The sequence below is a fragment of the Oryctolagus cuniculus genome, chromosome 10 (assembly GCF_051225735.1).
Source record: "Oryctolagus cuniculus isolate XC-2025 breed Fujian yellow rabbit chromosome 10, ASM5122573v1, whole genome shotgun sequence".
Lineage (NCBI taxonomy): Eukaryota > Metazoa > Chordata > Mammalia > Lagomorpha > Leporidae > Oryctolagus > Oryctolagus cuniculus.
In genome coordinates, this window is record NC_142876.1 from 69,704,515 (window position 1) to 69,775,729 (window position 71,215).

At 42.8% G+C, this 71,215-nt stretch overlaps 2 protein-coding genes across 16 annotated transcripts; one reads left to right on the plus strand and one right to left on the minus strand.

Moving 5' to 3' along the window:
- Window positions 1–3,337: 3,337 nt before the first annotated feature.
- Window positions 3,338–32,497, minus strand: CEP76 (centrosomal protein 76). 6 transcript variants are annotated; one of them, XR_016214172.1, is made up of 12 exons: window positions 32,210–32,489; window positions 31,236–31,391; window positions 30,139–30,214; window positions 29,308–29,532; window positions 27,056–27,241; window positions 25,438–25,535; window positions 23,085–23,213; window positions 15,796–15,872; window positions 13,095–13,261; window positions 11,032–11,365; window positions 6,718–6,935; window positions 3,338–5,169 (listed from the first exon to the last, which is right to left on the minus strand). XR_016214172.1 is itself a non-coding variant. In XM_002713549.6 (12 exons), the coding sequence occupies exons 1-12, from the start codon at window positions 32,270–32,272 to the stop codon at window positions 5,031–5,033; spliced, it is 1,980 nt and encodes a 659-aa protein (XP_002713595.1). In that variant the 5' UTR covers window positions 32,273–32,497; the 3' UTR covers window positions 3,338–5,030. The 6 variants fall into 6 exon arrangements, 3 of the variants coding, with proteins under 3 accessions (XP_002713595.1, XP_089161502.1, XP_069906613.1); XR_016214171.1 differs by having other exon boundaries at window positions 11,032–11,265; window positions 15,684–15,872; XM_002713549.6 differs by having other exon boundaries at window positions 15,684–15,872; window positions 32,210–32,497.
- On the plus strand, window positions 32,489–55,927 carry PSMG2 (proteasome assembly chaperone 2). 10 transcript variants are annotated; one of them, XR_016214174.1, is made up of 8 exons: window positions 32,547–32,912; window positions 37,129–37,300; window positions 40,906–40,964; window positions 46,009–46,127; window positions 48,077–48,250; window positions 50,626–50,829; window positions 54,350–54,470; window positions 55,599–55,927. XR_016214174.1 is itself a non-coding variant. In XM_089305382.1 (8 exons), the coding sequence occupies exons 1-8, from the start codon at window positions 32,856–32,858 to the stop codon at window positions 55,695–55,697; spliced, it is 888 nt and encodes a 295-aa protein (XP_089161508.1). In that variant the 5' UTR covers window positions 32,689–32,855; the 3' UTR covers window positions 55,698–55,927. The 10 variants fall into 10 exon arrangements, 9 of the variants coding, with proteins under 9 accessions (XP_089161512.1, XP_089161513.1, XP_089161506.1 ...); XM_089305382.1 differs by lacking the exon at window positions 50,626–50,829 and adding an exon at window positions 45,519–45,605 and having other exon boundaries at window positions 32,689–32,912; XM_089305383.1 differs by lacking the exon at window positions 50,626–50,829 and adding an exon at window positions 45,145–45,605 and having other exon boundaries at window positions 32,744–32,912.
- Window positions 55,928–71,215: the final 15,288 nt, after the last annotated feature.

Genomic DNA, 71,215 nt, shown 5'->3' on the forward strand with positions numbered 1-71,215 from the left:
GGACCAGAACCAGCACTCCAATATGCAATGCAGGCATTCCAAGAGGTGGTTAAACCTGCTGTGCTACAATGTTCACCCCTGGTCAAATGACTTTTGACAAAGGTAGTGGGATCATTCAACAGGGAAAAAAAATCTCTAAAAAATGATGCTAGACAACTGGACACATAGATACAAAAGAATGGAATTAGACTCTTACCTGAAACCATATACAAAAATTGAAAATGCATCAAAGACCTAAACATGCTAAAACTCTTAGAAGTAAACATAACAGTAAATCTTCAAAACAGTACAGGCAGCAAAATAAACAACAAATACATTGGACTTCACAAAAATGAAAAACTTTTGTGGGGCCAGGTGCAATGGGTTAAGCTGCCGCTTACAACACGGGCATCCCATATTGGAGTGCCAGTTCAAATCTGGCTGCTCTGCTTCCTTCCCATCCAGTTCCCTGCTAAACGCAGTTCCCTGGGAATGCATCAGATGGCCCAAATGTTTGGGCCCCAGGTGGAGTTCCAGGTTTCTAGCTTCAGTGTGGCCCTGCCTTGGTCGCTGCAGCCATTTGGGGAGTAAACAAGTGGATGGAAGATGTCTCCTTTTCTCTGCCACTTCTGTCACTCTACCTTTAAAGTAAATAACTTTTTTTTTTTTTTTTTTTTTTTTTTTTTTTTACGATTTATTTATTTGAAAGTCAGAATTACAGAGAGAGGGAGAGACAGAAATCTTCCATCTGCTGGTTCACTGCCCAAACAGCTGCAATAGCCACAGCTGGGTTGGGTCAAAGCCAGGAGCTTCTTCCAGGTTTCCGATGTGGGTGCAAGGGCCCAAGCACTTGGGCCACTTTCCGCTGCTTTCTCAGGCACATTAACATGGGAGCTGGGTCAGAAGTGGTGCAGCCAAGACTTGAACTGGCACCCATATGGGATGCCAGCATCACAGGTGGTAGCTTAACTCATTATGTCTCAATGCTGGCCCCTCATGTAAATACTTTTCAAAAATTAAAAACTTTTGGGGCCAGCACTGTGGCACAGAGGGTAAAGCTGCTGCCTGCAGTGCTGGCATCCCATATGGGTGCCAGTTTGAGTACCAGCTGCTCCTCTTCCAATTCAGCTCTTTGCTGTGGCCTGGGAAGGCAGTAAAAGATGGCCCAAGTGCTTGGGCCCCTACACCCACATGGGAGACCTGGAAGTTCTTGGCTCCTGGCTTTGGATTGGCCCAGCTCCAGCCATTGTGGCCATTTGGGGAGTGAACAAGCAGATGAAAGATCTCTGTCTTTCCTTCTCTTTTTAACTCTGCCTTTCAAATAAATTAAAAAAAAAAAAACTGACAGAATATACATATCATATATCTAATATGGGCCTTATATCTATAATATATAAGGAACTCTTAAAACTCAATGATAAAAAAGATAACCCAATTTAAAAATAGGCAAAAGATCTGATTAGACATTTCTCCAAGATATAATATGGCCAACAAGTATATAAAAAGATCCTCAAGGCCAATACTGTGGCATAGTAGGCCAAGCCTCTGCCTGTGGTGCCAGCATCCCATATGGGTGCCAGAGGGTATCCCGGTTGCTCCGCTTCTGATCCAGCTTTCTGCTTATAGCCTGGGAAAGCAGTGGAAGATGGCCCAAGTGCTTGGGCCCCTGTACCTGGATAGGAGACCTGGAAGAAGCTCCTGGCACCTGGCTTCAGATTGGCCCAGCTCCAGCCGTTGTGGCCATTTGAGGAGTGAATACATTTCTCTCTCTCTCCCTGTTTGTAACTCCATCTCTCAAATAAATTAATAAAATCTTAAACAAAAAAAGATCCTCAATATCATTAATCATAATAGAAATGCAAATCAGTAACAGGTAGGCTTTTGGCCTAGTGGTTAAGATGCCTGCATCCATATCAGACTGCCAGGGTTTGATACCCAGCTATATTCCAGACTCTAGCTTCCTGCTAATACAGACCTTAGGAGGCAAAAATGATGGCTCAAGTAATTGGGTTCCTGACATCTGCATGCAAGTTCCTGGCTCCCAGCTCTAGCCCCTACAGAAGGCCACTGTGGGCATTTGGGGATTGACCCAGAAGACGGGAGCTCTCTCTACATTTGTCCATCTCTCTCAATAAAAGATAAGTCTTTTTTTTTAAAAAGATTTATTTATTTATTTGAAAGTCAGAGTTACACAGGAAGAAGAGAGGCAGAGAGAGAGAGAGAGAGAGAGAGAGAGGGAGAGGTCTTCCATCCTCTTTCACTCCCCAACTGGCTGCAACGCCTGGAGCTGTGCTGATCTGAAGCCAGGAGCCAGGAGCTTCTTCTGGGTCTCCCACGTGGGTGCATGGGCCCAGGGACTTGGGCCATCTTCTACTGCTTTCCCAGGCCATAGCAGAGAGCTGGATCGGAAGTGGAGCAGCCAGGTCCCAAACTGGTGCCCATTTGGGATGCCAGCCCCCAAAAGATAAATCTTAAGATTAAAAAATGTCACAGTAAGATATGATCACACACCCACTAGAATGGCTAGCATCGAGAAGTCAGATAATAACAGGTGTTGGTATGAATGTGAAGAAATCATAAATCTCATGGTGAGAGTATAGATGGGTGCCATTGCTTTGAAAAATATTGATTCACCTATCCTATGATCCACCAATTCTTCTCCTAAGTGTATACCCAAGAAAGATGAAAACATGTGACCACACAAAAACTTGTACATGTATGTTCAAATGTTTATTTTTGTCCACTTGAAAAGTAGAGCGAGAGAGAGAGAGAGAGAGAGAGAAAGAAATAATCTGCCATCTGTTAGCACATTAGCAGGAAGCTGGATCTGAAACAGTCACCAGGACTCAAATCAGCACTACAATATGGGATGCTTAACCTTGCTGTGCGACAATGCCTGCCCCTATCTATTTTTTTGCTTAGTAGGGTATGAAACTAGAAGTGTAAATGAGTTAAATAACAATACCTCTGATTGTCCCAGATCTGGTGCAGATTACAACTTCATAAACAATGCCCTTATCAAATATGAAACCTACACTTGGCTGGGCTCAAACCTTGTCTTTGCTAAGCAATTGAAAATGCTTTTCACATGTGAGGAACTTTCTAAAACTGCCACGTCATAAATATTATTTTCTTTGTAGATCATATCAAATGTTTTGTGCCTCAACCCTAGAAAAAATCCTAAAGGCAAATGAAGTATTCAATTAGTTTGAACTAAATTTAGCTGAGTTTTATTAAATAAATTCATAATTGAGCAAGAAAAAAATGAATGTTCTGAGTTTCCTTATATTTTTCTGCTAAATAAAAAGATGGTCTATATATATATATATAAATCAAAAAGGACACATCAGAGACATTATTGAAAACATTTTACATTTTTAATAGAAAACAGCTTTTATGACAGCTAAATATATAAGGTGAATTTAATTCTTAACAAGATATTACTAGTAAAAGTACCTGAATTCTAGTTATAAGTGCATTGAAATAATCTTATGAGATTAATCATTTTTAGGGAAAATATTAATGCTGAACTGTTAAAGTGCACAAAAAGCAAGCCTATTTTAGAATTTATACCAGAAGCATATTTGAAATGCAGATGTTACTCTGTAACTCTGAGAAAACTCAGCCTTAATCTTAATATAGTCTGCCTCTCAGTATGTGCCTCACAGCTTGTCTCAAATGTTGAAAGTTACAAGCAATTTTCTCTTTTGATAGCTTTATGTGTAATTTTGGCAACAGTAAAAAGAAAATCTTACTTTGCTAATTCTCTAAAGCCATGTCAGTCTTACAAGACACATGATTACGGTCTTCAATAAAACTCAGAACAGAAATAGTAATATTTTCAGACTTTCTAAACAAGTCATAAATATTTATTTTATGTAAAAATAAAAGTAAGTTTTAAGATACCTTTAGAGTTTAATTGTTAAAAAACATAAAATCAGTTTCTTTGCAATGAATTAAAGTCATTTAAAAAAATTGGTATAGCTGCATTTTTCAGAACAATGGATGAAGCAACTACATTAAGAAACTTTCACAGAGATGTAGAATTAGATAATCAAACCTATCACATCAGGCAGCTTTTTATAAAATGTTGGAAAGTCAAATTGCTAGATTCTTTAATGCTTAGGTTTTCTCACTTAACACTAACTTTTAAAACTTGCTCAATTTTAAAACAAGTATCAGCACAGTCACTCACAAATGCTTTTTTTCAGTGGTCTCACAATGATCAGGTTAGTCACTTACGTGATATTTTTTATAACAACAAAAAAATAGTGATTTTAGAAGATGGAATCTGTGAAGAGCCTAAGAAATGAATCCTTTGAACACATAAAACTGGTGAAAGACTGCCAGTAATAATTACAGAAAGCAATATTTTTCTAAAATATCTAATTCATTTTTATGATGAATCAAGCTTATAAGTAATTATAAATTATTAATGTAACTTCATGTGAGGTTTATTATCAATTTTGTGTTTTTCTGGCATTATTTTTTTCCTATTCTTCCCTCAAAGTCATCCCATAATTTTCTGGAAAGTCTCAAATACCTCTAGAACCACAAGTAAACCACAGAAGTGATAACTCACCAAAATGTATTTTTATCCATGTAATAAATAAATCTGCTGTGAGGTTAGTTTCTCCTAATTGTATAAAGTAACCCCATGAGTCTATGAAAAATAATCACAGTATTGAGTTTCCCATGGCTCATACCCTTAGACAAATCACTCTGATTATTCATTAGTGAAAAGAAACCAAGTAAATTTTATATTCATATTTAAACTACTGAATACCTGTAAACAAGCAGCATTTATTAAAATAGAATATACACTTAATTTATACTAAAATCCATTTCGATTTACACAAAATTTTCATCTGCAACTTTTAAATACACTCATCATGATTTTCTACATATTATCAGTTAAGTATATACAAAATTGAAATATGACATCCAAGCCAGACTGTGATTTTAAAATAAGGAACCTCTAAATAGCTAGCAATATACAATGTGTAAACTTCCAATTAAACACAGGTGTAATTCTTATAGAAATGTTAGTCCTATAATACTGAGCGATATTTACAAGCAAACATGATCCAAACAGCACATGCAGATTCAGGGTAAGTAAACACTCGGACGCGAACCGCCAGTCGCACTTGGTCACCACGACAACAGATTATTTCTTCACAGAAAGGAGATCTACAGAAGAAAAAAAATGTATTCAATTAAGAAGTGATCATGGGCATTACTTTCTTTTTCCAAAATAAGCTAACATTCTAAAATTTTAAAAAATATTATGTATTTATTTGAAAGGCAGAATGACAGAGAGGATAAGACAGACAGAAAGAAAATCTTTTATCCACTAGTTTACTGCCTAAATGGCTGCAATGGCTGGGGCTGGACCAAGTCAAAGCCAGGAGCCCAGAGCTCCATTTGGGTCTCCCACGTGGATGGCAGAGACACAAGTACTTTCCCAGGTGCATTAACAGGGAGCTGGATGGGAAGCTGAGCAGATGAGCTTGAACTGGCCTTTCCATGTGGCATTGCAAGTTGTGCCATAATGCTTGCCCCTAAATTAATTTTTTAAAGATTTGTTTATTTATTTGAAAGTCAGAGTTATACAGAGAAGGAGAGGCAGAGAGAAAGGTCTTCCATCCGCTGGTTCACTCCCTAGTTGGCTGCAACAGCTGGAGCTGCGCCGATCAGAAGCCAGGAGCCAGGAGCTTCTTCTGGGTCTCTCACGCAGGTGCAGGGGCCCAAGGACTTGGGCCATCTTCCATTGCATTCCCAGGCCATAGCAGAGAGCTGAATTGGAAGTGGAGCAACCAGGTCTTGAACCAGCACCCATATGAAATGGAGGCACTGCAGGCAGTGGCTTTACCCTCTAAGCCACAGCATTGGTCCAAACCCCTAAATTAATTTTTAAAAATCATGGGTCAGCCCCGTGGTTCACTTAGCTAATCCTCTGCCTGTGGTGCCAGATTCTGTCCTGGTTGTTCCTCTTCCAGTCCAGCTCTCTGCTGTGGCCCAGGAAGGCAATAGAGGATGGCCCAAGTGCTTGGGACCCTGCACCCACATGGGAGATCGGGAAGAAGCATCTAGCTCCTGGCTTTGGATCGGCGTAGTTCCAGCTGTAGCGGCCATTTGGGGAGTGAACCAACAGAAGGAAGACCTTTCTCTCTGTCTCTCTCTCATTAACTCTGTCAAAAAAAAAAAAAAAAAAAAAAAAAAAAATTTGTCTCTAGGGGCCAGCGCTGTGGCGTAGTGGGTGAAACTGCCATCTGCGTTCAAGACCCGGCTGCTCCACTTCTGATCCAGCTCTCTGCTATGGCCTGTGCAGCCAGTAAACCAGTGGATGGAAGGCCTCTCTCTGTGCCTCTCCTCTGTAACTCTGACTTTCAAGTAAATAAATAAATCTTCAAAAAAATTTTTGTTTTGTCTCTACCACTAAAGGCTCCGTAATTTTAGTGGATCTATTCAAATTATAAACTATTTCCTCAAAGTCTATAGGTGTAAGTGTAAAAAATTACACTAGACAAAATTAGACATTCTCAACTGAGATTTTGCAAAATCACTAGGAAAACTGGCCCAAACTAAGTAGATACTTTCCAGAACTCATGGATCAAATCTGCACAAGAAAGCTAAGTCATTTTAACAGCTCCCCCATGTGATTCTGATGTCATTCCTAAGTAAACATCTAGGATGCCTATAGCGAGAACATTTATCAATCCATAAATAATATCTTACCGAAGACATGTGGCAAATGCACGCCTAGCATTCCTGTACACAAAATGTATTGGGAACCCTTTAAATGTGTGACCATCAGGTACAGCCCTCCTTATGGCATCTTGAAATTCTTCATTGCCTGCAGATATACTTGTTGTACGCTCAAATTCATAAGAAGCCAAAGCTGGTGATAAAAGATAGGAAAGCTGGTCTTCCCAAACAGTAGTAAGGCCAAGATCCTACAGCAATCAAGAGAAAAAGAAAATGGGAAATATATTAATATTTTCAAAAACAAATCAAAATGTAAATTGTATTTTAGCATATGCCAAGAAACGATTTTTGGAAGTTGTCATAATTTTTAAAAATATTTATTTATTTACTTGAGAGGCAGAGTTACAGAGAGAGGGAGAGACAGAGAGGGAGGTCTTCCATCCACTGGTTCACTTCCTAAATGGCAGCAATGGCCAGAGCTTTGCCAATCCAAAGTCAGGAGCTTCTTCCAGGTTTCCCACATGGGTGCAGGGCCCCAAGCACTTGGGCCATCTTCTATTGCTTTCCCAGGCTATATATAGCAGAGAGCTGGCTTGGAAGAGTAGCCAAGACTCAAATTGGCTTCCTTATGGGATGCTGGCATCGCAGGCAGAGGTTTAGCCACAGCGCCCACCCCAAGTTGTTATAATTATTTTAAAGATTCATTTACTTATTTGAAAGGCAGAGTTACAGAGAGATAAAGAGGCAGAGGTAGAGAGAGAGAGAGGTCTTCCATCTGCTGGTTCACTCCCCAGATGGTCAAAATGGCTGGAGCTGAGCCGATCTGAAGCCAGGAGCCAGGAGCTTCTTTTGGGTATCCCACACGGGTGCAAGGGTCCAAGGGTCCAAGGACTTGGGCCATCTTCTATTGCTTTCCCAGGCCATAGCAGAGAGCTGGATCAGAAGAGGAGCAGCTAGGACTAGAACCAATATTGCAGGTGGTGGCTTTACCCGCTATGCCACAGCACTTGTCCCTCATAATTTTTAAACTATTAATTATGATAGGGATGCACAGAAATAAAAGTAAAGGGAACTATAAATTTCCAGATTTCACTTCTCAGAAACATAATCAAAAAACATTCAATATAGTGATGTGACATGAAAGGTTCATTTCCTGTATAGTATGGAGGCAGCCATTGTGGCACCGTAGGTTAAGCTGCTACTTGGTACGCCAGCATCCCATATCTGAGTGTCTGGTCCTGAGTCTTTGCAACTGTGCACTTCTGATTCAGCTGCATGCTAATGAACCCTGGGAGGCAGCAATGAAGGATTAAGCACTTGGGTTCCTGCCACCCACAGGGGAGACTTAACCTCCAGCTGTGGAAGGCAGCTGGGGTATAAACCAGCATATGGAAAATCTCTCTCACTATCTCACTCTCTTCTCTCTCTGCCACTGTCTTTCCAATAAACAAATCAATCTAAAAAAAAAAAAAAAAAAAACCACATGAAAGACAGTGTCAGTGAATTTTTAGATCACTTTTTTTTAAATTTTCAAGAGTTAGTAAAATTGAATCTGCTTAATTTGCTCCTACCATAAACTGAACTATAGGAGAGAAAAGTCAAATTAACTGCACATATAATTAAACTCAAATATTTATTGAGCATTTACTCTGTAAGACAATGGCAGGGCCAATGCTGGGGCGTAGTGGGCTAAGCCTCAACCTGCAGTGCTGGCATCCCATAAGGATGCCAGTTCGAGCCCCAGCTGTTCCTCTTCCGATCCAGCTCTCTGCTAGGGCCTGGGAAAGCAGTGGAAGATGGCCCAAGTGCTTGGGCCCCTGCACCCACGTGGGAGACCTGAAAGAACCTCCTAGTTCTTAGTTTCAGATTGGCTCAGCTATGGCCATTGTGGCCAGCAGATGGAAGACTTTTCTCTCTCTCTCTCTGTAACTCACTCTCTCTCAAATAAATAATAAAGTGATCACTGTTAAATATAAGAGTGGAAATAAGAGAGGGAAGAGATGTGCAATTCGTGACATGCTCAAGCTGACTTACCCCAAACAGTAGAGTTGGAAACATACCAGGGGATTCCAATTCAATCCCATCAAGGTGGCATGTACCAATGCCATCTCACTAGTCCCAGTGATCAATTTCTGTTCACAACTGATCATAATGATAGGACTAAGAGCCAAAGGGATCACATAAACAAGACTAGTGTCTGCAAATACTAGCTGATAGAATAAAAAAGGGAGAGAACGATCCAACATGGGAAGCGAGATACACAACAGACCCATAGAATGGCAGATGTCCTAAACAGCACTCTGGCCTCAGAATCAGCCCTTAAGGCATGTGGATCTGGCTGAAAAGCCCATGAGACTATTTCAGGCACGGAAAGCCAAGACACTCTGGCAAAAAAAAAAAAAAAAAAATCTCCGCGAGTGAGATCCCAGTGGAAAGAACAGGTCATCAAAGAAGGAGGTACCTTTCTCTGAAGGGAGGAGAGAACTTCCACTTTGACTACGACCTTGTCTAAATATGAACAGAATCGGTGAACTCAAAAGGCTTCCATAGCCTTGGCAACTCATGACAAGAGCCTAGGGTGATTACTGATGCCATAAACAAGAGTGTCAATTTGTTAAGTCAACATCAAGAGTCACTCTGCACTTACTCCTCATGTAGGATCTCTGTCCTTAATGTGCTGTACATTGTGATTTAATGCTATAGCTAGTACTCAAACAGTATTTTTCACTTTGTGTTTTTATGTGGGTGCAAACTGTTGAAATCTTTACTTAATATATGCTAAACTGATCTTCTGTACATAAAGAGAATTGAAAATGAATCTTGATGTGAATGGAAGTGGAGAGGAAGAGGGAAAGGAGAGGGTTGCAGGTGGGAGGGAAGTTATGGGGGGGGGAGCCACTGTAATCCATAAGATGTACTTTGGAAATTTATATTCATTAAATAAAAGTTAAAAAAAAAAAAAGAGTACAACTCAAAATGATAATATAATTAGGGTACAGAATAACATTTAAATCTAAATAAAAAAATAAAAATAAAAATCTTTAAAAAAAAAAGACACTGCTGTTATATTATAAGACAAAAAAAGGTGATACACTATAGGTCTCTTAGGGAGATTATAGCATACATTCCATGGAATGTTAAAAGCCAGCTACAATTTCATTTAAATACAAAGGTTATTAATGATATCTAGACAAAACAAAATGAAGTAAGAAAAAAACAAATCATACAAGAATGAGCATTTGGCACAATGTATGAGGCCAGAATTGTGGCAAAGCAAAGTAAGCTGCTTTTGGGGACTCTGGCATCCCATAACAGAGTTTGAGTCCTAGCTGTTCCACTTCTGATCCCGCTTCCTGCTAAAGCACTGGGAAGGCAGCAGACAATGGCCCTAATACTTGGGCCCCTGCCACCCATATGGGAGACCATCTGGTCTCCTGGTTTCAGCCTGGCCCAGCCCCAGCTGTTGTAGTCATTTGGGAAAGGACTAGCAGATGGAATCTCTGTTTCTTCCTCTCTCTCTGTTATTCTGCCTTTCAAATAATTAAGTAAATCTTAAAAAAAAAAAAAAAAAAAGACACCCACAATCCATATTAGAGTCTGGGGTTCAAATTCTGATTTAGCTACTTTCTAATGTGCACCTTAGAAGGCAGCAGATGATGGTGCAAGTCTTTAGGTCCCTGCCACACATGTGGGAGACTGGATTGAGTTCTAAGCTCCTGGCTTCAGCCTGGTCTAGCCTCAGCTGCTGTCAGTCATTTGGGGAGTGACAGAGTGATCAATGAATAAGATATCTCCATCTCCCTCTCCCTCCCCTGACATTCTCTGCCTTTAAAGAAAAAATAAGGATTCTACTGCTTGGTGGTTTTATGTTGCAAATACCTTTTCCCACTCCAAAGTTTTAGGTTTTAGTCTTTTGATGATTTCTTTTGACAACTTTATGATTAGCACTTTTTATGTCTTCTTTAAGGTTCTTTACAAAAGAAATCTACACAGCTAATAAACAAGGTTTTTGATTTCATTAGAAATCAGGGAAATGAAAAACAGTCAAAATGCACATAAAAGTTTACATCTATACAGTAAAGTATACTTGCAGCAGAAACCAATGGGGAGGAATAAATATGAAAACTATAACCCAGTAATTTTAATGGGGGAAATTAAAAGTACTAGTGATTCAGAAATATTTGAGTCTGAGAACTTAATTCTCATGACTTTCAAAACCTATACATGGAGGGACTCTATTTTCCTTGTTTGGGGCTAGAATCTATAGTACACACACAAAAAAGCTGTTAAACAAAAAGGCAAATGAAAAAAGCATGAAGCTGCAACCATTTCAGTATTAGTTACCTTCCTGTGTTCTGACACGAGGAGCCTCAGCTGCATTTCTATTTCATTACTTGTTACTGAAGCATCAATTGTGGATGCACATAGAGGTGGAAAGGGAGGAAGGGATGTTGTAGCTCCAGGAGCACACACAGATTTAATAGCTTCTTCACTCATGGGTTTCCACTTGGATTCATCATTCAAATCAAATACACAGGTTTCTACTGCATCAGAGGGTTGACAATTTCCCAGGAACATCTGATGATTGAAAACACAACCAATTGTTCGATATGGATACAATGGTTTGGGCTGCTCAGCAAGTGGAGGTTCATCAGGATTGATAGGTTTGTGGATGTACCTAAAAATTAAATCATAATTTTTTATAATGAGGACTTAAAAATTAAGAAGGTAGCATCTTCATAAGGAAATAAATTATTCTAACACTTATAGCCATAACTACTTCCCAGCACTAGAGTTTACTACTTGTTTTTCCTTTTTACATATGATCACTCTGTATTAATTGTATAGTATATCACAACACAGAAACCAACTTCAACAGAATATATTCTATATAAATATTGTTAAGATTTAAGAGATTATCTCAGATTACATAATTAAAATAATTTAGGTAATTATTAGTTATAACTAACCGAAATGACTATCAATCAGATAGAAAAATGACCCATGCAAATGAAAAGAGGGCCCACGACTATCACTCTAGAAGCCCCAACATTTAAAGACAAGGTGAAAAAAAAAAAGAGAAAGAACAGACAGAAAGGAATAATGAAAATTCAAAGATTGTGATATGAGAGATGCCAAGGAAAGAGAATGTTCCAGGAAAGAAGACATGTTTAAACCTTTCAAAATCTAATGACAGGCTAAAGTACTGGGAAAAAAAAAAAAAGTCCAGTGGATTCACAATAATGGAGCTGGTGACAAAATCATGTTTTTAAAAGAAAACATGATTTTACTTTCTGGCTTGTTGATGATAATCAGCAAAAACATGCAAATTATACACAAGTAAAAGTAAATATAATTTGTGTTTTAACAATATCATGTGGTAAATAATATTAGAGGGGTACAAATTTTAAGTTCAGGTACTTAGCTGTCATAAATGAAGTAATTTTTTAAAAAATTTCTATTTTGAGCTTTTTTAAAATAAAGATTTATTCACTCATTTATTTATTTGACAGTCAGAGAAAGAGAGAACTTCCATCTGCCAGCCCACTCTTCAACATGGCCACAACAGCTAGGACTGGGCCAGGGTGAAGTCAGAAGCCTGGAATTCCATCCAAGTCTTCCATGCAGATTACAGGAGCCTAGGCAATTGGGCCACCTTCTGTTGCTTTTCCAGGTGCATCAGCAGGGAGCCAGATGGGAAGTAGAGCTGCCAGGACTTGAACTGGTGCTCTGATATGGGATGCAGGCACATAACCTGCTGTGCCACAATTTCAGCCTCATTAGATCCTTTTTGATAACTATGTTAAAATTACTTCACTTGGACCTAGTCCTGTGGCACAGCATATTAAACCGCCACCTGTGAGACTGGCATCACATATAAGCACCATTTCAAGCCTGGGCTGTTTCACTTCCCATCCAGCTCCCTGTTAATGTGCTTCAGAAAACAGTGGAAGATGGTCCAAATGCTTGGGCCCCTGTCATCCACATGAGAAACCCAGATGGAGCCCCTGGCTGTGGGCTTTGGCCTGGCCCAACCCCAGCCACTGTAGCCATCTAGGGAGTGAAATACTGGATGGGAGATGTCAATCTGTCTGTCTGTCTGTCCCCCTCTCCCTGTCACTCTGCCTCTAAATAAATCTAAAAATATTTTTAAAAGGCTCTAATAACTACAATTATCATTAAAATTCAAACATTTATAAAGAACATCTATACATCATGATTCGAAAGAAATATATACCTAGGAGATATGATTAAGAGGAAGAATAATAAAATGTCAAGAATGGCTATTATCAGGGTAGGTTATATATAATATTTATCTCTACCTTTGGGTACCAAATGAACAAAAAATTTGTCATTTAAAACACTGGTATCTTCATTTTAATATCCTTGTAACTTAATTGACTGACCTGTGTCCTGTTAAACTCTCCCAAAAAGTAATGGATCCATCAGTTCCACAGGTCATAACCCAGGCATGGGGTACTCCTTTTGCCTTAGTCCCAACACAGACAAAGGCTTCTAACCCATATCCAAGAAGAAGGCTGCACAGAAGGTTAGCATGGTCTTCACAGTCACCCTACAAGACAAAATAAGCTAAAATTATTTATTCCCTCATATTCTTTGATTAAGTATTTAAAGATACAATAAAAATTATTTTTCACTTTTAAGATGAAACAATGGGGAAAAAGATAATGTACTATTTTAGAAGAGCTTAAATTATTCTCCAAAGTTAATGTTCACAAATCTAACAGTCTTAGCATGCATTCTTTCAGAGAAGGCATTCAGATTCAAACATTCATAAAGAATTCAAACAGGAGCCAGTGCCATGGTGTAGTGGGTAAAGCCACCACCTGCAGTGCCAGCATCCCATATGGGCACCAGTTCGAGTCCTGGCAGCTCCATTTCTGATGCAGCTCTCTGCTATGGCCTGGGAAAGTAGCAGAAGATGGCCCAAGTCCTTGGGCCCCTGCACCTGTGTGGGAGACCCAGAAGAAGCTCCTGGCTTCACTCCCTAAATTGCCGCAACAACCGGGACTGGACAAGGCCAAAGCCAGGAGCCTCCTCCAGGTCTCCCTCATGGGTGGAGGGGCCCAAACACCTGGGACATCTTCCACTGCTTTTCCAGGCCCATCGGTGGGGAGCTGGATAGGAAGTGGAGCAGCTGGGACTTGAACTGGTGGCCAAATGGAATGTTTGCACTGCACACAGTGGCTTTACCTGCTTCGCCACAGAGCCATTTCTAACACTTTTATAATTAAAAAGACTAGAATAATAGGAAATATATTCTATGAAAGCATTAAGATATTGAACAATTTGGCTAAAATTACGTGATTTGCAAAAAAACAAAAACAAAAACAAAAAAACTACTGAACTGAATGTTAGAATAAAAGATGACTTCTATACCAAAGAATTATGCATTGGCTCCACATTGTTTTTTTTTGTTTGTTTGTTTTTGACAGGCAGAGTGGTTAGTGAGAGAGAGAGAGACAGAGAGAAAGGTCTTTCTTTTTGCCGTTGGTTCACCCTCCAATGGCCACCACGGCCGGTGCGCTACAGCTGGCGCACCGCGCCGATCCGAAGCCATGAGCTAGGTGCCTCCTCCTGGTCTCCCATGCGGATGCAGGGCCCAAGCACTTGGGCCATCCTCCACTGCACTCCCGGGCCACAGGAGAGAGCTGGCCTGGAAGAGGGGCAACCAGGACAGAATCCGGCGCCCCGACCGGGACTAGAACCCAGTGTGCCGGCGCCACAGGCGGAGGATTAGCCTATTGAGCCGTGGCACTGGCCCAGACAATTTTTTAAATCCAGTAATTTTTACTAAAAATTTTGTTCAAAACATTTGAGAATTAACAATACACTCAAAGATATTCAATGCAAAAATGAATTCACAATGTTTAGCATCAATAAAAGTATACAAATTCTTAAATATACACTCATACTTCAAATGAAACCAAACTTGCACTTTAATATCACGTAGTCCAAGGTTTTATTTTTCCACATTTCTTTTGTACTTTTTCTTTTCTTATAAAAAAGATTTATTTATTTGAAAGGCAGAGGGCCCAGCTGCTTTACTTCTGATCCAGCTCCCTGCTAATGTACCTGGGAAAGCAGCAAAGACAGCCCAAGTTCTTGGGCCCCTGCACCCACGTGGGAGACCCAGCTGAAGCCCCTGGCTCCTGGCTTCAACCTGTCCCAGCCCTGGCCGTTGCAGCAATTTGGAAAGTTATCCAGTGGAAGGAAGATCTTTCTTTCTCTGTCTCTCCTGTCTCTGTCACTCTGCTTTCAAATAAAATAAATATACATATTTTTAAAGAGAGAGAGAGAGAGAGGGAGAGGGAGGGGGAGACAGACAAATAAATCAATAGATCTTCTATCTGCTGGTTCATTCCCCAAATGGTTGCAATGGCCAAGGCTGGGCCAGGCTGAAGCTAGGAGCCTGGAACTCTATCTGGGTTTCCTACATGGATAGCAGGGGCCCAAGTACTTGGGCCATCTTCTGCTGCTTTCCCAGGTGCATTCACAGGGAGCTGGATTAGGAAGCCGAACATCTGGGACTCAAACTGACAATAAGGAATGCTGGTACCACAAGTAGCAGCTTAAATGGCTGGCCCCATAGCACTGGACCCTGTCATTATCTTTTCTAATAAAATATTACTACCTGAGAAAATTTTTAATACAAACAGTACCATAAGATCATGGTTCTAGTCCTGGTACTGTCTCTAATTTACTCTATAACTTTGTTTCTAACACTATAGTAACTGTGTATCCTTACCTCACAGAAATCACATTAAGTTAAATAAGAGACTATATAAAAAAAATGCTAAGTTTTTTCTTTATATATTGATATAGATATTTAAATTTTATAAAAGATGGTGAAAACAAGATTGTGACTTTTTCCAGTAAGTACATTTTTTCTATGGTAATTCTTTTGCCAATATACTACAAATTCAGAATAACTATGCTGAATGGCTATTTTGCCATATATGTGTGTATGATACCTTGTTTCTACAGAGAAATGCCAGCAGAGTGCACCACTGCTCCTGTTTACCCCCTCCTCCGATAACAGGGGCTCGTTCATAACCAAGGACATTAACGAATCTTGCTGCTTGCCTTGGCGTATCCAGAAGCCGTCCAGCTCGAAGTGGTTTAACATAGGAACAGACTGGTCTATTAATTCCATTTTCATCCTGGAGGAACAGGGTAAAATATTACCTGTTATGACAGATTAATTATCCCCAATTACAATGCATTTTTAGAACAGATTAATGTAAGATAAAATAATTCTGGATGGTTGGCACCACAGCTAATTAGGCTAACCCTCTGCCTATGGCACCGGCACCCCGGGTTCTAGTTCCGGTCAGGGCGCCGGATACTGTCCCGATTGCCCCTCTTCCAGTCCAGCTCTCTGCTGTGGTCTGGGAGTGCAGTGGAGGATGGCCCAAGTGCTTGAGCCCTGCATCCGCATGGGAGACCAGGAGGAAGCACCTGGCTCCTGGCTTTGGATCGGCACAGCGTGCTGGCCCTGACGGCCATTAGGGGAGTGAACCAATGGAAGAAGGACCTTTCTTTCTGTCTCTCTCTCACTGTCTAACTCTGCCTGTCAAAAAAAAAAAAAATTCTGGATTTTTTTTTTTTTTTTTTTTTGACAGGCAGAGTGGATAGTGAGAGAGAGAGACAGAGAAAAAGGTCTTCCTTTTGCCGTTGGTTCACCCTCCAATGGCCGCCAAGGCTGGCGTGCTGCGGCCAGCGCACTGTGCTGATCCGAAGCCAGGAGCCAGGTGCTTCTCCTGGTCTCCCATGTGGGTGCAGGGCCCAAGCACTTGGGCCATCCTCCACTGCCTTCCCGGGCCACAGCAGAGAGCTGGCCTGGAAGAGGGGCAACCGGGAAAGAATCCGGCACCCCGACTGGGACTAGAACCCGGCGTGCCGGTGCCACTAGGTGGAGGATTAGCCTATAGAGCCGCGGCGCCGGCCTGGATATTATTTTTATTGAGTTCTTACCTTGCATCCAGCACTACGCTTTTAAGTGCTATACATAAAATATGCCTTCAAATCCTCATAATATCTTTATTATTTTCACTTCATAGATAAAGAAACCGAAGCTACAGCTACTATTGCCACAGAGGCAGGATTCAGACCCTGAGCTGTCTGCTGTCTTACTCCAAAGCCTGTGACAAGAACTCTGAGAAAAGGCTGGGGAGGTGGGTAGGGAGTGAGAGGGGAAGAAAGCTGCAGTATTCTTTCATTTTACCATGAACAATTCTATAAATATACTCATATATACAGACTGAACAAGTAACTTCTCTAACTTTTTTGACTGATATAACAATGATCGGAGCAAATTTTTAGTTTCCATTACAGCATCAGACTTAGAAATCCTTGGGAAACAATATCCTGTTAAGCAAGTCAATTGAAAGTGGAATTTTGCAAACATTTTAGGAAAGCGTCTTACTACATAGAATTCTGGATGCACATGAACATTGTGCGGAACAGCCACTGTGCACATAAAGGTCTTTGAGAAGAGTTCGCCACTGCGTTTTTTTGAGCCAATATTGCCAGAGTCCAAGTTTTCTCTAACTTCATGACTACTGATGATCACTACAGCAAAGTGAAATGGTCACTTAACTATTCAAGGTTTTGGAGACGACTTAACACTCTACTGTGGCAGGGCCCCTCAGAAAATGAAATTGACCTCAGCCAACAGCAACACCACCTTTTTCAATTACCAGAGCCACTATGTCTTTCTTCACTATACACTAAAATAACTCCATACACTAGCAAGAAGGGCTAAAAAACCTCACTGGCAGAGACTCAAGGCCGTGAAACATCATTTGCTGCTTCCCAGGTCCATTACCCAGGAACCGGATTGGAAGTGGAGGAGCTGGGACTTAAACTGGCACTCTGATACAGTATGTGGACATGGCAAGTAGTGGCTTAATCTGTTGCACCACAACACCTACCCCCCACCTTTCACTGACATTTGATTAAAGTCAGAAAGATCATGAATTTTTATATGTTGCAGAGCAAAATGACTATTATAATTTTTACTCCTAACCTAGTTCTTAATTCTAAAAGACACTGATTTTGAAAATAAAATTCTGATTTTGGAGGCAGGCAAAGAAATAATTTGAATTTCTTTTATATTAATTTAACATTACTAACTGTCTAGTGTAATATTATAATATTAACTCCTAAAATCACAATCTGAGCAGTAAAAGGCTATCCTTAATTAATTATAACATTTGTTTAAAATTTAGTGATCTTTTCTATTTACTTATTAAATATTTATTTATTTTAAAAGAGTTACAGAGAGAAAGAGAGAGTGGTAGAGAGAGAAAGAAAGAGAGAGAGAAGAGAGATCAATCTTCGATCCATTGGTTTATTCCCCAGATGGTTGCAATGGCCAGGGCTGGGCTAGGCCGAAGCCAGAAGTTTCATCTGGGTTTTCCACATGGGTGGCAGGGGCCTAAACACTTGGGCCATTCTTTCACTGCTTTTCCTAGGCTAGTAGCAGGGAGCTAGAACAGAAGTGGAGCAGCTGGAAATGAATTGGCACCCATATGGAATGCCAGCATTGTAGGTGGTGGCTTAACCTAATATGCCATGACGCTGGCCCCAAATTTAGTGATCTTAAAGTCCAATTTCTAAAACTTACTTTAAAACTTCTTATACTAAAAATTTCAAAAGGGATCATTAAATGAGTTACCACTGTACCACAATAAAAGGCGGAACAGAAAAATGGATTAAGCATAATGATCTTGGTAATTCTCTAGATTCTTGATAAAGATTAAGGTAATAAACTCAGTTCCTGCATGGGATAGTCCTATTGTTACAAATCCACTAACAGGTAAGAAAGGGATGAGGACATAAAAAGCAGATATATTCACCCAAGTCAATCATCAACAGTGAAATCTCATAATATAAGACAATGTTATGTTTAATTATCGCAATATTTCTTTTTTTAAAGATGTATTTATTTATTTGAAAGTCAGAGTTACACAGAGAGGAGAGGCATACAGAGAGAGAGAGAGAGAGAGAGAGAGAGGTCTTCCATCTCTTGGTTCACTCCCCAAATGGCCACAACAGTCAGAGCTGCACCGATCCAAAGCCAGGAGCCAGGAACCTCTTCCGGGTCTCCCATGCAAGTGCAGGGGCCCAAGGAATTGGGTCCTCTTATACTGCTTTCCCAGGCCATAGCCGAGAGCTAGATCGGAAGTGGAGCGGCCCAGTCTTGAAACAGCACCCATATAGGATGCTGTCACTGCAGGCAGCAGCTTTACCCACTACACCACAGCACCAGCCCAAATTATAGCAATATTTCTAGTATTTAATATATCTCTAAAAGTTATTTAAACGTCATGAAAATTCACTATTTCAACCAGTTAAGTCATTAACCTTATGTGTCTATTTATGATTTAATTATTTAAAGTGAAACAAAGTTTTTTAAAAGATTAATTTTATTTATTTGAAAGGCAGAGTTATACAGAAGGGAAGCAAGGGGGGAGGGGAGGAGGAGGGAGGGAAAAGAGAGAGATCCTCCAACTGCTGGTTTACTCATCAAATGGCTGCAACAGCCAGGGCTGAACCAGGCTGAAGCCAGGAGCCAGGAGCTTTATTCAGGACTCCCACATGGATCCAAGGGCCCAAGCACTTGAGCCATCCTCTGCTGCCTTCCCAGGTGCATTAGCAGGGAGCTGGATAGGAAATAGAGCAGCTGGGACTCAAACCGGCGCCTATGTGGGACGCCAGCATTGCAGGTGGTGGCCCAACCCACTATACCACACGCTGGCCCCAATAAAATTTTAAAAATCAGTTCAGCGTAGGCATCTGGCCTAGCCATTATGATGCCAGATGAGATACTTGTATCCTATATCAGAATGCTTGGGCTCGATTAGCTTCCTGCTAATGCAGACTCTGGGAGGCAGCAGTGATGGCTTAAGTGAGTGGGTTCCTGTCACCCACGTGAAGAGCCAGATTGAGTTCCTGCCTCCTGGCTTCAGTCTGGCCCAGCTCTGGCTGTTACAGGCATTCAGTGAGTTCTCTCTCTGTCTCAAAAAATAAGAAATAAATTTCAGTCTTTTAGTCACATTAGCCACATTTTGATTTCTTAATACATGGATAGGGACTACATAGTAGATAGCACATGAGGACACTTCAAAAAGTTTGGGAAAAACATTAAAAGATGCTTATTTTGGTACAAGAACATTTTGAAATCTATAGATTTTTCATGAATCTTAGAAACCCTCACATGCATGGATTCCAAAGTTGGTTTTTTTTCCCCCATTTTTTTATTTGAGAGAGAGAGAGAGGACAGAAAGAGAGATATTTGCTGGTTCACTCTCAGGTGGCCAAAACAGCCAGGGCTGGGCTGGGCAACATCCAGGGGCTAACTCAATATAGTTCTCCCATGTGGGTGGCAGGGACACACACAATTCAGCCATCATCTATATGCTTCCTTCCAGGGTACACATTAGCAGGAAGCTGGATTAGAAGCAGAGGAACCAGGAGTTTAACCAGGAACTCCAGTATGGGATGCAGGCATCGTAAATGGTGACTTAACATTGTGATGCAACAAATGCCTGCTCTTTTCATGAAATTGTTTTTTAAGATTTATTTATTTAAGAAACAGAGAGACAAAGAAATCTTCCATCAGCTGGTTCACTCCCCAAATGGCTGCAATGGCTGGGGCTGGGACAGTTGGAAGTCAGGAGCCTGGAACTCCATCTGGTACTCCTATGTGAGTGACAGGGGCCCAAATATACTTGGGCCACCTTCTGCTGCTTTCTCAGGTGCATTAAAAGGAAGCTGGATCAGAAGTGGAGTTGAACTGCTGCCCATATGGGATGTCAGCATCCCAGGTGGCAGCTTAACCTGCTGTGCCACAATGCTAGCCCCATCCATGAACTTTTTAAAGTACTTTTATATACAGAACATTTCTATTACCACAGGAAGTTCTACTAGAAAACAGTACTGTAAACTTATGTTCTCTGGAGCATGGAAATACTGGAAATTCTTTTTCAGACTATGTATAATAATTTTTTGATTTGAGACTAATTATATAATTAGTTACATATATATGAACTATTATTAACTATATAATTAATATAATTATATTAACTAATGGAACAGTAGTTTCTTAATTTCATTAAATAGTCGAGTTCAGGAAGAAGCAGCAAGAAACAACTCAAGAAATCCAAGTAAGATAAGCATTTTACCTATTCTATGTATGGGGAAAGAGGTGGCATAAACCGAAAAGGCATCAATCAAAAAGCACAATTTAATATATACTCTACTACAACTGAGTTGCTTTTCAATCTTCGAGAAAGATCTTTACATCTCTACCCTTCATGTTGTTTATGAAAAGAGGCAATGCCTGGCCAGTTGACAATCTTCCACGTTAAAAATTTGAGACAATAGGCCGGCGCCGTGGCTCACTAGGCTAATCCTCCGCCTTGCGGCGCCGGCACACCGGGTTCTAGTCCCAGTTGGGGCGCCGGATTCTGTCCCGGTTGCCCCTCTTCCAGGCCAGCTCTCTGCTGTGGCCAGGGAGTGCAGTGGAGGATGGCCCAAGTGCTTGGGCCCTGCACCCACATGGGAGACCAGGAGAAGTACCTGGCTCCTGCCTTCGGATCAGTGCAATCGCGCCAGCCATTGGAGGGTGAACCAACGGCAAAGGAAGACCTTTCTCTCTGTCTGTCTCTCTCTCACTGTCCACTCTGCCTGTCAAAAAAAAAAAATAAAATAAAAAAGAAAAAGAAAAAATTTGAGACAAAATGGCCTTATGTGGTTCAAATCTTCTCATAATGAATTCTTTTTTTTTTTTTTTTTTTTTTTTTTTTTTTTTTGAGAGAGAGACAGAGAGAAAGGTCTTCCTTTCCCGTTGGTTCACCCTCCAATGGCCACCGCAGCTGGCGCACTGCAGCTGGCACACCTCACTGATCTGAAGGCAGGAGCCAGATGCTTCTCCTGGTCTCCCATGGGGTGCAGGGCCCAAGCACTTGGGCCATCCTCCACTGCCTTCCCGGGCCACAGCAGAGAGCTGACAGAATCCGGCGCCCCGACCGGGACTAGAACCCAATGTGCCGGCGCCACAGGCGGAGGATTAGCCTAGTGAGCTGCAGTGCCAGCCCATAATGAATTCTAAGAAACAGGAAATTTGTTGAAGTAATACTTCCCAGAAGAAAATCCCAATTCTATAATTTCCTCAGCAGCCTATCAACTTTTTCCTCTTCTTTGATCTGTCACCACCTTTCTTTCCCTCCTCCTGGTCCTGGATTCCTCGCCTACCTGGTCATGCAATGTGTACTAGCAGACATTGCTGCCAGAAGGTTTGGAGACGTTTCCTTTGTTCCCACAACTAGCTAGAGTCTACTCTTTCCAAGTTCCTCAACTAGAAATTGAACCATTTTTAGCCTGTTCCAAAATCTGGAGGAAAGCAGGGTAAAGCTACAAACATAAGACAAAGTAATTCTATACTATACTGATATGAAAGCATCTACAGAACACACATCTGACACCATGATTTAGTCAGTTAAATCACTGCGTGCAACATCTGCATGCCATATGGGAGTACTTGGTCCAAGTCCTGTCAATTCTACTTCCAACTCAGCTTCCTGTTAAATGTCACCTTGAGAGCGAGAAGATGGCTCAAATATTTGGGTCCCACCACACTCACAAAAGAGCCATATTGAGTTCCAGGCTCCTGATTTCAGTCTGGTTGTTGTGGGCATTTGGGGTGTGAACCAGTGTTTGTCCCTCTGTCTTCTTTCAAACAAAAAATGAAAATAAGTAAAATTATATAAAATCATCAAAATGAGGCTGAATACATATAAAATATTTGAATGTTCTTCAAAAGTTTTCAAAAATATACGACTCTTGTCATATATTTTATGTTTGTTAAAGAGAGAAAATGGGAAAAACAGAGGCAGAGACATACTGTTGAAACACCAAAGCGAAATTACTGGTCACTGGCTAGGAGATCTTGGTTACACAGGATTATTATATAAAATTGTTTGCTTCAAAAAATTGCCATTCCCACCCTGCTCCAAAAGTAGACACACACACACACACACACACACACACACACACAAATTGATCTTACATATAAAAGTGTTGAAGTGGTTAATTATTTCATTCTAAGTATTTAGGATATATTCTAAGTTAAACAGCTACTTCAAATCAAATATATTCAAAAAAGGTTTAAAAACACAATAATTAAAATCAAAAGTACAATAGAAGATTATATTATACCACTCAGTATAAGAGTATTACATAATCATTATTTATTTTACAAGTAAACTTTCATCTGTCTGAATACTCTTTATAATTAAATTAAACTTACAGGTATAACAGTAAAGCTCAAATACAGGCATGAAGCTTTCCTACCATAATTTACAAACCTGTGCAAAAATCTTAACCAGCCGTGAGTTGTGTGAGGGACGAATCTGTAAATATTCTCTCCACCACTGTTTAGCATATACAAGAAATAATCGCTCTTTCTCTGCAGTTTTCTGACGTTCCAAAGCAAGCTTGAAATAAAAAAAAAATACATTTTCAATCTCTATTCAATCGCCTAAGGACAACAAATGTAGCAAATCTATGATTCTCCAGCACTGTCCTCATGTGAACCCCATCATCTCTTGTCTGTAGGAACTTCATGACCTCCCTACTTCTACAGGTACTCAGTACAATCAAGTCTCTATACAGTAGTCAGAGTACTTTTTCTTTCAAGATAGAAAATTAAATCATATTTTGTCATTCCCTTGCTTAACACACTTTTAATCTTCTTTCACCACACTGCAAACTATATGCCCAGGCCTGCAAGGTCTGGCCCTGCCTCATTTTCTACAGTCCCCATCCATGACCACACTCCAGCCACACATAGGGTTTTGCTTCCTGCATAGGGCCTTTTGTTCTCAGTGGTTCCTGTTACCTGAAATGCTGACTGAGGCCCAATCTTTGCCTAGCTGGTTGCTTCCTGCATTCAGATCTTTCCCTACCCCAATCATTTGATTTAAACCAAGCCTTCCAGGGGCTTGTGCTGAGGCCTAGTGGGTAAAGCCACCGCCTGCAGTGCTGGCATCCCATATGGGTGCCAGTTCGAATCCTGACTGCTCCATTTTGATCCAGCTCCCTGTTTATGTGCCTGAGAAACCAGTAGAAGATGGCCCAAATCTTTGGGCCCCTGCACCCATGTGGAAGACCCAGGTAAAGCTCCCGGCTCCTGGCTTCAGGCTGGCCCAAGCCCTGGCCACTGGGGGAGCAGACACAGCAGATGAAAGACACCTCTTTCTCTCTCTCTGCCTCTCCATAACTTTCAAATTAAATAAATAAATTAAAAAAAAAAACAGCCTGCCATTAACCACTCTGTCACATACTTCACCCTATAATAATTCTCTACCTAACACTAGTTTATTGCTTGTTTTCCTGCCAGAATCTAAGCTCCTTGAGAGCAAGCAGTATCTCCAGTTTCTGGAACAGTGCCTAGCACTTGTTAACCATCTGTTTAAGATCAATAAATATTTCTGACAAAAAATTTATCAACAGTATAATTTTAAAGAGAAAATCTGCAAAATCAGAAACTTTATATATCAGAACTACAACAAACTTATACTTCACTGGATGACAGAAGAAACACGAGAAAATGTTTAAAAAACAATTTTAAGCTTAAGAACTCATTTGTCAATAAAATAGTTACATCAAAAAAAGAACCCAAATGTTTAAAATTTAGGTATTATATAAGTAACATGATTAAAATTCATACACGTATATGCATGTACACATATGGATTTGATTATCTACTTGAGTAATATCAAAGTTTCTCATATATGGTTTCAAATGTGCAAGGATACTTCAAAGTTAGTAGAAAATGGGGTTAAAGGATAAGTTTATTTGGGTGCAAAAAATTCTGAAATCCATGCATATGAGGGTCTTCAACAAGATCATGAAAAATGCATATTATTAAAAAATTATACATGAATTTCAAATTAATTAATTCCATTTTTCCACCAACTTTCTAAAAATAACACATGTATGTCACCCACAGTTCAGATGGCAAGAGATTAAAGGAACAATTTGTAACAGGAAGAAAGGAAGTTTCAGGAAAATAGGACAGGATATTGCTTGCCTTGGGAAGAAGCACTAGCAGTCTAACACTAAGTAACTACAGGACCATAAAAAAAAAAAAAAAACAACACTATGAGGCAGAATGGAGTGAAGATACAGTGTCAGGACCAAAGTTTCTAATTCAGGAGAATCATTCCATCCCAACAAAGCAGCTAGTAATTGTAACCTGCTAACTACAGAATGGCCAGAATTAAACAGAGATGAAAAGACCTGCTGATCTTACAAGACCCAGGAAGAAAGTAATTCTTCAGAGACAGGGGAATTAGGAAAGAAAGCCTCTATAAACATTCCAGAAGTGTCAAATGCTGAGAACACAGAGTAAAAACAACCTGAGGTCAACCCCCTCCACTGATGCTGTCCCCATACTGCTCTATCCCCGCCAGCTTTATAATTCTAATGTTGTAGTTCTTGTGTTCAGTAAATGCTCATTGTGCTTCCCAAACTAGAGCAGACAACCCTAGAAAAATAATTGTCTTTAAAATTTTCTTTCTCACTCCTTTCATCAATCTTTGAGTGCTATTCTAAAAAGTAATCTGGTTAATTTCCTGAGAGTATTTCTAGGATCAACAGGTAAAACTACTTCTATGAGAACAAATACACAAAGAAGGAAAACTCAGGATTATTTACCTGTGTGTTCACTACTTCTTGAGATAAGGTTTGATTGAGTGGTGGGTACATTTCAAGTTTTATATTTAAAATTCCCACAGAAACTTTTGATTCTGTGCCTATAAATATAAATAAATATTTAGAACTTCAGAAGTTTAATACTATGTATATTTTAGTCAAGGAAAGCATAATTAAAATAATTTGGAATTTGGTGATTTACTATTTATATGGATAAAAATAAAATTCAACATTCCCTTTAATAGTCATATTAAAAAATAATGTCAAATTAGTTTTTATTTTGTACAAAGTTTCATCTAGTTATAATGAAATTAATTATGTTCTTAGGATTTCTAATAAACATTTTAAGGAAATTTTCTGACCTAAAGGATATGAAATTCTTAATTTTTCACGTCCATAAATGCATAATATCACCAGATTTACATTAAATACAAAATAAAAGCAACTGCTAACACCTCATCCCATCTTCTCTGGGGACAAAAACAACAAAGTATCCTCTGTCTGACATGAGGATACTTCAAAAAACTCATGGAAAAATGAAATTAAAAGATAAGTTTATTTTGGTGCCAAAACAAAACTGAAATCCATGCATAGTTCCTAACATGCATTTTCCATAAACCTTTTAGGAGCCTTCACATGGTAGCTCCCGTTCACCCCCATTTACTCCTTCCCTTATCTTCACATGTAAGTACAAATTTTCAATATACACCTGGACTTAAAGGGTCCAGAAAATATACCTCATCCCAGACTATTATTTTTTAGTGAATCAGTACAAGTTTATTTCTGAGTCATTGCTGTGATTCTCATGTTAGGCCCATTTTTAGAAACAAACAAATATCTTTTTGAAAGCAAATATCCTAAACATAAATAAACTTTTTTCTCTTCTTTTTATTTAAGGAAAACCACTTTCTAGGACTTACATAATAAAATTTAAATAACTAAGGCTATGCTATACACTGGCCAGAATTAACTCTGTGACTAGGTTTCAATATTAAAGAAATTCCACTGTATGTTAGGCATTAAATATTAGTAAATTTTGCTTTTTAATTTTATTAGCAAAAATACAGCAGGAAGTTTGAAAGATTCTAAGATGACAGTGGTAAATAAAATAGATGTAATCTTTCTTTTCAAAGAATGTAATTCATTAATACTGACATTGAGTAAGTTGCCATCTCTTCCAAGCCTCGCTGGAGAACATCTATTCTGCATTCTGCAAGAACTATCAGTACTCATGGAGATGCATTTGAATTCCAGGGCAAGCTGGAATGAGGAAGTTTTTTAGGTGCATGTGTAATGTGTGTGTATCAAAAAATCTTATTTATCATTTTCTATTTAATAAAATGCACTTGAAAAAAATTTAAACTCTCAAAATTTTATATTGACTTTCCTGAAAAAGAAAAAAACCTTTTCCCTTTAAGGCTACTCTGGCTGTGAGGTGCTACACTAATATTATTCTTTGAGACCTTCCCCAAGACTACAACTGGACTGAAAACCAACTGTAATCCCAGTGAAATTCTGTTTTATAGGTTTTCCTCTTGGTCTAAGAGCCATTTTAAAGATAGAAAATGAATTTTGGAAGAAATTATGAATATAAAGATAACAGTGATACTAATCATCATACCTACACCCATTAGTTCCACCGTTAGATTGGTCACTCCATTTTCTGAGCCCAAAACCGATCGCCATTCCAGAAAATAGGATGCTACTAAAGTGGTCTCACCAAATATGTCTGTTTTGATTAGCACCATATGGATGGGATCACTTATTGACAACATTGTTGTTGAATCAGCCATTCTAGTTCCATCACCTGTCAATATAAACAGAAGGTTACATCATATTACATATTGTTAGGCCAACATAAAACTACTTTTATTGAAAAATATACTAAATAATAAACATATATGAAACTAAATAGAATTAATTTGGTAATATCTCAGAAAGCATATCACAAGCCTGGGAATACAAGTACACTCCTAGTTCCATCACTAGCTTCTGCGAAAACTGGCGGAATTGTCAAGTAATCTAGTTACTTAAACCATATCAGTGCTTTTTGATAAATAGATTAATAAGCCCCAGGAACCCAACTTCTTGAGCCACTGTCTGCTTTCTCTCAGGGGGTGTATTAGCAGGAAGCTAGGCTCGAGAGTGGAGCCAGGACACAAACCCAGGCATTCTGATATGGTATGTGGGCTTCCCAACTGCCATTTTAACTACCAGGCTAAATTCCTGCCCCTGAAAGTCGAAGTTTAGATGTGAATATGTAACTTACTTTTGTAATGTCAAAATTTATGAGGGGCGGGCATTATAGTACAGTGGTCAAGCTGCCTGCTGAGGCACCGGCAGCCTATATCAGAGTACCTGGATTTGAGTCCCTGCTCTGCTTCTAACCCTGCTTCCTGCTAATGTACACCGTGGGAGATAGCTGGTGATGGCTCAGATACATAGGTCCCTGCCACCCCTGTGGGAAACCTGATGGAGTTCTTATTACTTGGCTTCGTGGAATTCTGGGCTCCTGGGCTGGCCTGGGCTGGCCTGGGCTGGCCTGGGCTGGCCTGGCCTGGCCCAGCCCTGGCTATTGCAGGCATTTGGGGCAGGAAACCAGAGGATGGAAGATTCTCTCCCCCTCTCCCTTTCTTTCTCTTTCTCTCTCTCTGCCTTTCAAATAAAAAAGAATTATAATATATGATTCTTGTAATTGTTTTACACTGTGTTTCTAACAAGGTATTTTTTAAAAAAAGGTAATTTATGGGGTGAATTGCTAAACTGTGAGCTTAAATCTTTCAGTTTTATGTTGATAATACAGTGATAATTTCTAAAGATAAATGAATAAGGACAGTTTAAGAATTAATCTTAACATATTTGATGGCTTTTTTTTGTAGTAACATATATTTTAAATAAGTACTTTTAAAGAGAGAGAGAAAGAGAAAGAAAGGGAGAAGGGGAGAGAATCTTCCATCCTCTGGTTTCCTGCCCCAAATGCCTGCAGTAGCCAGGGCTGGTCCAGGCCAAGCTGCAGTGCCAGCGTCCCCTAAGGGCACCAGTTTGAGTCCTGGCTGCTCCACTTCCGATCCAGCTCTCAGCTATGGCCTGGGAAAGCAGTAGAAGATGGCCCAAGTCTTTGGGCCCCTGTGCCCGCGTGGGAGACCTGGAGGAAGCTCCTGGCTCCTGGCTTCAGATTGGAACAGCTCCAGCCTTTGTGGCCAACTGGGCAGTGAACCAGCAAATGGAAGACCTCTCTCTCTCTCTTTCTCTCTCTGCCTCTCCTCTCTCTGTGTAACTCTGACTTTCAGGTAAATAAATAAATTTAAAAAAAGAAAGAAAGGAAAAGTTGGGTTCCTGCCACTCATGTTAGATGGGTTCCCAGCTCTTGGCTGTAGCCACATCAACGCCCCCGCTCCATTTCAGGTATTTGGGAAGTAAACCTGCTAGCAGATGGGAGCTCTTTACTATTATGGCTTTCTTTCTAACTCTCCAGTAAAATTTAAAACAAAATAAAACAAACAAAAACCTTTGAAATATAACACAACATCACAAATCTAGTCATCCTTCATATACAAGAAGGATCATGTCTCATTCTCTCATGTCCTCAGCACCTGCTAGCATAGTACCATGCACATGACAGGCATCTCACAGGATTATTAGTAAAGAACCAAAATTAAGAGTAAAGTAATAATCGTTAGGGATAATTAATTAGCAAACACAGAATAAAGCAGAAGGTGCACAGAAGTCGTTAAAATAAGAGTGGCGGAAAAATAAAAAGACTAGGCCAAATGACTCAATCTGTAAATCTCCCAACAGCAGAAGTTGTTACAGCAACTCTGCAACAAAACCTAATAAAAGCTCACTCCATTAAGTGACTATTATGTTCCTTACCTAAGTTTTCTCTGTGTACTTCAAGTAAAAAGCCATCATGAAAATCAGGTTCACAGGCACATGGAACAGGTTTAGAACGAAAACGTTGGTTTCGATAATGTAAGCATAAAGTAAAAGTTGAACAAACTTGTCCTGGTAAAGGCTCAGGTTCTTGAAGATGTTCCAAGAAAGCTTTTCCACCCAAAACCTGAAGGTAAAGATACCTCCGTGTTGGATCAATATTAGCTGTAAAGTGTAGCAATATACATGAGGAAACTGCCAAATAATTTAAGGAATGTGATCAAGACATTAGGATACAACAACTTGAAAGAAATAACATCAAAGACTAAAAAAAGAAGAAAAAGAGTAACAAATTTACTATATACCAGAATCATTTGCACCCTGGGGAGAAAAGATACATAATCTGACATTCTTTTCGGAGTTTACATTCTGTCCACTTTCTCCCAGCTAGAGTGGCCCAAAGTCTACTATAGTTTGCTTTTTATTAGCTGCTTATTAAATCTCCCTTCACCTCCATAAACTAGCTCAGGCAACTACAAATTAAGCAAATGTATTTGTCAGGTAATTATCATTAAAATAACAAGGCTGTACAATCTTAAATAAAGTATATTATTAAAATATGAGAAACCAGTGTGCTGGTTTTTGCTTCTACTATACTGCACATTAAATCTTCTGATATACTTCATGTGAAACAAAATTAAGTTTTAGGCCAACCACAAAAATTTAAATATTTGGGGAAAAAACCAGAAATGTTTTCTATCAAATACCAAACACTACAGCACATCAATATTCATTATACAACAGAATTATTATTAAAAAACAGATACATACTTTTTTTTAATGTTGACTGTCTATCAAAACTAACAGGTTGTTTTGGAGAGGAAGGGAGTTCTTGATCAACATTGTCCTGGAAAGGCCAAAAAAAAAATTGAAAAAAAAAATTAAGAAAATGCCAATCATGACACTAAACAGCAAACAGAAAGGTGACAGGATAAGGGCCCTCTTCCCACCCCCCAAAAAAGCCCTTTTCATAGTGTAATCAAAATACTGAAAATGAAAGATAATGCAACTGGTCACTATTCATGTCTAATACTAAGGTGTAAAAATTATCTTCAAGGAATGCCATCCACAGAATGTAAAAAGCAATTCTGAAAACCTTAAACAAGCTTGAACTTTCCCTATACCTGATGTAACACTTGGCTTACAATTCCAACAGTTACTGATTTTAATAAAGAAGTGACATTCACACAGCAAAAGCTGTTATTAGGCCAATTTTTATAACAAATGGGTTCATAAACCTCAAAAACCAAAAAAGGATGCTGTATTAAAATACTTATTCCCTGATGTATTATGAAGTCCGTCCAATTTTCACATATTATCCAGGTATTGAGGTCACAGTTTTTCATTATTGCCTCATTTTCAAAAGAGGGCCTACTTCCTAATGGTGCCTTGAGAGGCCAGCATCTCACTACTGACCTATTTGTAGGTAAAGACTGAAGAGTCTTTGTACAGTCAATTATTTTCTTGAGGACATTTATAATTTGTTCATCGGAGTCCCAAAGAGTGTTTATTTTAAAAATAAGGTTAACCTAAAGCAACTGTAGGGCAATCTTAGTGAAAAAAGAACAGTTTTATGGTGAACTAATGTGACTGAAATATGTATATTCATAATTAACAGACCTAGAGAATTACAAGAGAGAATCCTTGTCACTGCAGAGTGAGGAAGACAGTCTACATAACCCAAATCTCGCTGACTCACACTATTTGTGTGCTACCCAAGGGTAGAGCTAACTTACAAGGCAAATAAGGACACTGGTAGACAGGAGGGCCTTCCAGTGGTTTCGCTCAAAGGAGAAACTCCCACCAAGGACCCTGTCAACAGTGTAACTACGCCCAGGCATGTTCTTCACAGACCCCAGAGTACTCACCGTAACAAAATTCAGTTCTTTCATCACATCATCAATGATTCCTCGCCGTCGAAGGGCTTTGATCAAATCTTCCGTTGATAACTGTTGCTGGTCGGGCGCTAACTCCTCGCGTATGGTCTCGGCGAGGATTTCCCGTATCCTGCCGTGGACATCCATCTGCGCACAAAACCCGCACGACAACGCCATTACTCCTCGAGTCAGGGCTCTAGAGCTAGCCGCGAACGGGCCATCATTACCACAGCTGAGTGAGAATCACCGCCAGCTTCCACGAGATGCAACTCTGGGAGACAAAGGCTAGAAATGACGTCTACCGCCTGCCCACTTTTGTGACCGCTTCCCCCCGGAATCCCGCTCAAACCAAACCAGTCTTTCCATAGGGAGTGCGGGATGGAATCGCAGGAACACGGCGGATCGCAGCAGCTGTGCAGGTCGGAGCTAACGTCTTCAGGCGCTGGGGTCCTCCGTCCTCCCGGACAAGACCCCGGACGCCCTGGCCGGCGGCCAGCGCGGCGCGCACGCATCGCGACTTCTGTTACTTCACGCGTCGCCCTCGGCGAGGGCCGCAAAAGCCCCCGCCTGAGGCGACTGCGCCCCTACCAAGTCCTTCCGCCACGTCCCCTCCGTTACTGGGCTGTGCTGGCTGGAGCTCCTGGCTCTCGGATCGAGGAAGCCCACGTCTCGCCCTAAAGCCACCCCGACACCTCGGCTCTGACCGTACATCCGACGTGACTTTGGAAGACCGCTCGGCTGCCCCCTACCACCTAAACGGTCCCATCGCCTCCCAGTCTCACGAGCACTCCCTCTCGCCTTCTTCCCTTTCACCGCCGCTACAAGGCTGCTCTGGCTTCAAACCCGAAGCTTTAGCTGCCCCGCGCTCCGCGCTGGCGCCCGGGATGGCCCAAGCCAGAGCCCGCCGGGCGGGGGACGCCTCAAGACAAGCGAAGAGAGCCCAGCTCGGCCCGCGCCGCCCTCACCTTGCTCAGTTGCTGGTGGATGAGCTGCTTCAGCTCGGAGGCTTTCTCCGGAGGCAGCGACATGCTGGCGGCCAGCGCCTCCACCGCCGTTCCCCGCCGGACGCCCTAGCTGCGTGGCGCACCCCGGCCCGGCCAGGTAGCGTTAGTCGCAGCGGGAGCACAAAAGCCGCACCGGCGGCCGCTCGCCTCGCGCAGCTCCCCGGGGGGGGCGCGACGCCGCGTCAGGGCCGAAGCTGGGCGGGAACCCAGGCGCTGGCGGCGCCAACTGCTTTCAAATAATGACGGACCAACAGGCTTCGGGGCTGTCCCCCGCGATGCCTGATGCCCTCCGCCTGCCGCGCCACCTTCTCGCAGGCCCGCACCCCGCAACCTCTGCTCGCCCCGTCGCCGGGACTGGCCAGGGTCTCCCACAGAGCTCCCCGCTTCCCTTCCCAGTCCTCGCGGCGGCCTCGTTCCTCCCTCCGGCCCGGCAGGGAACTGGACGGACCCTCAGGACCCCGCGCCGAGGGACTCCAAGGTCCCGCCTGCGTCTGTGGGGTTCTAGGACTGGGCCACCGGGTACGGCGCCCTGCTCCGGCTTCCGCCGACCCGCGGCCGCTGTGTTTCCAGGCCTGCGCTCGACCCGTGCTCCGGCCGTGCAGGGACCATGTTCATTCCCTGCGGGGAGACGTTCCCCGACCTGTCGGGCTTCACGCTTCTGATGGTGAGTCTCCGCTTGCGCCGGGGGCTGCGGGCCTCTGGGGGGCGCCGCGGTGTCGCCGCCTCGACCGGGCCTGGGGAGAGGAGGGCGCTTGTTTTTATTTTAGGTGTTCAGCCTTAGAAATAGTAGGGAAGTTGTCCCTAGAAGCTGCGGTCCAAGCACAACGTATCCTAGTGCACACGTCGCAGTCTTTGTTGCCTGTGAAACATAATACGTTCGCGTATTCCAGATACTTGGTTTGTATGTTGTGCCGGGCATCCTTAAATTTCATCTAGACCATTTTTCCCAGCTAGTTTTAGAGTCAGTCTTAAGTTAACACGTCATTGTAATTAACGACAGAACTGTGGATAGAATAATAAAAATGATTTTTGCCAGCCAATAGCCAACATGCAGTGTTAGGGACCTTACAGTTGCCCAAAGTCATTCATTGCTTAAATAAATATGATGCTACATGCAAAATAGTTTTTTGGTTAGAACTAGAAAATAAAACTAGGTGCTTGTCCTCAATGAGCTTACAGTCTTGTTGAAATCCACCTTTAACTAGTAAGAGCAATCAATGTTTGAAGTTTAAAAAGGGCACAAAAGGCCCTGAGGGCATAGCAGAGAAAGGGGAATGGGGTCTGATAAGCAAAGCTTCGTAGACTAATGTAAAATATGGGGATGGGGGATACCTGCCTAAAACAGAGGCACACAGATGTGGGCGGCCTGGGGACCATGAGGAGTTTGGAATGACACATGGAAGGAGAAGAGGCAGAAGGCACTTTTGGGAGTGGTAGAAGGTGGAGGGAGACAGAACTGTCAGAGTGGACGGCGGGGGTCCAAGTACCCACGCCATGTTCTGCACTTCAACAGGGAGCTGGATGAGATGTGGAGCTACTCCAAGTAGCGCTTCTAATATGGGGTGCCAGTGTCACAGGCAGCAGCTTCACCTGCTGTACCGCAATGCTGGCCCCAGAATTATGCATAAACCCAGAGGTGAGAGTATTTCAAAAAGGAGGGAGTGGCCATCTGTCAAAGTAGTCAAGAGTTTGCCTTCAAAAGTGTCTGAGGGTGGGCGCTGTGGCCCAACGGGTTAAGCTGCCCCCTGCAATGCCAGCATCCCACATGGGTGCCAGTTTGAGTTCCGGCTTTTCCACATCCATCCAGCTCCCTGCTAATGTGCCTGGGAAAGCAGCCGAAGATGAGCTACATCCTTGGGCCCCTGCACCCATGTGGGAGACTAGATGAAGTTCCTGGCTTCAGCCTGTGCCAGCCCTGGCTGTTGCAGCCATTTGAGGAGTGAACCAGCTGATGGTAGGCATTGGTCTTTCTGTCTCGGTCTCTCTCTCTTTGTCTTTCTCTAATTCTGCCTTCCAAATAAAGAATAAATCTTAAAACACGCACATACACGAAGTGTTTGGATTTTTTTTTTTTTTTTTTTTTTGCCAGGCAGAGTGGACAGTGAGAGAGAGAGACAGAGAGAAAGGTCTTCCTTTGCCGTTGGTTCACCCTCCAATGGCCGCCGTGGCCCGCGTGCTGCGCTGATCCGATGGCAGGAGCCAGGTGCTTCTCCTGGTCTCCCATGGGGTGCAGGGCCCAAGGACTTGGGCCATCCTCCACTGCACTCCCTGGCCACATACACAAAGTGTTTGAATTTAGCAATATGTAGGTGAATGGTTGTCCCCATGGCAGACAGTTACCAATGGAGTGGTACAGTGGAAAACCGTGTTGGAATGGGCTGGTAAATGGGACTAGAGGAGCTAGGGACGTGTGTGTGTGTGTGTGTGTATGTGTATGCATTCATTCATTCAGAAAGTCGTTTCTTGTATTTTAGTGAACAACTGTTAGAGATCTTGGCTCTATAGGGACACAAGAAATGAGGTGGCAGTGAGGGGAGTATGGGGTCAAGGAGGGTTTTTTAGAATGAAAAATACTGACAGGGCTGTTGTGTAGCAGGTAAGCTGCTGCCTGCAGTGCCAACAACCTGTATGGGTGCTGTTTTGAGTCCCAGCTGCTCCACTTCTGATCCAGCTCTCTGCTGTGGCCTGGGAAAGCAGTGGAATATGACCCAGGTCCTTGGGCCCCTACAACCCCGTAGGAAACCCGGAAGATGCTTCTGGCTCCTGGTTTTGGATTGGCCCAGCTCCCTCCATTGCAGCCATTTGGGGAGTGAACCAGTGAATGGAAGACCTCTCTCTCTCTCTCTCTATCTCTCTGTCTCTATAACTCTTTCATGTAAATAAATAAAGTTTAAAAAAAAAAAACACTGGAGCATATCTACATGCTGAACAGAAGATTCTAGTAGTGAGGAAGAAAGGGATGATGTAGAAAAGTCTAATCAATGTAGCAAAATCATGGAAGGAAGGTATAAGAGGGACCAGGGGACTGGTCCATAACATCAGTGAGAAATGGAGGACACTGAAGGAACTCTCTGAAGGCAAAAATAAAATAGTTGTAGGAGGTGGTAACTGTTGGAGAACCTGAATTTTCTGGCCCACACACAGCAAGCCAGTCACTGACACTTGGCTGGTAGAAGAAAGTAGCTGTTTGTTGCAATGGACAGATCAGGCTGTTTTCACTCAGTTACTAGGCTCCTTGAGAAAGTAAAGGTGATGGATTTTATATGAAGTCGGGATTGAACAGCGTGGGCTCAGTTAATGTGCAGGTCTCTAGTTGGCCCGCAGTCCTTGTGACTTCTCTTTGGTTGGTCAGTGATAGCATCACCTGTGTGCTCTTCTGAGCATGCTGTCTTGGCAGAGTGGGCTCCAGTCAGTCTGGGGTCTCTGGGTGGGTAGTTGCTTTTTGGGGACTGGGGTTTCCTGAAGCATCTCAAAATGGAATCTGGTGACTTGTCCCTAATTTAGTACTTAATCTTTAATAAGGACTTGATTTGTTGTTAACATAGAGAAAGTGGAAAAGAGAAACTAGGGCTTGATCATGTCTATGTCAAAGACATTAGAGATGGGGCTCAGTTTTATTACTTTAGAGATTGAATCGGTAAGAATTTCTCATGTATTAGATGTAGTTGGAAGGGATAAAGAAGTTTCTTGGTTTGGGGGAACAATTTTGCTCTTTACTGAAATATGGGGAAAAACTCAGGCAAAAGTGTATTTTTATTTTGTACATGTTGAATGTGGGCAGCCTGTGACATAACCAGGTGGATATATTCATCAGGCTCTGAAGCTCAGATAAATGTTCTAAGAGATAGATTTTGCAGTTTGTCTATTTGAAGTCATGGATATGTGTATGTGTATGTGTATGTGTGTTTAAGGTGATCAGATAAGGTCCCTCTATCTTCTGGGAGTCAGTATAGAAAAAAGCACTAAAAGAGTGAATGGAAACACCCAAGAGTGCTTTTTTTCCATCTCTAACAGCCCTTACATTTGCTGTCCCACTGCCCGAAGTATTCTTTCCGCAAGTCTCCGTACATTTTCCTCTTTAAGGATGTAGTCTTTTGTCATCTTACTGTGTGTCTTTCCTTGATCATCCTACTTAGAGTTGCAACTAGCCACATATACACATGCTCACACTTTATTTCTCTCCATAATACTTAGCATTCTATATTTTACTATTTATTCAGTTTTTTTTTAAGAAAAATTATTTATTTATTTATTTATTTGAAAATTAAAGTTATAGAGAGAGAAGGAAAGACAGAGATCTTTCTCTGCTGGTTCATTCCCTAAATAGCCACAATGGCCAGGCCTGGGCCAGGCTTAAGCCAAGAGCCAGGAGCTTCTGGGTCTCCAACATGAGTGGCAGGGGCCCAAGCACTTGGACCATCTTCTGATGCTTTTTCCAGGCTATTAGCAGGGAGCTGGATCAGAAGTGGTCCAGGACACAAACCAGCACCCATATTGGATGTGGGCATCATAGGCAATGGCTTTACCTGCTACACCACAATGCCTGCCCCTATTTTGCCTATTTCAAGCAAACCATTCCTTCACTAGAATGGAAGGTCCAGGAGGGCAGGAAGTTTGTTGGTTTGTTTTACTGTATTCCCTGTGTCTAGAGTAGTGATTGACATGTAATGAGTCTTCAGTAATTATTTGTTGAATCAGTTGTCTCAGAAGTAAATGAGGCCCCAACTGATATTTCAGTTACAGCTAGTGTAAGTATCAGTATCCAGCGGCGATGTACCTGAACATAAACATGTAGTGCTATTGTGATACTGACTTCTGTCTAGTCTTTAAAAGTGCTACTAACTGTGGTGACTCATTGAACCTGTGTTTAATGATTTCAGCCAGCAGTGTCTGTTGGAAATGTTGGCCAGCTTGCAATAGATCTGATCATTTCTACCCTGGATATGTGTAAGATTGGTTACTTCTACACTGATTGTCTTGTGCCAATTGTTGGAAACAATCCCTATGCAACGGCAAACGAGAATGCAGCAGAACTCAGTACCAATGCTGAAGGTATGTGAGACTTCAGAATATTTTGTTACAAGGTACAGTTGTTTTAAATTAGAAATAGGCCGGCGCCGCGGCTCACTAGGCTAATCCTCCGCCTAGCGGCGCCGGCACACCAGGTTCTAGTCCCGGTTGGGGCCCTGGATTCTGTCCCGGTTGCCCCTCTTCCAGGCCAGCTCTCTGCTGTGGCCAGGGAGTGCAGTGGAGGATGGCCCAGGTGCTTGGGCCCTGCACCCCATGGGAGACCAGGAAAAGCACCTGGCTCCTGGCTCCTGCCATCGGATCAGCGCGGTGCGCCGGCCACGGCGGCCATTGGAGGGTGAACCAACGGCAAAGGAAGACCTTTCTCTCTGTCTCTCTCTCTCACTGTCCACTCTGCCTGTCAAAAAAATAAAAATAAAAAATAAAAAATAATAAAAAAAATAATAAAAAAAAGAAATAAATTACGGATTCTGGTTTGGTATGCTGGCTTTGTGTGGAAGTCACAACCCATCATATTCTATTTTGCATCCTGGTTTTAGTTTTTGACTTTTTTAAATGACAGCTCCTATGAGAGTTTTGAATATTGACCGTGTTTATATTTTTGGGTAGAATTTAAGATTTCCATTTTTTCCAACATGGTTCTTTTATCCACATGAATCATTTATTCTCAGCTTTATTTTCTGTGCTTACTGGGGTGTGTAACTATCACTAATACTACAGAAAGGAGAAAAGACAGTTCCACTAGGCTTAGTCCCATATGCTTATTAATATGTGCTACTTCAGCCGGCGCCGCGGCTCACTAGGCTAATCCTCCGCCTAGCGGCGCCGGCACACCGGGTTCTAGTCCCGGTCGGGGCTCCGGATTCTGTCCCGGTTGCCCCTCTTCCAGGCCAGCCCTCTGCTGTGGCCAGGGAGTGCAGTGGAGGATGGCCCAGGTGCTTGGGCCCTGCACCCCATGGGAGACCAGGAAAAGCACCTGGCTCCTGGCTCCTGCCATCGGATCAGCGCGGTGCGCCGGCCGCAGCATGCCAGCCGCGGTGGCCATTGGAGGGTGAACCAACGGCAAAAAGGAAGACCTTTCTCTCTGTCTCTCTCTCTCTCACTGTCCACTCTGCCTGTCAAAAAAAAAAAAAAAAAAAATATGTGCTACTTCACGTAAGCCTCATGAGTCGTCCTCTCACATTCATAGAATTTATAATAGTACAGATAAGGCTCAGAGAGGTTGAGTTGCTGGGTATCACTAGTATGTGTGATCTCTTCCTATATTGTTAAGTGCCGTAATTCCTTACTGGAATTATTATTGATTAGTAGAGCACACGGTTTCCAACACACAAAACTCTGGTTATAATGCAGCACAGAAGCACGAGAGTGAGGAAGCTCCTGGTGGTCAGGAAGTACAGGAGCATCCAGTTACTTGGTTTGATGTGGCTAATTCTTCTGTAAACTCAAATCTCAAGGGGAAAGAGGAGTATGAAGGGCCGTTGGTCAATTAAAACACAAATGCAGGCGCTTTGTGGCTTTTGTCAGCCCTGTTGACCATGTCATTGTTCATAGCTTGCAACAGTGAGATACACTTGTGAGAAATAACCTTACTATTGAAATCCCTAAAGGAAAGATGGCTTTGTTAACACCAGCCTAAATTTTTAGTTTAGTTTGCCTTAGAGCAGAGGTGGGGAACTTTTTTTCTTCTAAGGGCCATTTGCATATTTGTAACATCATAAGCAGGCCATACAAAATTATATTAGCTAACTGTATATACTTGTTGAATGTTGAGCCCTGCAGTTGCTGTGGCCGGGCCAGACAAAATTATTTCATGGGCCTTATACAACCTACTGGCCACATATTTCCACCTCTGCCTTAGAGTATGAAAGACTCAGACTGGTAGGACAAGAATTCATATACCTTGCACTAATGATGGCAGTCCCATGTATTGAGTATTTAATATGAGGTGAATGCTGTGTGCACTTACATTATTCCTCACAACTATTCCCTAAGGTAGTTTTATTGATTAAGGAAGCACGTAGCAGGGCCAGTGCTGTGACATAGCAGGTAAAGCCACTGTTTGCAGTGCTGGCATCCCATATGGGGACTGGTTTCAGTCCCAGCTGCTCCACTTCTGATTCAGCTCTCTGCTATGGCCTGGGAAAGCAGTAGAAGATGGCCCAGGTGCTTGGGCCCCTGCACCCACGTGGGAGACCCAGAAGAAGCTCCTGGCTCCTGGCTTTGGATCAGCCCAGCTCTGGCCATTGTAGCTATTTGGGGAGTGAACCAGTGATGGAAGACTTCTCTCTCCCTCTCTGTAACTCTGCCTTTCAAATAAATAAATAAATCTTTTAAAAATAAATAAATGAATAAAGTAGGGCCATTGCTGTGGCACAGTGAGTTAAGCTGCGGCCTGTAGTGCCGGCAGCCCATATGGGTGCTGCTTTAAGACCTAGCTGCTCCACTTCTGATTCAGTTCCCTGATAACGTGCCTGGGAGGCCAGTGGAGGATGACCCGAGTTCTTGGGCCCTTGCAACCACATGGGAGACCCAGAGGAAGCTCCTGGTTCCTAGCTTTGGCCTGGCCTAGCACTGGCTATTGTAACCACTTGAGGAAGTTAATCAGTGAATGGAAGATCTCCCTCTCTTAATTCTATTTTCAAATAAATAAATAAATCTTTAAATAATAATAATAATACAGTAAGGGGTCGGGTATTTAGCTTAGCTGTAAAGATGCTGGTTGGGACACTACCACCATCCCATATTGGCCTGCCTGGGTTTGAGTTTCAGCTCTGACTCCCGATTTCAGCTTCTTGTTAATGTGCATGTTTGGAGGCAACATCTGATGGCTCAAGCAGCTGGGTCTCTGCCACCCATATGGGAGACCAGAATTGAGATCCTAGCCCCTGGCTTTGGCCTGGCTCAGCCTTTGCCATTGTATGCATTTGGGGAATGAACCAGAAGATTGGAGCCCTATCTGGTTCTTTCTGCTTATACTTCTGTCTCTTAAAAAAAAGAGAGGAAGGAAGGAAGGCAGGCAGGCAGGCAGGCAGGCAGGCTGGTTAAATGGATTAAAGAACTATATAACTATATCTAGGGGCTGGCGTGATATAGCAAATGAAGCCACTGCCCGTTACCCCAGTATCTCAAATGAAAGCCTTTCATGTCTCAGCTGTTCCACTTCCCATACAGCTCCCTGCTAAAGGCCTAGGAAAGCAGATGATGACCCAAGTACCTGGGCCCCTGCCACCCATGTTGGAGACCCAGAAGAAGCCAGGAGCCAGGTGCCTCCTCCTGGTCTCCCATGCAGGTGCAGGGCCCAAGGACCTGGGCCATCCTCCACTGCCCTCCCGGACCACAGCAGAGAGCTGGACTGGAAGAGGAGCAACCGAGACAGAATCTGGCGCCCCAACTGATACTAGAACCCGGGGTGCCAGCGCCGCAGGCAGAGGATTAGCCAAGTGAGCTGCGGTGCTGGCCCATTTAAGACATTTCTAAAAAAATTTAACCAATTGATAATACTGCATATGTTCTAGATGTTAATTATATTTAGATGCAAAGGTTATTATAATTATTTTTGTCATATACAACTTGTATAACTATTATTTTACCTATTGTATGATTTCATTTTCTCCTTGTCTTTGTAGTGTATTCATTGCCTTCAAAGAAGCTAGTGGTTCTTCAGTTAAGATCCATTTTTATTAAGGTTAGTATGTTACATTTGCCTTTATAAGTAAAGTCACATGCAATGAGAAAAATACCAAGTCAGTATCATTATGAATTAAAGTTTGAAAATCATTTCTACTGCTTTTACTGTATGTAAAGAAAAGTTGAGAAAAGTCTGACTTTGGAGAGACATCATCTTATAATATTTCAGATGTGTTACCATCATTTCATGATTATAAAGAAAGGAATTGGGACTTTCAGCTTGAGTCTTTTCTCTTTTTTTGTATATTTTGAAAGGCAGAGTGACAGAGAAAGGGAGATCTTCCATATGCTGGTTCATTTCCCAAGTGGCTGCAACAGGAAGGTCTGGTCCAGGTCAAAGCCAGGAGTCTAGAACTCTGATTCTCCCACATGTGTGCAGGGGCCCAAGTACTTGGGTCATCTTATACTGCCTTCCTAGGCACATTAGCAGGGATCTGCATCAGAAGAAGAACAGCTAGGACTTTTTTTTTTTTTTAACATATAAGCAGGAAAAAAACTTTATCAGATTGAAAAGTATGAATCAATCTTCAAGCAAGATCATCAAAATAATCTACAATGCAATTACCAATTAGGATAGCAGATAGAGATCAGACTACAGGTGTAGACACTTGGAATTAAGCACAGACACCATGACTGAGAGGGCCCACAGCTGTCGCACTGAGGAGCAGCACGCAAACATGTGGGAAACCTGACGCCTCACAGGACCCTAGACCAAACATGCTGCTACTGGCTTACAAAACTGATTTCAGAGGGATCACAGTGGAATGCCGTTGCCACTCAACAGGTCCTCCAGAGACCTGTTTACCTGAAAACAAGAATCTATAAAAATCAGTAGTACAAAGTCTCCTAAAGCTAGAAAAGCCCTAATATCCTTGGAACTTTATATAAAGACTGAGTTTTTCTTTTCTCTTTACTTTTCTGAATTAAATATAAAATAGTTTGTTTTCATTTAATACATTTTTCTGACTTGATAGCCAAAGTTTAAAATGAAGAAAAGAAAGGTTTTATACAACAAATTAGACACATACCAACCTCAGGGACAGTTTTCAAGGTGGGCTGCTCCTTTGAATAATTTTAAGCAGAAATCGTTTATTTAAAGTGCCTATGTGGTTCATTGAATAGCCTATTACCAGAGGAGGAGTTCATATCTGTGCTCTGTAAGAGCTTGTGCCCTTTGCAGGTGTTTTTCCCTATCTTTCTCACATACACCACACACATGCACACACACACAATCATATGGAGGCATTCCCTGAAACACAGATAATGGCAAGAATTCTGGCAAGAATTATACAGTTTGTTTCAAGAGAGATAAGGTATAGTGTTGAGGAACAATTTTAATTATGTCTGAACAGATGCAGGAAATATTTTTTTCATAGTTGAAGTACAACTTCACGGTTTGCTAACACTGGGTTTATACATTTCTCATCTGGAAACCAGGCTGTGTCAGTTACACATGGAAAGGAATGATTACTCTTGACCAGATCACATTCTCAAACTGAGAAGTGTGTATTATTAGTTCTTTTGAGATACCACATAGACCCAGGAATCACTAAAAATGAAGGATAAAGAGAAAACAATTCATGCAGGGCACAGAACTCTGCTTATGAGTCACTCCTCTGGCAAAAAGTACTACAGCAAGAAAAGACCCTATTACATGAAAAATAATTACATGAAATTCATCAGGTAAACACGATTGCCTTCTGGGATCCTGTAACCCAACAGAGTGTAGACAAGACAAGTTCCATTTGTATACGCAGTGTGCAGCTACCCCCGTGGCCCAACGAGTGTCCGTTTCCTGAACAGCATGAGAGCTCCAAAAGCAAAGATTCCAGGCTGCAGCAAATAGACTGTTTTACCTTTTGATAAGAATGAGAAGCTCACACTGGAGAAAGGTACAAAAGGCCCTTATGAATTTCCTGACAAAGCCCTATAGGTACATGAAAACAGGAATGTTTTAGTCTTTAAATATAGAAGGCAAGATAATTGAAATGACTATCTGTTATACTAAGTGATAACTGAAGATTTAGACAGTGCACTTAGTATGGAAGAAATAACAGTAACTGGAAAGAATGCCTGTATCTTTACCCATTTAGAAACACAGGGTCTTTATGATTTGAGCAATGACCTCCAGCAGCTTAAACTACTTAGACGAACAGCTGAAGTCAAATGTTGAGCTCATGTTCTCGTGGACTATATTGTGCAAATGCCCTATTTATGATTAAGAGGCACAGACTCCTTTCTGCCTAAAATTATGCTGTCTCAACAACATTCCACTTTCCGGAAAAAACCACAGTAGCATCTCTCTCTCTTAAAAATTCTCCCTTTTTTTTCTTTCCCTACCAAAAAGAAAAGATGTCTCTTGAGTGTTACTGGAGCTTGTTTGAGCATGGTTGCTGGAGAGTGACAAGGAAATGATCCCTGGAAAATAGGAGACAAGATAGGAAGCGAATCTCCCCAGGTTGCCACCACTATTGTAGAATAGGCAAATGGCTAGCGAGGGTGTGAATGTGGCCTCCAAAATTATGTTCAAGTGTAATGCAATACAGGGGCAATAATTCAAAAGTCAGGGATTATCCTGTGTATCAGTGCTCAGTCACCATTTCTCCTCCTGGTAGCACTTTCAGAAAGGCCTTGTTTGGATATGGGAGCAAGGAGGTAATTTGTTCTGATCTCAGGAAAGAAACATGAATAGCATCTGGGTAGCTCCAAGGAACCCAGGCTTATGTGTGAGCACCATGGCTAGGGATGGCTTGGGGTAAAAGAGCAGCCAGGACTTGAACTAGTGCTTTGGTGTTTGTTTGTTTGTTTGTTTGTTTTTAAGATTTATTTATTTATTTGAAAGTCAGAGTTACACAGAGAGAGGAGAGGCAGAGAGAGAGGTCTTCTGTCCGATGGTTTACTCCCCAGATGGCCACAACGGCCAGAGCTGGGCCGATCTGAAGCCAGGAGCCAGGAGCTTACTCCAGGTCTCCCACGCAGGTGCAGGGGCCCAAGCACTTGGGCCATCCTCTACTGCTTTCCCAAGCCATAGCAGAGAGCTGAACTAGTGCTTTGATACGGGATGCCTGCATTGCAAGCAGCAGCTTAACCCACTGTGCCACCATGGCAGCCCCTAGCTTGAGTCATGTATATTGTCAATTAAGGCAGCATTGATGAAAAGGTTTAAGCATATAAATACTATAGGTTTATTCTGTTTATATTATCTCTTAACAGTGGCATCTACATATAAATTATGTATATGTTGAAATATATTCTGAATCCACTCATTCCAGACCACTGCTATCTCTCTGATTCTCTGTTTTTGTCCTTTTTCTAATCAGTATTAGGTTAAAAAATTAAGATAGGCAATTGAAACATTTTAATTTTTGGTAGATGGAAGTAAGAATCATTTTAAAATAACAAGCATTGAGGATTGATTCTTTGCCCTATTAATGTTATAAGCACCTTTTATTTATTACCATACTTAATTTTCACAACAGTTCTGTGGAGCAGATACTATCATTATTCTCATTTTTAAGTGAGATAATTGATGCATAGAAAGACTAAACAGTTTGCCTGAGACGTACAGTCTGTAGGAGGGGAGATGGCATGCCAGTCCAATAACATGACTCCAGAGCTTGTCTCTCTTAACCACTATGCTGTGCTGCCTTTTTTTTTTTTTTTTTCTTTTTAAGACTTATTTGTGGGCCGGTGCCATGGCTCACTTGGTTAATCGTCCTCCTGCGGCACCGGCATCCTATATGGGTGCCGGGTTCTAGTCCCAGTTGCTCCTCTTCCAATCCAGCTCTCTGCTGTGGCCCGGGAAGGCAGTAGAGGATGGCCCAAGTGCTTGGGCCCTGCACCTGCATGGAAGACTATGAGGAAGCACCTGGCTCCTAGCTTCGGATCGGCGCAGCATGCCGGCAGTAGCAGCCATTTGGAGGGTGAACCAACAGAAGGAAGACCTCTGTCTCTCTCTCACTGTCTGTAACTCTGTCAAATAAAATTAAAAAAAAAAAAAAGATTTGTTTATTTGTGTGAAAGATAGATTTGAAGGTCGAGAGAGGAAGAGAGGTCTTTCATCACTGGTTCACTCCTCAAATGTTCTCAACGAAACCAGGAACCAGGAGCTTCATCTAGGTCTCCCATGTGGGTGGTAAGGGCCCAAGCACTTGAGCCATCTTCCATTGCTTTTCCAGGCACATTAGCAGAGAGCTGAATTGGAAGTGGAGCAACCAGGACATGAACCAGCACCCATATGTATGTGTTAGCATTGCAGGTAGTGGCATAACCCACTATGCTGCAGTGCTGGCCCCAATAATTATTAACAATCTGTAGAACAAGAATACGTAAAGTGGGGTTTCTCCCCCAAAAATTTGTAAGCAAACACATAGTTTACTTCTGCCAAACATTCCAAAAGTAGGCTAGTGACGTCATGATACTTCAGCAGACATCTTTTGAGAATAAGAACATTTCTTTACAGCCACAACACCATTATCACACAAAAGACAGTGAACATTTAATGAGTTATTTAGTAATATCACCCAACTTCCCCAGTTGTCCATCCCCACAGTATCCTTCAATTCTGGATCCAGACAAGGTTTGCATGTTGCATTGGCTGGTACATCTTTTTGGTTGGTGTCCTCTTCTGTTCTTCACGGTACGGGCTCCTTTGAGGAATCGAGGCCAGATGTTCGGCTTTCTGCGTTCATCTGATGGGTGCTTCATGATCAGATGCAGGTCAGAAGTTTCTGGAAAGAACAACTCATAGTTGGCCATGGGCTGGTTATTAATTAGCACTGGACTGCTTAGAATGGGATGTTTTTGAAATCTGGATCCCTCATAATTTATATCATAAATGTAAAGATATATTAAATGGTTCCGTGCTCTTTATCTTTCACCTTTAGTTTAAGAAGAGTAAGTGGATCTGAAAATGCTAATATTTTAGTGTAGGTAAATTACATATGATTATCACATAGTTTATAAAATATGACATAGAATATTCATATACTCTATGAACCAGCTTATATATTTTTCTTTTATTCTCTCAATTGCATACCAAGTATAAATCGAAGTCATTCTGTGAAAAACTGCTTTGCTGGGTGGAAAATAGCGGCTGCACCAGAGTCATTGTTCTTTCTAGCAGTCATTCCTATCACCGAAATGACAAACAGCTGTGTAGGTAGGTGCTTGCCTTTATTGTGTTATTCTGTGATCATTTTCTATGTTGAAAAGCTAAATTTTAAAAGCTGTGAATATCCTTACAGCTCCTAATTGGCGTTTAGAAGGAGGAAGGCACAAGAAGACCGAGGCACAGGAGGGACAACAGTTAGGTGGATCCTTTTAGTTTCCCTGAGGTTGGTTCAGGGAGTCTCAAGGAAGGCTTTGGTGTAGAGTTTGGGAGCTAGGCTTCAGTGTTTCCTGCGCTTGGCAGTCACAGGGCTCATTGAGAAAGAGAAAGAAGAGAAAGGGCACCTAAGACTGGTTGGTAACCTTGGAAAGATTAAATCAGTATCTCCATATATACAACCGTTTGTATTTGTAGAAATCTAGTTGCCTTTAAGTATACCTCTTGGGCCTGCCAGAATGAAGTCTTAAATACAAGACAAGGTATCCCAGAAATAGAAATAGAAACTATTTTATTGTTGTCACATTAACTTGTTAAATATTAAATAGTATACTCTTAACTTTTAGTTAATTTAGATCATTTATACACCTTAAAATCAGGGAGAAAAAATAACAATAAACCAAGTGTTACCTTTTTTTTTTGACAGGCAGAGTGGATAGTGAGAGAGAGACAGAGAGAAAGGTCTTCCTTTTGCCGTTGCCGTTGGTTCACCCTCCAATGGCCGCCACAGCTGGCGCGTTGCGGCTGGCGCACCGCACCTATCCGAAGGCAGGAGCCAGGTGCTTCTCCTGGTCTCCCATGGGGTGCAGGGCCCAAGAACTTGGGACATCCTCCACTTCACTACCTGGCCACAGCAGAGAGCTGGCCTGGAAGAGGGGCAACCGGGAAAGAATCCGGCACTCTGACTGGGACTAGAACCCGGTGTGCTGGCGCCGCTAGGTGGAGGATTAGCCTAGTGAGCCGCAGCGCCGGCCCAAGTGTTACCTTTTATAACAGGCTAATTTCCAGCAAGCCTATGGTAAATTACAGGCGTTGTGGCAGAAGGGAGCAGAGCTGTGATGAATAGGTGTGTTTCTGTAGTGGCCTCCTCTCTTTATACTCTCTCCTAAGTATGAAATAGGGATCAGTATTTTCTTTTTTAAAATATTTATTTATTTATTTGAAAGGCAGAGTTACAGAGATGGGGCAGAGAGAGAGAGAGAGAGAGATCTTCATCTATTAGGTAATCCCTCAAATGGCTGCAATGGCTAGAGTTGGGCCATTCCCGAGCCAGGAGCTTCTTCCGGGTCTCCCATGTGGGTGCAGGGGACCAAGGTCTTCGGCCATCTTCTACTGCTTTCCCAGGCCATAGCAAAGAGCTGGATTGGAAGTGGAGCAGCCGGGACTCGAACCAGTGCCCATATGGGATGCCAGTACTGCAGGCGGTAGCTTTACTCGTTACACCACAGCGTGGGCCCTGCAGTCACTATTTTCTACAGAAGTTACTCTTTGATAGTCTAGTGAGACTTTGTTTTGCGTTGTGCACCAAAATATATGGAAACCAAGGTAATTTTAGCTAAAAGAATTGATTCCTTTTTGTTTTTATTTGTGAGTTTTTTTTTTTTTTTTTTTTTTTTTAATTTTTTGACAGGCAGAGTGGACAGTGAGAGAGAGAGACAGAGAGAAAGGTCTTCCTTTTGCCGTTGGTTCACCCTCCAATGGCCGCCGCAGCCGGTGCGCTGTGGCCGGCGCACCGCGCTGATCCGATGGCAGGAGCCAGGAGCCAGGTGCTTTTCCTGGTCTCCCATGGGGTGCAGGGCCCAAGCACCTGGGCCATCCTCCACTGCACTGGCCACAGCAGAGGGCTGGCCTGGAAGAGGGGCAACCGGGACAGAATCCGGCGCCCCGACCGGGACTAGAACCCGGGGGTGCCGGCGCCGCTAGGCGGAGGATTAGCCTAGTGAGCCGCAGCGCCGGCCCTTATTTGTGAGTTTTTAAAATATTAATTATGTGATTACTTTCAGCACTCCCTTCCGGTATCTACTTACACCTTCCATGCAAAAAACTGTTCAAAATAAAATAAAGAGCCTTAACTGGCAAGAAATGGAAAAAAGCCCATGTATTCCTGAAATAGAAGATTCTGATCTTTGTGTCCGTGTTCCAGGAGGAGGCATCACAAAGTTACTGTATGATGAAAGGTGAGTTTGTTGGCCTGTGTAATCATTTGTTTTTCATCTTACTTAAAAATGAATTTAAGGGGCCAGCACTGTGGCACAGCAGGTAAAGCAGCTCTCTATAGTGCTGCCATCCCATTTGGGTGCTGGTTTGAGTCCCAGCTGCTCCTCTTCCCATCCAGCTTTCTGCTATGGCCTGAGAAGCAGTAGAAGATGGCCCGAGTCCTTGGGTTCTTGCACCCGTGTGGGAGACCCAGAAGAAGCTCCTGGCTCCTGGCTCCTGGCTCCTGGCTTTGGATTGGCACAGCTCTGGCCATTGTGACCATCTGGGGAGTGAAACAGTGGATAGAAGACCTCTCTCCTCTCTCTCTGCCTCTCTGTAACTCTGCCTTTCACATAAATAAATAAATTTTTTTAAAGAATTATTTTATTTGTTTGGAAGAGTTAAACAGAAAGAGAAGGAGAGGTCTATACCACAGCGCCAGTTACAGAGAGAAGGAGAGAGAAAGCTTCCATCTGCTGGTTCACCCCCCAGGTGGCCACAATGGCCAGTGCTGGGCCAGGCTGAAGCCAGGAGCTGCATCTGGGTCTCCCACATAGGTGACAGGGGCCCAACACTTGGGCCATCTTCTGGTGCTTTTCCCAGGCTGTTGACAGAGAGCTGGATCAGAAGTGGAGCAGCTGGGATACAAACTGGCACCCATATGGATGCTGGTATCAAAGAGGGCATCTTTACCCCCTGTGCTGCAATGTTGCCCCCCCCCCTTTTTTTTTTTTTTTGACAGGCAGAGTTAGACAGTGAGAGAGAGAGACAGAGAGAAAGGTCTCCCTTTTCTGTTGGTTCACCCCCCAAATGGCCGCTACAGCTGGCGTGCTGCGCCGATTCGAAGCCAGAAGCCAGGTACTTCCTCCTGGTCTCCCATGTGGGTGCAGGGTCCAAGCACTTGGGCCATCCTCCACTGCCCTCCCGGGCCATAGCAGAGAGCTGGACTGGAAGAGGAGCAACCAGGACAGAATCCGGTGCCCCAACTGATGCTAGAACCCGGGGTGCTGGTGCCACAGGCGGAGGATTAGCCAAGTGAGCCGTGGCTCTGGCCTGTTGGCCCTTTTTTAACCATTTTTTAAGTGGCGTTGAGTACATCCATTCTCTGTATGCATCCATCACTGCTACCCACTCCCAGAACTTTGTCCTCATCCTAAGTAGAAAAATTTATACCATTAAATAATAATTCCCCATTTTATTTGTCAGATTTATAATAATGTCCTCACTTTCATTTCTGATTTTAGTATTTTAAGCCTTTTTTTTTTTTCTTAGTCAAAGATGTATCTGTTTCTCAAAGAAACAACTGATTTTCTGTTTTTCTACTCTATTTAGCCTCCACTCTAATCTTTATTGTTTCTTTCCTTCTGCTGGTTTTGGGTTTGGTTTGCTCACTCTTTCCTCTTTCATAAAGAGTAGACAGATGATCGGTTTGAAAGTTTCTTCTTTTTTAATAAATGCATTTAACCTTCCCTCCTCTAGTGCTGCTGTCTCCACATGCCAAAAGTTGTACTATGCTGTGTTTTTGTTTTCGTTCATCTTAGTACTCCCTAATTGCCTTTATGATTTCTTTGACTCATTGGTTGTTTAAGAATTTGTTTAATTTCTGGCTCTGATGTTATTTCAGAAGGTTTATGGATGAGCAGGCCTGCCATTAGCCTGATAGTTAAGATGCCTGTGTCCTTCTTCAGAGTACCTGGGTTTGAGTCCTGGCCCTGGTTCTCGACTCCTGACTCCCAGCTGGTTAGCTTCCTACCAACCCATACGGCCTTGTAAGATGTAGTGACAGGCAGGCATTTGACACTCTGCTTCAGACACCCTCATAATGGGTGCCTGCATTCAAGTCTTAGCTCCACTCCCAGTTTTACCTTCCTGCTAATGCACACTCTGGTGGGCAACAGATAATGACTCGAGTAGTGGGATCCCTGCCACTCACATGGGAGACCTGGATTGAGTTCCCAGCTCCTGGTTTTGCCTGGCCCAGCCATAACTATTGGAGGTTTTCGGGGAGTGATATCAGTAGATGGAAGATCTTTGTCTTTCTCTGTATCTGTCTCTTTGTGCCTTTCAAAATAAGTTTTTTTAAAAAATTTGAAGTTGAAAAGACAGAGACTTTTTTCTCTCTGTTTCTCTGCTATGTGAGGACGTAGCAAGGAAGCAGCCTCTATAAGCGGGGAGGAGCGTAGACCATGCTGGTGTTGTGAGCTAATTTCTGGCCTCCGTTCTGGGGGCTGCTGGTGCAGGAGCACGGTGAACTTTATTCTTTGTCTAAAAGATGAACAGTTTCCTTATTGATTTTAATTATTTACACCCCTCCTTCTTCTTTTTTTTTTTCTTTTTCTTTTAAAAATTTCTTAAGGGAAGACAGAGAGGGGTCTGCCATCCTCTAGTTCACTCTCCAAATGCCTGTAACATCCAGGGCTGGACCAGGACAAAACCAGGAGCTGGGACTCCATCTGGGTCTCCCACTTGGGTGGCAAAGACCCACGTATTGGGCCATCTATTGCTGCCTCCCCAGGGACATTAGCAGGGAACGATGGGAAGTGGAGTAGCTGGGACTCAGGTGAGTGCTCCAGTGTGGTCATGCAGGCATCCCAAGGGGCATTTTAACCACCTGTGCCCCTAGCCCTTTGCTTTCTTTTTTGAAACATTTAAGACTTTGCCAGAAATGCTACAGTCAGTCCACTTGTTTTCCTGGTACAGCTTGTTTTGTCCCTCTCTGACCACACCGTACTTGTACATCATTCCAGTTTCTTCTTCCCTGGGAATTTTTTCTTTTTTAAAATTTATTTGTTGGTGCTAGCACTTTAGCGCAGCAGGTTAAAGCCCTGGCCTGAAGCGCCGGAACCCCATATGGGTGCCGGTTTGAGACCCTGTTGCTCCGCTTCCAATCCAGGTCTCTTCTGTGGCCTGGGAAAGCAGTGGAAGATGGCCCAAGTCCTTGGGCCCCTGCACCCACATGGGAGACTCAGAAGAAGCTCCTGGCTCCTGGCTTCAGATCAGTGCAGCTCCAACCCTTGAGGCTAATTGGGGAGTGAACTATCAGATGGAAGATCGATCTCTCTCTTTGCCTCTCCTCTCTCTGTGTAACTTTGACTTGCAGATAAATAAATAAATTTTTTTAAAAAATGATATATTTGTTGGGGGGCCTGCTTGGTGGCATAGCAGGTAAAGCTGCCACCTGTAGTACCGGCATCCCATATGAGTGCTGGTTCATGTTCCGGCTGCTCCACTTCCAATCCAGCTCTCTGCTAAAGCCTGGGAAAACAGTAGAAAATGGCCCAAATCCTTGGGCCCCTGTACCCACGTGGGAGACCCAGAAGAAGCTCCTGGCTCCTGGCTTCAGATTGGCCCAGCTTTGGCCGTTGCAGCCATCTGGGGAGTGAACCAGAGGATGGAGGACCTTTCTCTCTCTCTCTCTCTCTCTCTCTGTGTGTGTGTCTCTCCTTTCTCTGTGTAACTGACTTTCAACTTTCAAGTAAATAAATAATTTTTTAAAAAAAGATATATTTGCTGGGCAGAGTAACAGAAAAAGAGAAATCTTCTATCTGCTGTTTCACTCCTAAATGACCACATGGACAGGGCTGGGCTAGATTGAAGCCAGGAACCAAGAACTCCATCCTGGTCTCTCATGTGGGTGGCAGGGGCCAAGCACTTGGCCATCATCTGCTGCTCTCTCAGGGTAATAGTGGATGCCAGCCTCTCCCTGAGAAAATTATTAGAAAATAATCATTTCCTCAGCTTTTCTTTTTCTTTTTTTTCCTCAATCCATGACCTATTCAAGTTTTTACTTCTTTTTCTTCTTACCTATTCCCCATCCTAGAGTGTGTCACTTCAGCCATTCTCTGCCCACAACCTGGAAGCACTGGCTACCTACTCGTTTTTGGTACCTGCCCTGCCCATCACTGGCTTTGCCTCATTTTCTTTTTTTTTTTTTTTTTAAAGTTTTTATTTAATGAATGCAAATTACATAGGTACAACTCTAGGAATATAGTGGTTCTTCCCCCCTTACCCACCCTCCTACCCCTACTCCCGTCCCACCTTCTACTCCCTCTCCCATCCCATTCTTCATTAAGATTATTTTCAATTAACTTTATATACAGAAGACCAACTCTATAATAAGTAAAGATTTCAACAGTTTGCACCCCACACACACCACACAACGTATAAAGAACTGTTTGAGAACAAGTTTTGCAGTTAATTCTCATAGTACAGCTCATTAAGGACAGAAGTCCTGCATGGGGAGCTTCCTGTTGCACCCTAGGAAGTATCTGATGATAGCCGGGTCCCTGCCACACACATGGGAGACTCAAATTTTAACTCTGGGTTCCTTGCTTCAGCCTGGCCTACCCCCAGCTGTTTCGAGCCTTTTGGGGGTGAACCAGTAGATGGGACATATATTCTCTCTCTCTTTTTCCCTTTCAAATAAAAATAAATAAACAAATAAATAATTTTAAGAGATATATAGAACTTTGGCAGGTTAACTGTGTCTCCAGTGTCTGTGAACCTGTGTGTCATAATATTAGCTGATGTTTCCATAGTATTGACTGTGGATTGGCAAAGCACTTTGCCTCCATTACCTCTTTTTTTTTTTTTTTTTTTAATTTATTTTATTGGAAAGTCAAAGCTACACAGAGAGAAGGAGAGGCAGAGAGAGAGTCTTCCATCCTCTGGTTCACTCCTCAATTGGTTGCAAGGGCTGGATCTGCGCCGATCCGAAGCCAGGAGCCAGGGCTGCTTCTGGGTCTCCCATGCAGGTGCAGGGGCTCAAGGACTTGGGCCATTTTCTACTGCTTTCCCAGGCCATAGCAGAGAGCTGGATTGAAAGTGGAGCAGCCTGGACTCGAACCGGTGCCTATATGAGATGCTGGCAGTGCAGGTGGCGGCTTTACCCACTATGCCACAGTGCTGGCTCCTCCATTACCTCTTGTAAGCCTCACAACAGCCTGTGAAGTAGGTTCTGTTCATTATTCCTGTTTTATCAATGGAGAACCCCAGAGCCCTGAGTTAAATTAATTGCCCAGTTTATCTAGTGAGTGAGAGAGCCAGAATTTTTTTATTATTACATTTTTAGTTATTAAAATAGAAGATTTTATGAATGTTGTAGATATGATTGCAAGAATACAATGATATTTTTCTCCCTACCATCAGAATTTGAATCCTGGCATTCTGTCCTTGTTTCCATTATTCTAAATGGATTGATTTATAAAATGGAAATAATTACAGATTTCTCAAGAATTGTCATCATGATTGAATCATAAAATGTTCAAATAGTGCTTGGCACATAATAATCACTCAGTAAAAGGTATCAGAAGTGGTAGTAAATTCTCTTCCCTTTGTTCCAGTCTCTTCCAGTTTTCCTTTGCTGCTTTAGATTAGTAACTGGAGAGTTACTTTCTTTCATGAAGGCTCCTTGTTACAGTGCTTCTGAAAATAGCTATCTTCTAAGAGTAGATTTGGGGATGGATCAGAGCAGGCCTCAGGGGACCAGTGTTGTGGTGTAGCAAGTTAAGCCATGGCCTATGATGCCAGCATCCCATACAAGCACCCAACAAATTAGTTGTTCCACTTCATATCCATTTCCCTGCTAGTGCACCTGATATAGCAATGTAAGACAGTCCTAGTGCCTAGGCCCCTGCCACTTATGTGGGAGACCTGGATGGAATTCCTGTCTCCTGGCTTCAGTCTGACCCTACCCCAGCCATTGGTGGCCTTCTGGGGAATGGAAGATCTCTCGCCCTCTCCCTCTCTCCTCTCTCCCTCTGCCTTTCAAATTTAAAAAAATTTAATTAAAGAATAATAATAGACCTCATATGGGGCAGGAAGGATGGTTTTCATGCAGCTTGGGTGAGGTACAGACTGCCATGTGCCCCAGGCAATTGTTAGATGACTGCTAGTTTTGTTTCCATAGACATAAGGGTATGCATTGGGCAAGGGGGAATAAATGAGTGATCTTAGGACGTTGTGCTCCCTCCTCGCCTAAAACCCGGAATGTCATCCTGGCTATAAAAACAGACATGCTAGAATCAGCGTCTTCTATCAGTGGAAGAATACTAAATTATTATTTTTATTTATTTTTGTAGCTGTTCTAAAGATATCCAGATGGCAGTTCTGCTAAAATTTGTCTCGGAAGGGGACAATATCCCAGATGCATTGGGTCTTGTTGAATATCTAAATGAATGGCTTCAAATAATCAAACCACATGTAAGTTTTCTGTAACAAAAGCTTTTATTTCTTTGGTTATGTATTCATTAATTGACATTTTGTAAATCAAATAAATTAAGTTTATGTTCAATATAGACATATCTTTACACAGAATTTAATTTAAGCTGAATTTTTGGAAATCAGGACAGTTAATCAACATATTATTTACAGTTGTTTCATGAATACTGGTTTTTCAAGAAATAAAATCCTAAGTTCTTCATTGTACTTATTGCTTATTTTACATTAATTATGCCAGACAGATCCTTATAAAAATAAACAAGTCTTTGGGTTTTAGGTTTCTCTTTTTAAAGGATGCAGAAGGTAATACTGTGTGAGCTATACTGTACTATTGGATATGTGTCATGATTAAAGGACTTTTCTGTGTAATGAGATGAGAATGTGACACCCAGAGAAATGAGTTAGCCTTCAGGCAGAAGTCCATCAGGCTTCTTTATCTGGTGGGTAACTGTCTTTTTAATTTGTGCTTTGCCAAGAAAAAACTGACACAGATCACACTGATTCTTTTTAAAGCCCCTATTCCTCTTGAATTTGATTTTATTTAATAGACTCCATCTATAGCCTTCCTGGCATATTTTTATGATTTAGAACTTGATGGCCAGTGCCGCGGCTCACTAGGCTAATCTCTGCCTTGCGGCGCTGGCACACTGGGTTCTAGTCCCAGTCGGGGCGCCGGATTTTGTCCCGGTTGCCCCTCTTCCAGTCCAGCTCTCTGCTGTGGCCCGGGAGTGCAGTGGAGGATGGCCCAAGTGCTTGGGTCCTGACCTGCATGGGAGACCAGGAGAAGCACCTGGCTCCTGGCTTCGGATCAGCGCAATGCGCCGGCCGCAGCGCGCCAGCCACGGCGGCCATTGGAGGGTGAACCAATGGCAAAGGAAGACCTTTCTCTCTGTCTCTCTCTCTCACTGTCCACTCTGCCTGGCAAAAAAAAAAAAAAAAAAAACCACCTTGAAGAAATTTATCCTTAGGTGATATTCAGACATAGAAACTTATTATGCTTTATCTTTCCTGGCTACCCCATGGGACTCCACAGGGAGAGCTTTATAATACCTGCGTATTAAAAGATTTGTTGGTGAAGCTGAAAGGCTTTTGTTTTTTTCTCTTTTTCAGGTACAGGGTGATGACCCTGCAGCATCCACCTTGCCATGGAAAATCCCGAGTTCCTGGAGATTACTCTTTGGCAGTGGTCTTCCTCCTGCACTGTTTTGATCCGTTTTTTGGTTTTAGACCTTGTATCCCAGGATACTTATTACCAACACAACTGTTAAACCTTCAATGTGAAAATTTGTATTATCTGAGAATGTATTAGGAAGTAAATATTTACTTTTCACAAAAATCTCTAAAAAAAAAAGGATTAACTGAAAGTCTTTTGCCATGCTTTTCCTCAGATATAACAAATGTAAATTTTGTACAATAAGATTTTTATTTCCTAAGTAATTGTGTCTGAAATGTCTCTCTTTTTTTAAATGATAGTTTCCTATTTCTGCTATAATAAATTGCCACAAACTTAGTGGCTTAAAATAGTCCAAATTTATTTTTACCATAGTTCTGTAAGTTAGAAGTCAAAAATTGGGTCTTCTTAGGGTAAGAGCAGGGAATATCCCTTTCCCACCCACCCTTTCCCACTTGGAGAGACTGTCACATTCTTTGGCTCGGGGCCCCTTCCTCCATCTTCAGAGCTTTCTCCCTCTGTCACTTCTGTGGATCACCACACTAGTTCAGGATGAGTTCGCATCTCAAAAGAATGTAAGTGTAAAAGAAATAACAGGGGCCTGCGCCGTGGCTCACTTGGCTAATCCTCCACCTGTGGTGCCGGCGTCCCATATGGGTTCCGGGTTCTAGTCCCGGCTGCTCCTCTTCCACTCCAGCTCTCTGCTGTGGCCTGGGAAAGCAATGGAGGATGGCCCAAGTGCTTGCACCTCTGCACTCCCATGGGATACTGGGAGGAAGCACCTGGCTCCTGTCTTTGGATCAGCGCAGTTCCGACCATAGCGGCCATTTAGGGGGTGAACCAATGGAAGGAAGACCTTTCTCTCTGTCTCTCTCCCTCACTGTCTATAACTCTACCTGTCTAATAAATAAATAAATAAATAAAAAAGAAATAACAGGGGTAGGTATTATAAGGTAGCAGTTGAGCCATGTGTGGGACACAGTGTGACTGGGTCAGGCTGAAGTCAGTAGCCAGGAACTCTGAGTCTGTGTGTGGGTGACAGGAGCCCATGTAGTTGAGCCAACATCTACTGCCTCCCAGGGTGTGCATAGCAGGAAGTTGGCTCTGAAGCAGAGGTGGGACTTGATCCTAGACACTCCAATATGGGGTGCAGGCATCCCAGCAACTTGCTGCACCCCAACACCCACCCCCGCCAGTCCCTGTTTATACATGATCTTAGGTATCTGCTACTTAACTGTTGCTTCTGTGCCTTGGTTTTCTCGCCTGTAAAACAAGAAACAAAGATGGACATTATATAATTATTAATTAAGCTCAGTTTATCAGGAATGTTTAGCAACTGTATATGCACCTAACATCAGAGCACACAAATATGGGAAGCAAGCAGTTTACCCGACAGCAGCAAAATGTACATTTTTGTCAAATGCACACAGAATATTTTCCTAGATAGATCACATATCAGGCCATGAAGCAAGTATTAAGTAATTTAAGAACATTGAAATCATATCAGATATCTTCTGATCACAGTGGAAGGAAACTACTGGCTACAACAGCCAAGTCTGGGCCAATCAAGCCAGGAACCAGGAACTGTATCTGGGTCTCCCAAGTGGGTGCAGGGACCCAAGCACTTGGGCCATTCTGCGCTGCTTTCCTAGGCTCGTTAGCAGGGAGCCGAGTCAGAAGAATATGTATTCATTTCATTTCAAGTGCAAGCTTAGCGAATAGAAGTGATGACTGCTCAAGAGATACAAGGAGGAGGCTAAAGGGGTCATAGTTATTATTGTCAGTGTCAAATGAAAACTCAGTTATGCTGGATTCAAATAACCAGAATCCTTTATTTAACCAGAATAGAATGTCTGCATTGACTTCTAGAAGAAAGACAAAAGGAACAATGACCAGAGATAGAAATCGGTTATTTCTAAAGACGCCGGCTCTATCCTGGAGTGCATGGGAACAGCCCAGGCTCCAGATGGTCTACACTTACCCCAGTCTGCTGCATGGAGGGGACCAGATTGCACTGCTGAGCCTCTCAGCGGGCACAGTTGGATTATGTTCTCAAATCTCATTCGGGCAGGAATGCTTTCAGGAAATTTATGCAAAGTAAGAGCATTTTCATTAGTCCTTAGGAACACGAGCATTAACCAGCATAGCTTGGCCACAGAGAACAGGCCATGTGTTCAGGCTTTCATTCTACTTACCCAACAGCATTGATTTCCTCCTGCTGCCTGCAGAGTTCAGAGGGGATGCCGAGGGGTCTGCTACCTTAAAACTGTGAAGTTCTCTTTTTCATCCTCTTACGAATTTAATAAATTATATATCATAAAGCTTGTCATTTAGAAGGTGGGCATTTAGCTTAGTGGTTAGGATGCCGGATAAGACACTCACTTCCCATAGCAGAATGTCTGGGTTCGACTCCCAGCTCGTTTCTTATTCTACCTTCCTGCCCATGCAGACACTCAGAAGCAGGACTGACAGCTCAGGTGAATTGGCTTCTGCTCTCTGTGTGGAAGACCTGGATTGAGCTCCTGGCTCCTGGCTTCAGCTTCCAACCTGGCCTGGAGCCATTGCAGGCATTTGGGGAATGGACCAGCAGATGGGACTCCATGTCTCTCTCTCTCTCTCTTTTTTTTTTTTTTTTTTTTTTGCCAGGCAGAGTGGACAGTGAGAGAGAGAGACAGAGAGAAAGGTCTTCCTTTGCCGTTGGTTCACCCTCCAATGGCCGCCGCGGCCGGCGCTGTGGCCGGCGCACTGCGCTGATCTGATGGCAGGAGCCAGGTACTTCTGGTCTCCCATGGGGTGCAGGGCCCAAGCACTTGGGCCATCCTCCACTGCACTCCCGGGCCACAGCAGAGAGCTGGCCTGGAAGAGGGGCAACCGGGACAGAAACCGGCACCCCAACCGGGACTAGAACCCGGTGTGCTGGCGCCGCAAGGCGGAGGATTAGCCTAGTGAGCCGCAGCGCCGGCCTCTCTGGTTTCTTTAGTTGTGGCTGTTGCAGAGCAGTGAGTTAAGCCACTACTTGGAACACCCATGTCCCATATCAGAGTGCCTGGGATCAAATCTCACTTTGCCTCCAATCCAGCACCTGGCTAATGTGCCTGAGAGGCAGTGGAAGATGGCCCAAGTGCTGGCGCAACTGCCAAGAGACTGAGACGGAACATCTGACTACTGTCCTGGGCCTGGCCCAGCCCTGGGTGTTGCAGCCATCTGGGGAGTGAACCAGCGGATGGAAGATTTCTCTCTCTCTCTCTCTCTCCCTCTCTCTCTCTCTCCCTCTCCCCATCTCTGACTCTCCCCATCTATATTTCAAATAAATAAAACATTAAAAAATAAATTTACCATTTAAAACAAAATTCAGCGAATTTTTTGAAAAAAGATTTATTTATTTATTTGAAAGGCAGATTTGCAGAAAGGCAGAGAGAGAGCTTTCATCTGCTGGTTCACTCCCCAAATGGCCACAATGGCTGGCGCTGCACTGATCTGAAGCCAGGAGCCAGGAGCTTCTTCGGGGTCTCCCACATGGGTGTAGGGGCCCAAGGACCTAGGCCATCTTCCACTGTTTGCCCGGGCCATAGCAGAGAGCTGGATCTGAAGTGGAGCAGCTGGGACTCAAACTAGCGCCATATGGGATGCCAGCACTGCAGGTGGTGGCTTTACCTGCTACCCCACAGCACTGGCCCCGATTTTTTAGTACATTTACAGAGTTGGGCACCATCACCACAATCAATTTTATAAATTTTATCCCAAAAAGAAACTCCTTGCTTTCTAAGCTCATGAGCTTTAGAAGCAGCTGTAAAGCCCTTTCAAATACTGCTGTATTTTCAGGGGAAGAAAGTTGTTTCTATTGAAACTGCACTAAATTTTCGCCTACAATTTACATTGCTAAATATTATATAGATAGTAAAATGTAAGAAAATCACTTCTGCCCCACCCACTGGCAATGACTAATCTGTCTCTTCATAAATTTGCCTACTCTGAATATTTCATATAAGTGAAGTCATACAATATGTGGCCTTTTGTGTCTGGTTTCCTTCACTTATCGCTTTCAAGGTTCATTCACGTGGTAGCACAATTAGAATCATTCCTCTTCATTGCCAAAAATAATCTATTTTGGGGTATACCAAAATTTGTTAATTTTTTTCAGCTGGAGGACACTTGGACTGTTCCCCTTTTGGCTGTGAGCATCTGTGTCTGAGTTTTCATGTGAACTTACGCTTTCACTTGTCCTTGTTGCTCTAGTAAGCGTGGCTCTCCAGAGAACCCAAACAGGACGTTTAGGATGTAAAGACACAGACGCTCCTTGACTTACAATGTGGCTAGGTCCTGATAAACCCATCCTAAGTTAAGAATATTGTAAGTGAGAAACAGCTTAGCCTAGCCTCCCACACCCACACTCAGAGCACTTCTATTGGGGCAAAAGCACCGAACACAGGGTGTGATTTATAATAAAGTCTCTTTCATGTCAGTTACTGAATAGAGCACGTGGAGGGGACTGCCTGGCTGCCTGGGAGCTGTGCACACTGCATCCCATAGTCCGCACAGCAGGAAGCAGGATTGAGAGGGGAGCTGGGTCTTAAACCCAGGCACTCTGACATAGAATGCCAGCATCTCAACCAGAGTCTTAACCTCTAGGCCAAACACCCACTTCCTGGGCATCTTTTCCTGTGCTTATTTGGCACTTGTGTATATATATATTTTTTAATTTTTTGACAGGCAGAGTGGACAGTGAGAGAGAGAGACAGAGAGAAAGGTCTTCCTTTGCCACTGGTTCACCCTCCAATGGCCACCGCGGCTGGCATGCTGCGGCCGGCGCACCGCGCTGATCCAATGGCAGGAGCCAGGAGCCAGGTGCTTATCCTGGTCTCCCATGGGTGCAGGGCCCAAGCACTTGGGCCATCCTCCACTGCACTCCTGGGCCACAGCAGAGAGCTGGCCTGGAAGAGGGGCAACTGGGACAGAATCTGGTGCCCCGACCGGGACTAGAACCCAGTGTACTGGCGCCGCAAGGCGGAGGATTAGCCTATTGAGCCGCGGCGCCGGCTGTATTTTTTTTTTTTTTAAGAACTGTCTATTCAGAACCTTTGTCCACTTTTTAATTGGGTCATATTCTTTTTACTCTGAGGTTTCTAAGAATTGTTTTTATATTCTGAATAACAGACTACTCAAAGATATGATTCCCAAGCATTTTATCCCATCCAGTGGGTTGTCTTTTACTTTCTCGATAGCATCCCTTTATGCACAAACGTTTTTCATTTTTTAAATGCATCTTTAAGTTGAGCAATACACATAAGCCCTGCTCCCTCTCCCCTACAGAATCTACATTGTTTGCTAATGCGTTAATATGAGCACTTTCTCTCTCTCCGCCTCTGAGAAGCAGAACAACAGAGTGACAGCGCTGCTATCTGTTGGTTCACCACCAGATGCCCACCATGATCAGAGCAGGACTAGGACTGAAGTTGAGAACAAGAAACTCAATCCAGATCTCCTTCTACTAGGGTGGCAGGAACCCAGTCACTTGAACCATCAGCACTGCCTCCCAGGGTCTGCATTGTCAGGAAGCTGGAATCAGGAATTGGAGCCAGGCACCAAACATAGCATGCAGGCACTGTAACCCAGCAAGGTTAGCTGATCAGCTAAATACCCACCCCATTTTATGTATTCATTTATTTTTAAGATTTATTTTTATTTTATTTGAAAACCAGAGAGCGAGAGCACTTCCATTGATCGGTTAACTCCCAAATGGCTGCAATGAACAAATGAACAGCACTGGGCTAGGCCGAAGCCGGGAACCAGGAGCTTCTTCCAGGTCTCTCAACATGGGTATCAGGGTCCCAAACACTTTGGCCCATCTTCTGCTGCTTTTTCCAGGCCATTAGCAGGGAGCTGGATCAGAAGTAGAGCTGCTGGGACACGAACAGGTGCCTACACAGAACATTGATGTCATAGGCAGCAGATTTACCTGCTATACCACAATCACAGCCCCTGCACTTACTTATTTTAAAAAAATATTTTCAGAGGGGCCAGCACTGTGGCACAGTGGGTTAAAGCCCTGGCCTGAAGCGCCATTATTCCATATGGGCGCTGGTTCAAGACCTCCTCTTCCGATCCAGCTTTCTGCTATGGCCTGGGAAAGCAGTAGGAGATAACCCAAGTCCTTGGGTCCCTGCTCCCACGTGGGAGACCCAGAAGAGCCCCTGGCTCCTGACTTCAGATCGGCACAGCTCCAGCTGTTGTGGCCATCTGGGGAGTGAACCAGCAGATGGAAGACCTCTCTCTCTGTAACTCTGTCTTTCAAATCAATAAAATAAATGTTTAAAAAAATTTTTTTAGAGTACATTCCTTTGATATTAAGAATAAGTCCCTAGGATTTGACAGAAATCTACTAGAGGCTTGGGTTTCCTCATGCTTTCCATAAACCTGGGTTTGAGGAACTGTGTACTTCAAAAAGAGTGTGGAAAAATGGAATTAAAAGATAAATCTGTTTTGGTGCAAAAGAATTTGATATCCATAGCTTTTTTAAAAAATTTCATTTATTTGAAAGTCAGTTACACAGAGAGAGGAGAGGCAGAGAGAGAGAGAGAGAGAGAGGGAGGGAGGTCTTTCATCCTCTGGTTCACTCCCCAAATGGCTGCTGCAAAAGCCTGGGCTGGGCCAGGAACCAGAAGTTTCTTTCAGGTCTCACACGTGGATGCAGGGGCCCAAACACTTGGGTCATCCTCTGCTGCTTTCCCAGGCCATAGCAGGGAGCTGGAGAGAACAGGAACAGCCAAGACTCGAACCAGTGCCTATATGGGATGCTGGTGTTGCAGATGGTGTCATAACTTCTTATGCCACAGCGCGGGCCCAGGACCCAATTTGTTGAGCCGTCACTGCTCCCTCCCAGCATCTGCTTCAGCAAGAAGCTAATGTCAAGAGTCAGAGCTAGGAGAGCGGCCTTTTACCCTAGCAGATAAAGCTGCTGCCTGCCATCCCGTGTGGGCGCTGCTTCAAGTCCCAGCTGCTCCACTTCTGATCCAGCTTCCTGCTAATGTGCCTGGGAAGGCAGCAAAAACAGCCCAAGTCCTTGGACCCCTGCAACCACGTGGGAGACCCAGATGAAGCTCCTGGCTGTGGTTGTGGCCTGCCACAGCTCGAATCATGGCAGCCATTTGGGGAATGAACCAACAGATGGAATACCTCTCTCTTTGTAACTCTGCCTTTCAAATAAATAAGATAATTTTAAAAGATTTATTTTATTATTTATTTGAAAGAGTTACAGAGAGGGGTAGAGACAAAGAGAGAGAGAGAGGTCTTCCATCCACTGGTTTACTCCCCAGATGGCTGCAATAGCCAGAGCTAAGCTGATCTGCAGCCAGGAATGCGGAGCTTCTTCCTGGTCTCCCATGTGGGTGCAGGGGCCCAAGGACTGGGACCATCTTCTACTGCTTTCCCAGGCCATGGCAGAGGGCTGGATTGGAAGTGGAGCAGCTGGGACTCAAACCAGCACCCACATGGAATGTTGACACTGCAGGCTGGGGCTCTGACCCACTGCACCACAGTGCCAGCCCATAAGAGAAATCTTAAAAAAAAAAAAAAAATCAGAGCCAGTTCCTGCAATATGGGGTGTGGGCATCTTACATTATAATAATAGGCTTATTGCCGGCTGGTGCCGTGGCTCACTAGGCTAATCCTCCGCCTGCAGCGCCGGCACACCGGGTTCTAGTCCCAGTCAGGGCGCCGGATTCTGTCCTGGTTGCTCCACTTCCAGTACAGCTCTCTGCTGTGACCCGGGAGTGCAGGGGAGGATGGCCTAAGTGCTTGGGCGCCTACACCCCATGGGAGACCAGGAGAAGCACCTGGCTCCTGGCTTCGGATCAGCACGGTGCGCCAGCCGCAGCGGCCATTGGTGGGGTGAGCCAATGGCAAAGGAAGACCTTTCTCTCTGTCTCTCTCTCTCGCTGTCCACTCTGCCTGTCAAAAAATAAATAAATAAATAAAATAATAGGTTTATTGCCTCCACTAAATAAAGAGTTCAATAAATAAAAAGTAAAAACATCAGGGCCAGTGCTATGGCACAGTGGGTTAAAGCCCTGGCTGGCATCCCATATGGGTACTGGTTTTAGTCCCGACTGTTCCTCTTCCAATCCAGCTCTCTGCTATGGCCTGAGAAAGCAGTAGAAGATGGCTCAAGACCTTGGGTCCCTGCACCTTTCTCTGTCTCTCTGGGTCTACCGCTCTATGTAACTCTGTCTTTCAAATAAATAAAATGAATCTTAAAAAAAAAAAAAAGAAAAAGAAAAACACCATAGTCCATTAGGAAAATAGGCAGAGGCTATGCACAAAAGAAAAGATGTTCAACTTCATTGATGTATTTTTTTTTTTTTTTTAGACAGGCAGAGTGGACAGTGAGAGAGAGAGAGACAGAGAGAAAGGTCTTCCTTTGCCGTTGGTTCACCCTCCAATGGCCGCTGTGGCCGGCGCACCGTGCTGATCCGAAGCCAGGAACCAGGTGCTTCTCCTGGTCTCCCATGCAGGTCAGGGCCCTAGTACTTGGGCCATCCTCCACTGCACTCCTGGGCCGCAGTAGAGAGCTGGCCTGGAAGAGGGGCAACCGGGACAGAATCCAGCGCCCTGGCCAGGACTAGAACCCAGGGTGCCGGCCCCACAGGCGGAGGATTAGCCTAGTGAGCTGCAGCGCTGGCCATTGGTATAAATTTTTAAAGTCACAAAATCATTAAAATTATGTAATATATAATTCTTTTCAATTTGTTTGACAATTCTTTCAAACTTTGACGAAACACCATATTTGCAGCAAAATGATACACTCAGGCATTTCTTTCTTTTTAGATTTTAGCTCTCACATATAAGGGAGAACATATGATATTTGTCTTTCTGTTGCTGGCTTATTTCACTCAATATAATGTCCTCCAGTGCCATCCTTTCTGCGGTAAATGATAGAATTTTGTTCTTTTTTGTAGCTGAATAATATTATAATATTTATACCACATTTTCTTTATCCATTCATCTGCTGATAGACACCTTGGTTGATTTTATATTTTGGCTGTTGTGAACAGTGCTGTTATAAACATGGCAGAACAGGTATCTTAGGTAAAATCAGTTCATGTCTCTGGCTATATACCCAGTAGTGGGATCGTTGGAGCATAAGGCAAGTGTATTTCTAGTTTTTAAAGAAATCTTGAAACTGGCACTGTGGCATAGCTGGTAAAGCTGCCGCCTGCAATGCCGGCATCCCATATGGATGTTGGTTTGAGTCCTGGCTGCCCCACTTCCAATCCAGCTCTCTGCTACGGCTTGGGAAAGTAGTGGAAGATGGCCCAAGTCCCTGGGCCCCTGCACCCATGTGGGAGATCTGGAAGAAGGTCCTCGCTCCTGGCTTTGGATCAGCACATCTCCAGCCGTTGGAGCCAACTGGGAAGTGAACCATCAGATGGAAGACCTCTCTCTCTCTCTCTGCCTCTCTTTCTGTCTCTGTGTAACTCTTTCAAGTAAATAAAATGACATGTTTTAACAAAAAATCTCCACACTGTTTTCCACGGCAGCTGCACTAGCTGACATTCCCTCCAGCAGTGCACAGGAGTTCCCCTCTCTCCACATTTTCTCCAGCACTTGTTGCTCTCCAACTTTTGGATAATAGCCATTGTGACAAGGTGAAATGATATCTCAGTGTGGTTTTGATTTGTATTTCTCTGACAACTAATGACGTTGAGTATTTTTTCATAGATTTGTTGGCCATTTGTATTTCTTCTTTTCAGAACTGTCTGTCCAGGTCCTTTGTCCAATTCTTACCTGGATTTGTTGTTCTAGTTCTTGGCTTTCTGAATGGCTGGTATATTCTGGATATTAATCCTTGTTGGATTAATAGTTTGCAAATATTTTCTCTCATTCTTTCAGATGTCTCTTCACTCTATTGATTGATTCCTTTACTATGCTAAAGCTTCTGAGTTTGCTATAAGCCCCTTTGTCTAGTTTTGTTTTTGTTGCCTGTGCTTTTGGGGTCTTTTATAAGGAGTCATCACCCACACCCATGTCTTCAAGAATTTTCCCCAACATTTTCTGCTAGCAATTCCATTCAGTCAGATCTTAAATTTAGGTCTTTGATCCATCTTGAGTTAATTTTTACATATGGTAAGAGATAAGGATGTAATTTCATTTTCTAAATATATATATCTGGTTTTTCCTGCACCATTTATTGAAGAGACTATCCCTTCTCCAATGTATGTATCTGACACTTCTGTCAAAAATCAGTTGGCTATGTGTACACAGATTCATTTCTGGCCTCTCCATTCTATTTCATTGATCTGTGTCAGTTTTTATGCCAGTACCTTGCTGTTTTAATTACTATAGCTTTGTAATATGCTTTGAGATAAGGAATTGTGATGCCTCTAGCTTGATTACTATTACTATTTTTGTTGTTCTTTTGCTCAGGATTGCTTTGGCTATTCTGGATCTTTTGTGGTTCCATGTGAATTTTTAGGATTTTTTTCAAATTCTGTGAAGAATCTCATTGGTATTTTGGTAGTGATTACGTTGAATCTGTAGATTGCTTTAGCTAGTACAGACATTTTAATCATATTAATTCTTCCAATCCATGATCAAGGAGTATCTTTCTATTTTTTTGTGTCCTTGATGATTTATTTCATTAATGTTTTATCATTTTCATTGTAGAGCTCTTTCACTTCTTTGGTTAAATTATTCCTAAAAATTTCATTTTTGTGGCTATTACATATGGAGTTTCTTTCTTGATTTCTCTTTCATAGAGTTTGTTATTGGCATATAAAAAAGCTACTGTTTTTCGTATGTTGATTTTATAACCTTCAACAAAATACCAGCTAACTGAATTCAACAATACATCAGAATGCTCATTCACCTGGACCAAGTGGAATTTATCCCTAGTATGCAGGGATGGCTCAACATTTGCTAATCAATAAATGTGATACATCACATTAATGAATTAAAGAATACAAACCATATGATTATCTCAATAGATGCAGAGCAAGCATTTGATAAAATACCACACCCTTTAATGATGAAAACCTTGAGCAAATTGGGTATAGAAGGAACATTCCTCAACACAATTATGAAAATTTATGATAAACTCACAGCCAGCATCATATTGAGTGGGGGAAAAGTTGGAAGCGTTCCCACTAAGATCCAGAACCTGAAAAGGATGCCAACTTCCACCACTGCTATTCAGTATTGTCCTGGAAATTTTAGCCAGAGCCATTAAGCAAGGAAAAAATCAAAGGAATACAAATTAGAAAGGAGGAAGTCAAATTAGCCTTATTTGCAGATGACATGATTCTATATTTAGGGGGACCAAAGACTCCACGAAGAGACTTTTGGAACTCATAAAAGTTTGGTAAAATGGCAGGATATAAAATTAATGCACAAGCTGGTGCTGCGGCTCACTAGGTTAATCCTCCACCTTGCGGCGCCAGCACACCGAGTTCTGGTCCCGGTCAGGGCGCCGGATTCTGTCCCGGTTGCCCCTCTTCCAGGCCAGCTCTCTGCTGTGGCCTGGGAGTGCAGTGGAGGATGGCCCAAGTGCTTGGGCCCTGCACCCCATGGGAGACCAGGAGAAGTACCTGGCTCCTGCCATTGGATCAGCGCAGTGCGCCAGCCGAGGCAGCCATTGGAGGATGAACTCTCTCTCTCGCTGTCCACTCTGCCTGTCAAAAAAAAAAAAATTAATGCCCAAAAATCAATAGCCTTTGTATATACAGACAATAAGAAAGAACTTCTCAGATCAATCCCATTCACAATAGCTACAAAACATCCTGACAGTCTCCTGCTCCACATGACTTTTTTCTTGCCCAGAAGGGTTTTGCTCTTCTCTAAATTTGTTCTCCATAAAAACAGAAAACCTTCCCTTCCATCTGGTCTCTTCACTTCTATTCTATTTAATTCTCCCCCCTCTCATTGCTGGTCTTTGCATGTCCTGTGGGCGCACTTTTACTTACTACAATTGGCCTTCTGGGCCCATGGGTTCCACACCCAGAGATTCATCCAACCATCAATGAAACTGCATCTGTGGGGCCGGCGCCATGGCTCACTTGGCTAATCCTCCGCCTGCGGCGCCAGCATCCCATATGGGCACCAGGTTCTAGTCCCGGCTGCTCCTCTTCCAGTCCAGCTCTCTGCTGTGGCCCGGGAGGGCAGAGAAGGATGGCTCAAGTGCTTGGGCCCCTGCACCCGCATGGGAGACCAGGAAGATGCACCTGGCTCCTGGCTTCGAATTGGCGCAGCGCTGGCCGTGGCAGCCACTGGGGGAGTGAACCAACGGAAGGAAGACTTTTCTCTCTGTCTCTCTCTCTCTCACTGTCTATAACTCTACCTGTCAAATAAATAAAAAAAAAAGAAAAGAAAAGAAAAGAAAGAAACTGCATCTGTACTGGACATGTGCAGACTTTCATTCTTGCCATTATTCCCTAAACAATAGGGAATATGTGCTATAAACTACATAGTATTTACATTATACTAGGTGTTACATGTAAGCTAGAGATGATTTAACGTCTACAGGAGGGTGTGTGTGGGTTATATGCAAATACTACAACATATAAGGGACTTGAATATTCATGAATTTTGTTATCTGTGGGGGTCCTGGAACAAATCCCCCATGGATATCAAGGAAGAACAGTTTATAGGTATTCCTGGCTGCCTGAACTTTGTCTGAATATCTGTTATAATGACTTGTAAAAGTTGCTACCCAGAATTCACTCTCTGATCTGAAAATTCACTGTGACAAATATGCACATTCCTTCCAGTGAAAATATATGGGTACAAATGCAGGTCACACATATATAATATGTAACACAGAAGTGGACAGGCAGCGTTAGCCCTCCATGGGTCTCTAACTTGATTTTGCTAGGTGTCTGGGACCACCATCACCATCAACCGTGTCCTAATGTATGTGAAACCTTTAATATATTATTTTTCATTTTCACTGCAGTATAGAGCCAATCAGAATTTGTATTAAGGGGCTGGCATTGTGGTAGAGTGGTTAAGCCTCTGCCTGTGAGACTGAGATCCTGTATGCACACCAGTTCGTGCGTGTATGAGCTGCTCCACTACTGATCCAGCTCCCGCTAATGCTCCTGGGAATGCGTTGGAAGATTACCCAAGTGCTTGGGCCCCTGCACCTACATGGAGGACGCGGAAGAAACTCCTGGCTCCTGGCTTTGGCCTTGCTCAGCCCCAGACATTATGGCTATTTGAGAAGTGAATTAGTGGATGGAAAGTCTCTTTCTTCTCTCTCTCTTTCTTTCTAACTCTGCCTTTCAAAAAAAAAAAACCTGTTTTCAAAGTGAATAAAATAGATCTTTAAAAAAGGAATTTGTATCTAGTATTTATTTGACAGTTTTACCATTTGTCGTATACACTTAATATGATTTGATAATTAGATTATATGAGTAGATAATTAGTGATTTAAATGCTATATAGGAGTTGTAAAGGATTTTTATTTTATTTGAGGAAATTGATAATGGTTTTTGACAGGGCTAGGAACACACAAGTTTTTCTCATTTAAAATAATTGAATAAAATGTAGTGCTTTCCATAAATGCAATATTCAATTCAATACTAAACCAGATACAAATACAAAGGCATGCCATCTTCATCTATCATCTATCTATATATATTTTTAAAAGATTTGTTTATTTTGAAAATAAGAGTTACAGAGAGAGAGAGAGAGAGAGATATCTTCCATCTGCAGGTTCACTCTCCTGATGGCCACAATGGCTGGGATTAGCCCAGGCAGAAGCCAGGAGCCAGGGCCTTCGTCCAGGTCTCCCACATGGGTGGCAGGGGCCCAAACACTTGTGCCATCTTCTGCTGCTTTTCCAAGTCCTTTAGCTAGGAGCTGGATTGGAAGTGAATCAAATGGGACATGAACTACTGCCTAGATGGGATGCTGGTATTGTAGGCAGCATCTTTTACTTGTTATGCTACAATGTCAACACATCTATCTGTCTATCTACTATCTATCTATCTATCTATCTATCTATCTATCTATCTACCTACCTATCTACCTACCTATGTATCGTTACTTCCCAGATTCATGCCAAAGCCACAAGGCAGGGGACACAACCCGGGTCTCCTACGTGGATCGAGGGCACCAACCACTTGAGCCACCACCTGCTGCCTCCCAGGACGTGTTAGCACGGAGCTGGATTGGAAGCAGATCTGGGATGCAAATCCAAGCACTCTGACATGCACTGCAGGTGTCCCAGGTGGCATCTTAACTGCTATGCCAAACACTCCCCTGTTATTTAGTTCAAGAGCACTATTCGAGAGAAAGATGGACTATTCCCCATTTGTGATACAACCTGGAAGAAGCTCCCGTCCTGGCTTTGGATGGGCACAGCTCTGGCCGTTGCAGCCAATTGGGAAGTGAACCAGCGGATGGAAGACCTCTCTCTCTCTCTGTTTCTCCTTATCCCTCTGTGTAACTCTTACTTTCAAATAAATAAATAAATCTTTAAAAAAAGGAAATTATGTCTGTGTAATAACCTTCCAAGGGGGACCTAACCGGGTTTTTGCATTTATTCATACAACTTAGGCTACAAAACCTAAAGAGTCTCCTGTGGACCCTTGTCCATGGAAAATCACATGTAATTTCTTATGGCAGCAGACTCAGCAGGCTTCTGCCAACACTCGCCCTGGCAGGTGCACTTTACACTATGCAAACACAAAAGGGAAGAGGAAGAGCTTGAACAGTAATACTTTCATGTAGCCTCACGGCCCTCCACTCTCAATGATAAGGCTGTAATGCCTGGGGCTGGGCCACACCCAAGCCAGGAGCCTGGAACTCCATCTGGGTCTTCCACATGGATGCAGGGGCTCCAAATGGGTGCCAGCTCTAGTCCCAGCTGCTTCTCTTCTGATCCAGCTCTGTGCTATGGCCTGGGAAAGCAGTGAAAGATGGCCCAAGTCCTTGGGCCCCTGCACCCACGTGGGAGACCTGGAAGAAGCTCCTTGCAGCCATTGGGGAGTGAACCACTGGGTGGAAGACCTTTCTCTCTGTCTCTCCCTCTCTCTGTCTATAACTCTACCTCTCAAATAAATAAATAAATAATAATAATGAAATCATTTTGTCTTTATTTTTGCCTGACTGGGTTGTTTCAAAAGTCATGTTCTCCAGATTAGAAATTCTTTCTTCCACTTGGTCTATGCTATTGTTGAAGCTCCCAGCTGTATTTTTTTATTTCATTGATTGAAGTTTTCAGCTCTAGAATTTGTTTCATTCTTTTTAATGATTTCTCTCTTAGTCAATTTCTCATTCATGTCGCCTATTGTTTTCCTCATTTCTTTAAACTGTCTATGTGTATGCTTTCTCATTACATTGAGATTCCTTAGGATCCCTTCAGATATTTCATGGATTTCCTTTAGACCAGGATCTGTTTCTGGAGAACTATTGTGGGTTTTTTTGGAGTTGTCATACTTCCTTCCTTCCTATGTTGAAATCTGGTATAATAGTCCCTTATTCTTTATGGAGCAGGTATTTATTTATTTATTTATTTATTTTCTTGACAGGCAGAGTGGACAGTGAGAGAGAGAGAGAC

Bases quoted from the DNA above. Each gene is read 5' to 3' on its own strand.
- CEP76 (XM_002713549.6), bottom strand. From the start codon at position 32,272: ATGTCGCTGCCTCCGGAGAAAGCCTCCGAGCTGAAGCAGCTCATCCAC. The intron at 29,533-30,138 runs GTATGTATCTGT...TACACTTTACAG, and splicing joins ACAGTCAACATTAAAAAAAA to CTAATATTGATCCAACACGG. The intron at 11,366-13,094 runs GTCAGTCAATTA...TTTAATTTTTAG, and splicing joins GAGAGTTTAACAGGACACAG to GTACATCCACAAACCTATCA.
- PSMG2 (XM_089305380.1), top strand. From the start codon at position 32,531: ATGCCCTCCGCCTGCCGCGCCACCTTCTCGCAGGCCCGCACCCCGCAA. The intron at 32,913-40,905 runs GTGAGTCTCCGC...TTGTCTTTGTAG, and splicing joins CGGGCTTCACGCTTCTGATG to TGTATTCATTGCCTTCAAAG. The intron at 48,251-54,349 runs GTGAGTTTGTTG...TTATTTTTGTAG, and splicing joins AAGTTACTGTATGATGAAAG to CTGTTCTAAAGATATCCAGA.